Consider the following 71,780-nt stretch of genomic DNA (forward strand, 5'->3'; position numbering starts at 1 on the left):
GGCGGCGAGGAGGACGCCGGCGCTCGGCTTCATGTCTAGACTATCGTGATGCACTTGAGAGCGCGACAACGCGGGGGAGATCAGGAACTGGGAGAGCGCGCTTCTTGGCAGCTTAGCGACGCTGGCTGCCGGGTTTATATATAGATGGATGGAGGAAACAGCTCTGCTGCAGACATCATGTCGCGGTTAATTAGGGTTTATAGGGTCAATTACCTGCGGAATTAGGCGATCCCTTCAGTTGAAAACGACTATCTCTCACAAGGTGACGACATGCATGAGAAAACACGGTGTAGCACAGGTTGTCAGCGTTGTAAGCGCGCTCGGTATAACCGACGGGTGATGTGTTAATTAGCGAATCAGATTGTCTTCCTGATTTATTTCGGTGTTTAGGGGGAAATTACTCACAATGACGACACTTTATCGTCCAATGAGGAGGCAAGTTTGCTGGCACGCAACAACGTACTGCCTGCTGGCCTCGTAATTCTCCTATGGAGATAGCTAGCATAGTTGAAACTGAATGTAATCACCATGATTGATTAATGAAAGTTTCTTTTCCACAAAAAGAAATTGCTGGCACGCAAGCGCGGTATGTAGTTGTCCATCGTACGTGCGCGAGGGAAGACTCTCAAAAAGGTGTTCATGATCTAAAAAACGGTTTTGCTACGGCATATATAGATTTGCTCTAAGTATTGCACATCTAATTTCTATGTCATTGATTTTAGTCGGAGGTCCCTGTGGCTATTTTTTCGTTCTTTTCCTTTCCTTTTTTATACTTGATTGAGTCATTTATATGTGTAATAATTAGGCCACATCTAGATGTGCCCTAGGCATACCGTTTAAAAACATATACTCCCTCCGTCTCAAAATAAGTATCTCAACTTTATACTAACTCTAGTACAAATTTGTACTAAGGTCAAGACACTTATTTGAGACGGGGGGAGTATAAATTTTTAAAAATATCCATAAAGTTCAAAATTGTTTGCAAATTGGAAAAAATATACATGAATTTTAAAATATGCTCATGAATTTTGAAATCATTCAAAATTTAAAATTGTTCCTGAATTTAAATATATTTGTGTATTTCAAATTGTTTATGATTTTTGCACATGTTCATGAATTTTAAAAAAGTGTTCATGTTTTTTTTTGAAATATTCATTAATTGAAAATGAAAAAAGGAAAACATTTATATAAAATATATAAAAACAATATAAATAAAGGAAAGAAAAAACGGAAACCCGATACAAAAATAGAAAAGGGAGGAAAAACGAAAATCTGACACGGGGCCTTCTTAAACCTTCCCAAAACCGGGTGGAAGGTCCTGAGAAATAATGCGCTTAAATGGGGCGGCCCATTACCATAACAACACTCGCGAGGGTGCACATTGTATAATGAAGTTATATCACACTTAACTTAAGTTGTCCTCGCATAAGTTTTCCACGTAAGGATTGCCGACGTTGGTTCCCCTTGTTTTTGGGTGCCTTCCGTAACGGCGATGTGAGGGCAACTCAGGTTGGGTTTGTGCGTGTGGTGTGTGTCGCCTTACCTCTTACTAGGGTTTGGCCTAGGTTTTCAGTTGACGTTGGCGAGAAGATGGCTTCATCAATGATGTGGAGTAATATTATCCCCGTTATCGTCGTTTCAACAATGCTTATTCACATCAGTGAAGGTTGCCTGGAGCTCCGACCAAAGCCAAGTCAGGCCCTTTTTTCTATGTTATGTTTGGTGAGTTTGGGCTGCATTGCTCAGTGGAGTGGATGGTGCCAATTCATACCTTAGTACTTCTGACTACTCCTTCGTTCGACGATGTGTGACCAGGTTTGAGCTCCTCAACAAGCTAATGCGGTCGGGTCTCTTCAATTCTTGCTAGTTGGATCTGGGATGGTTCTTCAGGCCACATCGTGTCTTTTTCTTCGCGACGACGATCTGATCCTCGGTTCGTTGTTGCCAGCCTCTTCTGGTTCCGACCGACGACTTCCTGGTCAATGTGTCATCAACATTACAATGGCCCGAGGGGTTCCGAAAATGCTGGAAGTGGCATCGTTGCTCATTGCGTGTCGTCGCGGGTGCATGACTGCTTTTGTAAAGAGGCTTTAGAAGAATTAGGCAATTTAAATATATGATGGTAGCCTTCTACTAAAAATAATAATATTTTAAAAAAATGTTGTTGCAAGTGTTATTTATTTTCTGGTGCCTTCGCTCTGACTAGTAGTTTAGGTTAGGTTTTTTTCAGCCAGCATAGGTGTGATGTTCCTGCGGATGGCGGTTTTTCTTATTCAAGTTTGTCTTTCGCACTCTGATCCTCCTCAAGTTTGTTCGTCTGGAGTAGTCGACGAAGCTCCCAATGATGCATTGAGATTATAGTTTCTCACCATGCGTGCATGATGCCGAGATTTGATGTCAGGTGTTTCAAATCTTGAAATTCAAGGGTTCAATAGTGACAACTGCACCCCCAATGCACTTTTTCTTAGGGGCACATGCACGAAGAGCTTTCACCAACAAGTTTAAGCCGGCTGCGGTAGGGAATCGGCGACAGCAGTGCGTCCGCGACTCGTTCTGACGGTGGTAGTAGTTGTCCCGTGGTCCAGAATCTCAATATAATTTTCATTATGGTTGTGGTGATTTGTACTTCCAATGAATTTTTTACACTAATATAATATAGATCTAAACCCTTTTCATAAAGAAAGACTACAAAGTAGCTACATGTGTTTTTTTGGAAAATAAACAGATAAACGTTGCGGGTCATTGTTTTCCTGCACTTAAATGCACACAAACCGGGCTCAAAAGGAAAAAGGGAAGGAAAAAATGTCCCAGCCGGCCTCTGGTCGAATGTCGATAGGGTGTCGACACTGTGTGCGCGCTGCGGAAGAGGAAACAGCAAACGGCAAGCCCGTGTAAACCGAGTGGAAGCGCTTCCTTTCGGGTCCTAAACGGCGGCCGACCGCTCCGGTTGCCATCACCCTTCGGGTTCTTGTTCCAAAGTAGGCCGAGGCGATAGTATTGGTTGGGGAGGATAGCAAGCTACTCGATCGCTGCATTGTGCTCTAGCTGTAGATGTACTGATATTGTACACCTGCATTGCTGAATGGCCAACTTCATTTAATTTGGTCAGGACAGCACACCACACCGGCTCGATTGCTCCGAACACAAAGCAACTAGTCCAGCTAAGTTCAGGCTACTGCTGTTCGTTCACACATGAACAATGAACCAGTAATAACTAATATAACGATATTAAGCTTGACATTCACACTTGCTGTAGTTTCACCTTTACAAGAACCTCTCCACCTTGGTAATTGGTATGTGGCGCTCATCTCCTCCGTGCGGTCAACGGAGTACATAGGTCAACGTACGTCTCCGGCCTGCTAGTCACCGGAGTCTTCACACTTCACTTTGCAGAACGACATGCATGCATGGCATTCTGCCTCGCGGGACATCGCGAGTGCGATCGATTGCATGCAAGTGGTGTGCCGAATGCAATGTGAGCCGTTGCAATTTGGTCGCCCATTTTTGTCCGCAGATTGTATAAAGAAAGGTCATTCACTCTGTGCCTGTCTATGGAAAAGATGGCTGCCGTCGAAGTACAACCGTCCTAGATTCGAACGTCTTGTTGGCCTCTCCTTTAGCGATCTCTTTTGCACTCACCAGCTTCTCTTGTGATCTTTTCCTTTTCGAATGAAAATACTGTATATATTTTGCGATCTTTGGGTCAGCGCACATGGGTAGTGGATTTTGCTACGCAGCTAAGATCATCTCCAACGGGCTAATTTTGGCGTCGCTTCGGCTTCAGGATGCGCATGCTTGCGCATCGTGGATCGTGTGTGAGCCTATGATGATGATTACTGCTCAAGAGGGATGTCACTGACCTGTCTGGTTTCTCTTCTTGCATAATGCATAACTGTTGTGAGGATGCTTGCATGTGGTGTGGCCGCAGACCAGTGGAATGTGCACCTTTGAATGGGTGAGAAAACATTTCTAGAAGCAATGTTGAGATTTGCTACTGCAATGGTGAACGTGTTTAAAGAGGAGTGCTTGAGCGAACCAAATCTCCGGATGAGTGATTTTGGCACTAGAAGTAATGTTAACATTTCTAGAAGTAATTTTTAGGTATGCTTGGATTCGGAGCTACAAGATTAATAAAGTCACAACAGAGATTGTACCTCCGCAAATCCAGACTCTTGATAGGTATATCTGTAGTTCTTCTCTACAAGATTAATGTTACCAGCCTCCTGATCGACCATCTTGTCTGCTATGCGGCCATTTCTTAATCGTTAGGCCTTTAGCTCTTGCTAATGGTCCAAGAGGAATGAAATGCCACATTCTCTTTCGAACATAAAGGGACACATTCTGTTGCCCCTTCGTTCCTTGAGGACCGCGTACCCAGCTGCCAACCTCAGGCTACCGTTCAAACCAAATCGTCGATAAATGCCATATGCTCAGAATTCCACGTGCAGGGGGTCCCTTCCTGTGTACGTAGTCCCCAAACGCATCACTTCCCCTACACGATGCGGGTGGCCCTTTAGTCCCGAAGGCATTGCAATGTAAGCGCATCTCCAGCCGCACCTCCAGGAAAGCCTCTCCAGATGATTTTTTCACGCCGGCGTAAAAAAAACGGCCCAGTCGCGTCCCTAGGAGCCCGATTTTTACCGGTCTGGACCAAAAACAGCGCGGGCGGACCCAGGCCGAATCCGGCGCGTTGGGGGGTGACTGGGGGCGCCGGGGCGAACTGTTTTAGCGCGAAACAGCCGCGGGGCCGCCGCGGGTCCGCCGCGTCAGCGACACGGCGCCTCGTCTTCCCCCAACGGCCTCGGTTCCCGCGGGGAATCAATGCCAAGGCTGCCGCCGGTCAGCCTTGTCATTGATTCCTCACGGGCGGCGCGTCACGGGACGGCACGCCGACGCCTCCCCTCCCTCGCACGCGTACACACGGGTGCGGCGCGGCTATATAGCCGGTGGCCTGCACTCGCCTGTGCCCACACCAGCCCCGCCCCTCGCTGCCGCCCAGCTCCTCCCTCTCCCGAGCGCCGCCGCCCAGCCCCTCCCCCTATCTCTCTACCTCTCCCGAGCCCGTCGCCATGGCGGAACGCTACCCCGGAGACGAGGCGGCGGCCAACAGCTTCGGTCGCCGTTCGCTCCGCGAACAGGAGTCCTGGCTCCTGTTCCAAGCGAACATCCCGGCACCGCCGGACATGCGCGCCGGGCCGACGGGGTGGAGGCTCAGCGCCGGGGGAGTGCCCATTCCCCCGTTGCCCGACGCCGTGGCGAAGCCGAAGTACTTGCCGAGGAAGTCGAGGTCGTGCGCGCCTCCCTCACCGACGCCCAACTCTCCCTCCCCCAGTACGCCGCCGACAACCACGCGGCTTGGGCGGCGTATTTCGAGCGCCGCCAGCAGCAGCGCTTGGCGTCCATCAACGGTGCGCCGGTGGTTGGGGGCCAGCAGAACAGCGAGGGGCGCCACCTGTGGTGGGGCGTCCCCGGCCGCACACTTGAGGGCGTGCTAACGTACCTCGAGGGCGGCAACGACCCGCCGTTGGCGTACCCGGCGAGGGCGGCTGCCCCGGCGCAGCACCGACGCGCCGGGCCATGGGCGCCAAGGAGGTTCGGGCCCTCCTCCTCTTCTTCCTCCTCCCGATCTTCATCGCACTCCTCCGGCACTCCGGCCCTGCTCGGCGTCAAGGCCGAGCCCGCGGCGGAGACGCATCTCGGTCGGCGCACTCGCAGCGCCGGCATCGTCATCAACGAGGGCGGCCGGCGCGCCTACTCGTCGGCTCCTCCTCCGCGCTTCGTCAAGCCAAAGACAGAGCCGGGGCTCGCACCGGTGAAGAAGGAGCCGGCCGCGCCGGTGACGACGGAGCTCGACAACGACGACGCGGCCCTGGAATGGGCGCGCAGGGACTCCATAGCGATGTAGAAGGAGCGCCTGGAGAAGGCGAAGGAGCGCCAGCGCGCCGCCCTGCTTCGCTTCGTGGAGCGTCGACGCGGCCGCGACGAAGGCGGAGTCGTCGTCATCTGCGACAGCGACGACGACGACGACGATGCGCCGCCACCAGTCCGTCATGGCGACGCCGGGCAAGGGTCCAGCAGGGGCGCCCGCGTCAAGGAGGAGAAGGCCGCCGACGACGATGGCGGCGACTTCAGCCACTTTTTCCTTTAGATTAGTTTATGTATATGTGCTATGTAATGAAAATCCACGAACTTCGCCGAAATGTGCCGAAATTTATCGTGTTTGGCCGAATTTTATCGTGTTTAAGCCGAATTTCGCCGAACTTCTTTTATTTTAAAACGTGCCTGGGGGCGGCCCTGGGACCGGCGGCTGGGAACCAACTCGCCCCCACGTCCAATTTTTGCGCCGGCTCATCCCCAGGCGGCGATTTTAGGCACCCTCTGGGGGGCCAACAGCTGGAGATGCCCTAAGGTCGATAAAAGGCCCTGAACGCCAGCACAGACTCTGGCTTGCATGACACAAGTATACGCAGCAAGGGGCCCTTTTTACTCAAGCTAGCCCCACTCCAGGAGGTCATTACCACCGTGTTATAGGGGCACGTTCTCAACTTGCTTGAATAAAGCTACATTTGAGCAGTGAAATTCAAAGTTTGCAACGATCTACTAACATACAAGATATATCGCACGGTGACAATGCCACACAGGACAGCTACTGGCAAGGAACCCAAAACAAGTCTCAGCTGGCACATAGGAAATGGTGATTATATCAGGCAATTACATTCTCAGTCTGCTTCTCAACTTTATTAATCATTAGTCATGAGTAGCATCAAACCTCCCAATAAAAATACAAGACATCAATCATCACCAAACAATCCCAGCCATCTCATCCTTTCTCCGCCGCCATCTCATCTGACCCTACCCTCCTCCCGTACGGCGCCGCCGCGCCACACCGCGTTGGAAATATGCCCTAAAGACAATAATAAATTAGTTATTATTATTATATTTCATTGTTCATGATAACTGTTTATTATCCATGCTAGAATTGTATTGATAGGAAACTCAGATACATGTGTGGATACATAGACAACACCATGTCCCTAGTAAGCCTCTAGTTGACTAGCTCGTTGATCAATAGATGGTTACGGTTTCCTGACCATGGGCATTGGATGTCGTTGATAAAGGGATCACATCATTAGGAGAATGATGTGATGGACAAGACCCAATCCTAAGCCTAGCACAAAGATCGTGTAGTTCGTATGCTAAAGCTTTTCTAAATGTCAAGTATCATTTCCTTAGACCATGAGATTGTGCAACTCCCGGACACCGTAGGAGTGCTTTGGGTGTGCCAAACGTCACAACGTAACTGGGTGGCTATAAAGGTACACTACAGGTATCTCTGAAAGTGTCTGTTGGGTTGGCACGAATCGAGACTGGGATTTGTCACTCCGTGTAAACGGAGAGGTATCTCTGGGCCCACTCGGTAGGGCATCATCATAATGTGCACAATGTGACCAAGGAGTTGATCCGGGATGATGTGTTACGGAACGAGTAAAGAGACTTGCCGGTAACGAGATTGAACAAGGTATCGGGATACCGACGATCGAATCTCGGGCAAGTATCATACCGATGGACAAAGGGAATTGTATACGGGATTGATTGAATCCTTGACATCGTGGTTCATCTGATGAGATCATCGTGGAACATGTGGGAGCCAACATGGGTATCCAGATCCCACTGTTGGTTATTGACCGGAGAGTTGTCTCGGCCATGTCTGCATGACTCCCGAACCCGTAGGGTCTACACACTTAAGGTTCGATGACGCTAGGGTTATAGGGAATAGATATACGTGGTTACCGAATGTTGTTCGGAGTCCCGGATGAGATCCCGGACATCATGAGGAGTTCCGGAATGGTCCAGAGGTGAAGAATTATATATGGGAAGTCCTGTTTTGGTCGCCGGAAAAGTTTCGGATTTTATCGGTAATGTACCGGGACCACCGGGAAGGTCCCGGTGGTCCACCAAGTGGGGCCACAAGCCCCGGAGGGCTGCATGGGCCAAGTTTGGGAGGGGACCAGCCCCAGGTGGGCTGGTGCGCCCCCCCCCCCCCCACAAGGGCCCAAGGTGCCTAGGGTTTCGGGAGGGGGCGCCTCCATCTAGCTTGGGGGGCAAGTTTCCCCCTCCCCCCCTTGGCCGCCACCCTAGATGGGTTTGGGGCTGCCGCACCCCTTGGGGAGGAAACCCTAAAGGGGGCGCACCCCCTCCCCCTCTCCTATATATATTTGAGGACTTTGGGGCTGCCAACACATGAGTTTTCACCTCTCCATGGCGCAGCCCTGCCTCTCTCCCTCCTCCTCTCCCGCGGTGCTTGGCGAAGCCCTGCAGGATTGCCACGCTCCTCCACCACCACCACGCCGTCGTGCTGCTGCTGGACGGAGTCTTCCCCAACCTCTCCCTCTCCCCTTGCTGGATCAAGGCATGGGAGACGTCACCGGGCTGCACGTGTGTTGAACGCGGAGGTGCCGTCCGTTCGGCACTAAGATCTCCGTTGATTTGAATCACGACGAGTACGACTCCATCAACCCCGTTCACTTGAACGCTTCCGCTTAGCGATCTACAAGGGTATGTAGATGCACTCTCCTTCCCCTCGTTGCTAGATTACTCCATAGATTGATCTTGGTGATGCGTAGAAATTTTTTGAATTTCTGCTACGATCCACAACACACCGGGGCGTCCCCGCCACCACTCTTCTCTCCGCCGCCGCCGGCGACGCCGCCAGGGAAAAGCCCGAGCGGCTCGGCGGCAAAGGCCTTCTTCTCGCGCGTCAGCTGCTCAAGATCGATGCGGCGGTGCCGACCTTGATCTCCTCGGAGGTGATGGCGGGAACGATGGCTAAAGTGTGGCGGCAGGTCCGTGGCCGCAGCGGCAGGTGGCGGCGTCGGCCATTTTGCAGCCGCTCAACCTCCGGTTCGGCTTCGGATCGTTGTGGCACTCCTGGTCTTGATCTGCATCACGTGGGCACCCAGGGCGGCGACCCTGGGCTTGGCGGTGGTGGTCGTCTCCTCTGTCGGAGGTGGTCGTCCTGAGGCTGGGTGGTCGGATCTCGAGATCCGTCATCTAGTCTCGGCTGCGAGTCGGGGGGACATAGTTGCCGGTGAAAACCGAGCCGACGGCGGGTGACAGCGACGTTCTATGTCGTTTCCTTGATGAAGGATTCATCGTGTAACTACTGTCAACCCACTCATGTTGCTCTGGAGGAAACCCTAGGATCTGGTCTTCCAGATCGGATAATGGCGGCACTGTGGTGCCGTTTCTCTCTTGGGAGCATCATTTTATGGAGAAGGGCTGGAAGACAGCGGCCGGAGATGGAGCGGCTTCATCTTGCACGGAACTTCGATGGAGATGTCAAGTCATGCCTGGCCGACAGGTACTATGTTGTGTCATATCTGTTCGGCAGGTGCTACGCACGACAGATTTTCCAGAGACTTCAAGCTGCGTCGGCTGGTGGTACTTGGCGGCATGGTGATGCGGTGTACCGACGGTGACCGCGATGTGCTTAGCAGTTTGCGCGCAGGGAGGTGGTGCCGTTGGGCGTCGTGGTGGCGTCGACGGATGGCCAGACTGGCAAGAATGATGTGGATCTCTTTCTTGAAGATGGGTCAGCAGTTCGATGATGATGGCGCCTTCTAAAACGTGTGCATGTGATGTACGTTTTAGGTTTGCTGCACCGGTTGTAGGTTCCGATACATTATACTGATGGATCGACGACAACACCGATTTTAGATGTGGGGAGTGAGAGCATTGCACATTATCGAATTTGTACGTGTGAGTGGTAGTTTCTGGTGGCTTGATGTATGTTTTTGTCAAACCGAAGGTTTTATCCTCCTTTTTCAAAACAAAACAAAAACAATCCCACCTAATGTCTTTCATAATTTACCTGCTACATCTGGATGTGTACGAGTCAGCTTAAGCCTTTCTCAAAAGGAACCTTTGCCCGTGCCTGGATGCTTGTCATCCTGACCTCCAAGTCTCACTGTCACTGGCAACATTCTCCAGTGACATACTCGCCAAGGGGATGGAATTAGGGGAGTCCAAATTACCATCATTTTTAGCATATAGTAAACCTAGAGAACGAAATAAACATTGAAGTGGTGAACATACATATCCAAATTAGCGAGAAACAATCAAAAATAGATTCAAAGCAGAACATGTCAATTGTATATAACAATTACAGTAGGCAAAGAGCACTTCAGCAAAATCTCTATACGTCTGCCAGACTTGTAACACTGATGGAGGTATCCAAACTTCAGACTGGAACTAACACGAACAAAAGCAGGAAATAAAGTAACACTCTGATGAAGTGGTCTAGCCATATGAACTCGTCAAACAGAGAGAGAAATAAGACCAGCATATTTAACCAGGTATTACACAGAGTGAATACTCTGTTGACTTGACGCCTTGTGTTTTCTTCCCTCTTTTAGTTTTTCCATTTACCGAATTATTCATTAAATCGTTTACTCCTTCTGGCATTATCTGAATATCAACTATGCATTTACGCTAATGCCCATTATTAAGCTAACACAAATTAATCAGTACTCCCAAGTTAATGCTTATTCTGTAACTTATCCACACAGTTCTAGATTTGTAGTCTTCTGAACTTGTTGAAGAACAAAACTCTGAAATTAGAACAACGTTTAACTAAGGTATCATAAAGCAAAGTGGTGATAATGGTTAGGCACTCGTATGTTCAGAACGGTTTGAGCAGGAGATAGTTCAGCGCACCGCTGTCTCATGTGAAATTGCATCAAGCTTGCCTAGAGACCATAAAAACTTGACGACTGTAAATGATCCATAAACAAATCCATGAAAGTAGTGGTAGGATTGTATGATAAGGCAGAGACATTTTAAAATATATTTTCTCTGCATGCATACATATTGGCCTGAATGTGGATGGTCCATGTCGATAGTGTTGATTGTTGATGGTCCTGAAGAAACCCAATGCAGTAGCAGACTTGTCATGCAAAATTCAGACAGAGGCAGCTCCTCAGGTACACTCACGCATGCACAAGATAGATCTGAATATAACATATACAGTACGTGTGATTTATGGGATTTGTCTGTTTGAGTGATTGATTACACCATAATTAGCGAAGAGACCTCTGACCCCGTAGGCGCGCGAAGACATCGGCACAGTCTCCTGCTGGTAACCTGAATATCTCCCAATGCGAGAGGGAGAGAGAGTCGTGGAGGTGGACTCTGGACATCTTCAATAGCAAACACACATACTCCCTTCGTCCCATGATGTAAAACGTTTTTGCAAGCTAAGGAGGGAGTATTTTATTGGGAAACACTTGGGCTCAACTGATTGATCGTTGGCGCGTGTCAGCTGCCCCAAGGCCATCCAATCAACGCTTGATCGTGCGGTGCACAACACCCTCCCCGTCACACACATGTTTTGCAACATTAGGCATGTTCCAAATAGCGCACATAAGGTGTGTTGTGAACCGAGAAGCCCAGTGTCTTTTCCCCCAAATTGTTTTCCCCTTTGTCCAGCTGAGCGTCTTTCCTCCAAAATGATTTTCCCTTGGCCGATGGCTTCGAAGGCAGGGGCTCTACAGGACCGTGGGGCGGCCGAAGCTGCTCAGGGCAGGGGACTTGTGGTCAAGGGGGAGGCCGGACCGGGCGAGGAATGGGACAACATCCGAGGCTGATCCCAAGCGACGGCCATGGCGATGGAGGTCGGATGGAGCTCGACACTACTGGTGGGCAGGCGTGCAAGAACGGTCGATGGCGACCGGTGTGTCCTGTAGTGATGTGGCTGCGAGGACGACCACCAAGATTGGGCGGCCATGGTGAACAAGTGAGGAGTGAGAGGAAGAAGCCGGAGGTGTGTAGGGAAATGTTGGTGTGGCCCGTCAAGGCGAGGCAAACGGTTGTGGGTGGCGCGAGGTCATGGAGATGCTCGGTTGTGCTCGTGGTTAGGCGCGGGCCCACGTGGAGAGAAAAAGCGTATATAGATCATAATATGGGTCATGTTGTAATTGCAACGCGACTCTTGTTGCAATAACGATGGACACCCCCATGAGTTAAAGATGTTTTTTCTTGCAACAAGACTCTTATTGCGGGAGCCGCAGATGTTTTTCTTTTGCAACAGGGCTCTTGTTGCAGGATGTTTCTACAACAAGAATCTTGTTGCAACCAGCGTGTGTGTATCACGCCTTAGATACCCAAAAACTGAAAATGTGGGTATTTGCTCCCGAAACAAGCTTCAGCAGTATACTCAAAACCAAGCAAGTTTCTTAATTTTTTCACTCCCAAAGACCCCAAAAAAGGTATCCCCCACTACCCATTCTACCCTGGAAGGGACAACTGGCCCTGCTCGAGCCGCCACCCCTCCCATCAATGTCCCCACCATATTTCGGTGCCCAGACTCCGCTGTAGGGCCTCTGGTGACCCTTCCCCTGCCCCCGCCTCCCTCCCGACGCTCTTTCGGCGAGCGTTGACCTACCGCAAACCTATTGCCTACAATTTCCCCGCCACCACGCCTCGATTTCTTCTGAGGCAACGGCGCCCCCGTCGAGTCAAGAGGTGCTTTGCCTCCGTGTCGCTCCGGTCATGGTTGAGTTGGAGACACGAGGCATACGCGAGGCCGTGATTTGTCGCAACCACTATGAGTTCACGGTGGTTGGCAAGCCTTGCATCGCCCTTGCCCTTCCTCACCGTGTCGCCTCCCTCTCATCGTTGTTGCCCTCTCTCAGTAGAAAGTGAGCTCATCACGCTCAACATGTTCGACGAAATTCTGACAAAAGAGTCATGAGATTCCGGATTAATGAGCTAAGTATGTACTATTTGTGTTTGATTTTGTATTGCAGATTGATGAACTATGTAATAATTAGGTACTATTTGTGTTTAACTCGTGTTAGATTTATGTTTCTGATATTGTTTAGACTATTGCATATGCACAAATATGGGTATCTAGTTTTGGGTATGCTACAAAATCAGAAGAGAAAAATTTGTTGTCCAAATCTCTCTATCCTCAGCCAATAATTTGTTTAGGGAGTCAAAATAAGGGTATGTTCACCCGCAAAAAAGGGTATGTTGGTGGGAGATGCTCTCCGACCGCCAATCCCACGCACCCTTTTGGCCGGGTTCATCATTTCCCTTAAGGAAGAGGTTGACATAGAGACACGGGGGAGCGACCATTGATGGGAGGGAAAGCTGGATGGATTCTCAAGTCATTGTCGCTCACAACACTCGGAGGCCACCACATGGCCCTCGAACTGCTGGCCCAGTGCCATACACAACTGTTGCCCAATCACCAGTGCCGTTGGATCCTATGGTCTACACGGTGATGGTGCGTTAGACTAGCCACAATGGGTAGTAACTTAGAGTAGTAACATGTCAATGTTATTAGTCTATGTTACTACCTCTATAGTGGGGAGTAACATATATGTGGTAACATGCAACACTTCATTTATTAAGCCATAGACTCATTTTGCATTGATATGTGTGATGTTACTCATACTACTAGTAACTAGCTATGTTACTACTTTGCTCTCTTTCTTCATTTATTGCTCGCCACATCATCCATTCTATCTAAATATGCGTGATGTTACTACCTATGTTACTCCCATTGTGGGTAGTCTTACACCGGAGGTGGCCTGCCTACCAGGAAGCCCAACAGTGGGCCGGCCTCAGGGTCTAGCTACGGTCTAGGCCCCTCTCCTAGCCAGGGGGCTTCCTAGAAGCGAGGCCTCCCAAGTCAGGAGGCATCCCAGAAGTCCGCCCTCAATATGGCGCCAACCACTTGTATTCCGAGAGAGATGTATTACCAGAGTAATTTGGGCAAAGCCGACTTGGGCCTGTGTAACCGTACCCCTCATTCACCTATATACACTACTAGGAAAAAGCCTAGTAGTAGCGCGGGTGCCTGCGCTGCTACTACGGCGATACAACTAACTAGTAGTAGTAGCGTGGCGCATCCCGCGCTACTACTACGTGTGATAGTAGTAGCGCGGGTTCGACACGCGCTACTACTAACTATCTGTAGCGCGTGTCTGTGACCCGCGCTACTACTATTAATTTAAAAACCAAAAAAAAAATCTCGACCCCGTGCATGCTGTCAATCATGCAAGGAGATCTCGGCCATGACGCGCGCCTCGTGGAAGCCGTCGAGGGCGGCCGCGGAGGCCAGCCCGTCGTGGCCCGGAAGCTGGAGGACCTGGATCTTGGCATCGTGTGTGGGGAGCAGCACCTCGCGGCGGTCGTCGCCGTTGAGGTCGGCGGCGGGAGGCGGTCCACATCGTGCTTGATCGGGAACCCGTCGTCCGACAGGTGGTACGACGCCTCCCGGAACGAGAAGTCGCCCTCGTGCTGCCGGAGGAGGAGGGGGTGGGTCAGCTAGGGTTCCAGATCGAATCGGAGAGGGGGGAGGAGGAGGAGGGCTGACCTGGAGCGAGAAGAAGATGGTGAAGGCAGCGAGGAGGAGGATGCCGAGGTCGCGCTTCCGCATCTTGGCGGCGGCAAGGAGCTCAGGCGACCGCCCACCGGAGGGATCTCGGAGAGGGAGGGGGAAGAAAGCAGAGTGTACCAGCGGCGGCAACCGCTGGAGTACGAGGGAGAGAGGAGGAAAGTGAGAGAGGGGGAAAGTGAGGGGGGAGGAGGGATTCGGCCGAGGATATGGGGATTTCACCTGCCTCGCACTTAGTAGTAGCAAGGGGTATAAAACCGTGCTACTACTATCAACTTAGTAGTAGCGCGGGTTTCTACCCCTCGCGACTACTATGGCATGTCCCGGGAGGGCACGGTAGAGACCGCTTAGTAGTAGTGCGGGTTAAAAATCCATGCTACTAGTATCAACTTAGTAGTAGCAAGGGGTAAAAAAAACCCGCGCTATTAGTAAGTAGCAGTAGCGACGGTTATAAGAGGAGGTAGGGGCCACCCAAGTCAGCATCCAACATATGTTTCCCTCATATGAGGCACATCAATACAGTGACATGTAGGATATAGGGTATTACCTTACCACGAGGGCCAGAAGCTGGGTAAATTCTTGTCCCCCTTTGTATCTATTCAGATTCTCTATGCGCGCTCCACCCAACGCTATGCTGGGATTCGCCTGTTTTCTGGATTGACATGTGTCCTCGTTGGTCGGCGCACAGATCGGGATGGATGACCACGCCTCCTTCCACACTTCCTATTGGGGGTCTCCCTCCAGTCTCCATCAACTCTTGCTACCTTGCAACGCGGTGATCTCATGAGTATCACATCACAAATCTCAGCTGGATCCATACATGATCATTACTTCTCAAGGAGGAGGATTGGACGACCATAGTCTTTGGATGCAACCGATGAAAGATGGTCCCTCGAGATTTGTTCAACCAATTTGGCAGGTGGCCTAATATTTTTGTGATATGAGAAGTCGCGGGGAGTAGGAACCATGGATCCAACATGGTTCCATGGTTGACACTTTTTTGTAGGAAAAACTTTCAATCCGTACATCATCTGGTATGCTAGTACAAAGGACACCAAAAAAAATAGAAATTACAACCATTTTCATAGACCATCTAATGACGACTACAAGCACTGGAGCAAGCCAAAGGCGCACGACCGTCATCGCCCCTCTCTCGCCGGTTCCGGGCAAATCTTGTTTAGTAGACATGTGGAAAGTCATCATGCTAAAGCCTTGAAGGACCAGTGTGCCAGAACAACAACCGTCGTCGATAAAGAGAAGTTCAGATCGGAAGGGTGCAACTTGACGCCACATGAACAAAGACTGGATCCAAACCGATCCATCGAACACCAGCACCGATCGAACCTCGTGAGATCCGTCAGAGAGGGGGGTTATTCTATCATCAGGTCGCCGCCTCGCATAAACCCGAACTGAACTGAAAACTGTCACTAAAGTCTAGAGCAGGAGCCCTCCCACTGGTAAGGGTCAGGGTCCACCGTGCCCCCATGACCCTAAGGCCACCGGAGACAAAGAAACCCTAATCGACTTTTCTCTATTCAAAGAAACCAATGTCAGCCGGTCTGCACTTTAAGCAAGCACAATTTGAACAGGAACTAGTATGTAGCATGAGAGGTCATGGGGAATAGGACATAATTCGAACAGGAACAAGTACTATGTAGCATGAGAGGTCACGGGGAATAGGAACCATGGTTCCATGGTCGGCACTTTAGCCAAACATAACGTGAACAGGAACTACATGTAGCACAAGGCTTTTGCCGAACCCCTAGAAAACAAAACAAAGGAATCGGATGGACCAGCTCGCATTTTCTTTCGAACCAGACATAGTTTTGCATAACCCGGTTTTGCTAAAAAAAAGAACTCTTTTTTGTAAAACCCAACGCTAAAGCCTGCTATTCATCCAAAGGCGTGTTTACTCACGGAGAGAACTGAAAAATGGGAGACACGGTGCGCCATCCGAGGGGAAGAGGGCAGCACGCCAGCAAAGCGAAAGCGCCCCACCATCAAATCAGAGGCTTTATTCCGGGGTCGGCACTTTAAGCTAAGGCCGGTCCGCCGTGGCCCGCGCCGACGAAATGACCGAATGACTGTCTAGACCAGCACCACACCACTTGTAGACCAAGAAGAAATTAGTTTTATCTTGGTAGGTAGTAGGGCGAAAGCAAGAAGCTTCTCTTCTCTTCTCCCCTTGGGCGTCCGTCTCTATCTACCCCGCCAGTCAGCAGGTTGGTTAGAAGCGAACATCCCACAGCTACAACCTGTCTGCCCCCTCCTCCTCCACCTTCCTCCAATCATTCGAGCTCCTCCTCCTCCTCTGTTTTGTCTGCGCGCGCGCGGGGACGGAGGCATCGCAGATTCCTCGGTTGCCGCTGCGGTCCAAGAACCGGGATTCGGCCCTTGGTTCCACCCCCCAAGGTCAGGCGATCCTTCTTCTTGGTTGCCAGAGACTCTGTTTGTCGCCATGGTCTTCTCTCGCTCTCTCTCTGGCGGAAGATGGACTGAAATCCCCCCTGACGCGCTATGTTTCCAATGAAATCCGTCAATCGGGGAGCATAACCGCGGGAATTTGCCGAGCAGTTTGCGGTCCAAAGCGTGACGAGAGAACCAACCACCGCCAAACCAATGCGGGTTGCTTCCTAATTTGATTTTCATCCACCATGCGGGCCTTCCTGTTTTTATGTTCCCTCTGACGGCGTAGAACTGAATCTGTCTGTCTGTATGTCTCTCGAGTCCCGGCTCTGAGAGCTCTCAGACGAATCCAGTTTGATTCAGTTCCTGGTTTTTCCTCTGAGCCTCTTGGGCATCTGTTAGACACCAGAGTTTAGTTTAAATAATTCTGATTTCTGTTATTACCTAATAGACGTCGATTGTTCAGTCCGTGGAGGATTGTTCTGGTATTGATTAGTGGATCCCCTGCATCCAAGTTCAGAGCAGAGCAGCTATTTGTTTCGTTGGGGCTTCCATGCAAATCTTGCTGCAGTTTTCTTCTTCTTTCAGTTTGGCCAAAGGGTAGCCATCTCTGAATATATCTGTGTGCAGTTTACAACATAGAATTTGTTTAGATGGTTAGTAGGCAAGAATCAATAGTATTCGCTGGTGTTTTTGAGTCATCTCCTCCTTCAGAAATGCTCTAAAGTGGCAAGTTGTTTATCTCATACAAATTCGGTCGACTTTGCTATGGATTTTTTACTTCTCATACAAATTCTGTCGACTTTGCTATGGATTTTTTACTTCTCAAACAAAAAATACTTGTTAAAAACGTAGTCAATGGAGTAATGAGTACTCACATTATTAGCATGGCTGAATGTGAATGATTTAATTTGCGCTGAGCAGTTTCCATGATTAACTCTGGTCAAAAGCTGCTTGTTGACCGCAGCTCCTTGCTGTAACCTGACAGGCATGTGCACACATTTTGATGATTCTTTCTCCCCTTTGCAAGCAATTTATATGTTTATTTAATCCGTAGTTACTAGTGCAACCTGTAACCATCAATGTACCTACCGATTCCTTTCACGTTAATGGTGACAGTTTAATTTTCCTGTAATGCCTTGCTTTGTTAGTAACGTCTGAACAAAGGCAGGTCATGTTCTACCAAGAACATTAATTTCATGCCAAAGAAGTCCTTTATGCGAAGAAATTTTAGATACTCTAAAGAAGGCCTTTACTTTTCCTGAAGGCAAGCATCATTAGTCTCACTCACCTCGAGCATTGTTGTGTACTCTAAAGTCTGACAGGAATATATTCTCATGATACCTTTATGCAAAGAAAATTTAGATAGCGTTGTTGTGTACTCTAAAGTCTGACAGGCATATGTTCTCATGATACATTTATGCAAAGAAATTTAGATAGTGTTGTTGTGTACTCTAAAGTCTGACACGCATATGTTCTCATGATACTCTGCTCGATGTCTACTCCATTCCAGGTGCATTTGTGTGGATGAAGATGACAATATAATAATTGCCTAGCAGAAGCCACCCAACCTGTAAATTCAGTCTTCTCTGCTTCCAGCAAAATGTCAGGTATAGTCTTTCATAGAAAAAAAAAGTATGCATATTGTCTTGCATTGCTGATCTGCTTACTAATTTGTAATGACGTGTTTTGCATGAAGTCCGGCGACGGTCGGAGAGCACGGAGGGTCTGTTCTTATTCGATGAGCGAAAAGACCGGAGGTCGGACGTGGAGAACTCAGAGGATGAGAGGAGAAGGCTGTCCATTGGCGGGTCACTCAAGAAGAAAGCGCTGAATGCATCAAGCAAGCTCACACATTCGCTCAAGAAGCGGGGGAAGAGGAAGGTGGAGCATCGGGCTTCTTCCTTCACCATTGAAGACGTCAGGGATGAGGAGGAGGAGCGTGCCGTGTTTACATTTCAGCAAGAGCTTTTGAACAGGAACTTGCTATGTGACAAGCAAAATGACTATCACATGTTGCTGAGGTTGGTGCTCCAACATAACTCAACAGCAGACAAAGAGCTGCCGAAACATGGACAGAGAATTTCTTGTTTTGTTTACATTACAAGTCTAAAGCTTCCCTGCCTTTATGTATACTGTAGGTTTTTGAAGGCAAGGAAATTTGACACTGAGAAAGCCATTCATATGTGGGCTGAGATGCTCCAATGGAGAAAAGAATTCGGTGCGGATACAATACTCGAGGTGAGTGAGACTAATGATGCTTGCCTACAGGAAAAGTATCTTTAATCTTAAACTAGATTTTTACTTCTTCTGAACAGTATAACCAACACTTGCCATTGGCAAATAAATCCTGTAGGATTTCGTTTTTGAAGAGCTGGACGAGGTGCTCTCCTATTACCCTCAGGGTTACCATGGAGTTGACAGGCAAGGAAGGCCAGTATACATCGAGAGATTAGGGAAAGTTGACCCAAATAAACTGATGAACATCACCACAGTTGACCGCTACATCAAGTATCATGTGCAAGAGTTTGAGAGAGCCTTCTTGGACAAGTTTCCAGCATGCTCTATCGCAGCGAAAAGGCATATTGATTCTACAACCACTATACTAGATGTTGAAGGCGTGGTATGATGGTTCTTTCCATATTTGCAAGATCTTAACTCTGTGTAGAAGACTAACTTTGTCAACTTTTATTTTGGGGCCCAAAATAGTTGGCATAAAGACTGCATGCTAACATTTGCCACTCTGTTGTGCTGCAGGGTTTCAAAAACTTCAGCAAAACAGCAAGGGAAATGCTAACTAGAATGCAAAAAATAGACAGTGATTATTATCCTGAGGTATGCCGACATTTTGTTTCTTATCTTGATCAATACTTGGTGCCACTTTGTTTAACACTTTACATGTATGCTCAGACACTGCACCAGATGTTTGTTGTAAATGCTGGCGGTGGTTTCAAGCTACTATGGAATTCAGTGAAAGGTTTTCTTGACCCTAAAACGGTCTCAAAGATACATGTGAGCACGAGTCTGCTGTTATTTTCCTCTTTTCAAATAAATAATTCTGATGAATCCTCAAATTTAGGTTTTGGGAACAAAATTCCAAAGCAAACTTCTTGAAGTAATAGATGGAAGGTGCACTTCTCATTCACAACAATTTGTTATATAATGTTATTGATCAGAAAGCTTTCTCCTGGTACCTTTGACTGAACACTTCTTTTTTCTATTTGCAGCCAACTTCCTGAATTTTTGGGTGGAACATGCACATGTGCGGGTGAGGGAGGATGCCTCAAGTCTAACAAAGGTCCATGGAATGACCCTAACATTATGAAGGTGAATTTGGTTTATTTGCTCTGGAATTATATGTGCTTCTCCTTCGTTGCTTTTCTGAAACTTAGATTTTCAGTTGAGTTTTTGAATATTAAGAACTTGACAATGCCATGTTGACAAAGATTATCATAAATATACGAAATCCCATAAATAGCTTTGTAGTGGTAAATATATGAAATGTCAAAACTAGCTTTGTATTGGGCATACTTCAAGGCGATGTACTTCCCAACTGCTGGGCAAGTTTGTGAATTGGCCTTTCTTCTTTAAAAGGATATTACTGCACGCAATTCACGGTGTCCGGTCCAGCTGAATATACCACTAAATTTGAAACTCCTGATATGCTTTCGTTAAATTTTCTTGCAAAGTGTTTTTTTCCTCGCAATTTCAGCATCACGTCTTTCATACATGATATACAACAGCATTCTCAACTGCAGTACTATGTGTTTGCTTGTAGGTTGCACATAACAAAGAAGCAAAGTTTGTAAGGCATACAAGACGCTTATCTGAGATCGAGCAACGAAGGGGTTCATTTGCTAGGTTACATCTTTTGAAGGCAAGTTCAGTACTTCGAACCACTATTTGTTATTTACTTACTCATCATATGATTGAAACCTTTTGTGTTGGTGTAAACATTACTAGCAACTTACCAATTCTCGGGACCTATCGGTTTTAAGAAGCCGATTGTAGGGTACACGCCACATGTTGTCATGATTACCTATCCTCACGTTTAACTTTAACCCATGCACTTCTTTGCGGTACTGATATTGAGTTTCCACAAAAATGAAAAGTAACGTGTATTGATTGTGCCTATTAAAAATTGGAACCCTTTGTGGTTTCATCAGCAATGTTCATCTTAGCATCCATAACAATTTGCCTTTTTTTTCTCTCATTGTGAATAACAGGGTAGAAACAGTGACACGTCAACAGCTGAGTCAGGATCAGATGTTGATGATCTAGGTTCTCCTATGATGAGAAGCACATTGGGGTGCAGTCGACTAGCTCCAGTTCGTGAAGAAGTGAGCTTTCCTCCTGAATATACTGAATATACAAATGATTGATCTGAGTATACTGAATCTCCTAAACTTTTGCCTCAAAATTCTGAATCTCCTATGTTTAACACAGATGCAGATGAGAGCACGAGAGTCTGCGGCTTATTACAGTTGCGATGATCACTTTGTGGTGGTGGACAAAACAGTTGATTATGGCAGAGGAGGATCAATGCCAGATAAAAGCAGTGCCCCACAAGTAAGAGTACAAGCCCAGCCTTCAGGCACACAAAACACTCCAGGTATTTTTACTTGTGGTCTTCTGAGGTCACTTTATGCAGATATAAAGTGATGTGCTATTTTTTGCTCTTTCCCTATAAAATTTTGTTCAGTTTGTTAATTCCTACTGAATGTATTACTATTAGTATCAAAATGAACAGATAGTGCAATGAACTAAGATTTTTGAAAATAAATATTCAAGATTTCCTCATGTTTGTTCATATTATTTTTTTACTCTCTTTAGGCTCTTCAAGAAACAGTCGTGCTATACTAGTACCCAAAGAGATTCCGGAGGAAGGGAAATTCTATCGTTTTCTCAGATTACTGCTGGTTCTGGTTGTTAGGGTTTTTACCTTCTTACGCACAGTATGCAGTCAGCCAGAGATAACGATGGTCAACAACCCACTACCTCCAGCTCCTGAGTTTGAACACATCTCTGGTGATCATCCAGCAGTTGAAGCGTTCAGTGTGGACCTTGTCAGTCCTGTCATTGAGCGCCTTCAGAAGCTCGAGGGTCGGGTTGATGAGCTCGGCAGCAAGCCCCCAGAGATTCCCCTGGAGAAAGAACGCTCCCTCTTGGATTCATGGGATAGGATCAAATGTATCGAATCTGACCTCGAAAGGACGAAGAAAGTAAGTGTTTGTTAACACCATTGTTTTTCTTATAAATATATATCTCCGTGTCAAAGTTTAGGAAATACACTGTATTCTAAATGTTGGAAATGGTCAAGCAACAAGAATGCTGAGATCAAGAACTTGAAAGACAACTTGAACATTTTTGTCAGGAAATATTTTAATAAGAAAATGTTGGAAATGATCAAGCAACAAGAATGTCTCAAGAATTTGAAAGACAACTTTAACATTTTTGTTAGGAAAGACGGGGAGTGAATAGGCTTTTTTTCTTAACAGTACTTTCAGCTAAGGAGCTCCATTATTACATCCTTTGGAAATTATCTTTATTTTCATATAGGGAATTACCAAATATATCTTGCTGCCAATCTCAGATGTAATATGAAAAAATATCCCCTTCCATTAATCAGGTTCTGCAGGCTACTGTGATGAAGCAACTAGAAATTGCAGACTCAATAGACGAAGTTATCTTGTCAAAGCTGCACGTAAGATCAACTGCTTCCCTCTTTTTTTCGCTTGTAACTGCATTGCCAGCCTCACCATTTTACTGCTTCTTAATTGGTTTATGCAGAGGCGAAGATTTTGTGCGTAATAAACCATCGTAACTCCTTAACAATACGCACCATGGGGGTAATTAAACTTGAGACAACATTTGGGGGGACAAATTTGGCGGGAAAAGTTATGCATAAGACGGATCCAACGAGTGTCAAATGTACTTTAAGTTCAGATTGGCTCAAATAACGGGTGTTGGTCGGTCATAGTGAAATCACCCTGTTTCATTAGTTATCTTCTACTCACTCTGTAACGAATATAAGACGTTTTTTGGTGTAGTTGACTTCAGTAAAACGTCCTACATTTTGTTACAGAGGTTGTAACTCCCAAGAATTTGTCTGTTTTTCATGTTTGCAAAGAGGATAATGGACGGACGCCATAAATGTGCTTCACGTATGTGTTATGTCGAAATATAGCTAGGCCATGTACAGTGGGCTGATGTCAGTTTTTTCTCAAGGTAAGGTCCAAGGCCATATATTAAATAAAACTAGCCATTACAAGACCTTCCTTTTAAGAATTTGAAATTACAAGCAAATTCTTCTGCATCCACGGGCGGCGCTTGTTGGAACTCAAAAGCTTGTACAAGCAGCGGTTGGGAAATCTTGCAGATAAGAAGCTAGATACAATGGTCTATAGATTGCCATCCCGGAGAAGCTGGCACAATAGAGGGCAAGAAGATACTGCTAGACAAAGGAGGGTGACACAAATCTCACAAGTTCCCTGACGGAACCGCATATGGTTGAGCTTCATTGGACGGAGAGGAACTAGAGAACTAAAACACGTCAGAGTTCACAAACACTAACCACGCTAGACTGAATGCCCGACGATCGACACTACCACGTTTAGAAACATGTTTTAAAATGAAATTAAAATAACTTTGATTATTATTTAAAACATTGCCAAAAAAATGTCTTGTATGAACATATAATTGTTTGTATGTACAAAATAAAATATTCATCATGTATTAAAAAATGTTCATATATATTAAAAATATGCATACATTTGAAAACTTACCTGTTTCAAAACTTCATATTAAGAAATGTTCATCTATACAACAAATATATAAAAAATTATCCATGTATTATTTTTTACGTATTTTCCAAAAATCATGGTTTCAAAAAAAGTCATACAGGTGTGAATATATGCTTCATATACTGCAAAAGGTTATCTAAAAATAAAAATAACCACAAATCAAAGGAAAATAAAATGGGTACAGATATAGAAATATAAAAGTAAAATATAAAATTATAAACTAAAAAAGAAAGAGAAACCTATTGTACCGGGAGTGGGCCATGCGCGCGCATGTGAGCATTGATGCATGAGCGTCGAATAGGGATTGTGGGTCAAGTAGCTGATCAACACTGATCGCTCACAAAAAAAAAACCTGATCAACACTGCATTACATTTTTCTGTCAACAGTTTTGCGAGCCCTTGACCATGACCAGTCTTCCTTGACAACATTAACTTCCTTTATCTGTCAAACGATTCTGCGAGCTAGGATTAGGAAAGTGCCACCTGATGAACGAGAACGTGCCGCGCAATCTCTGAGCTGACTAATACTGATTCACGTACGCGTCTAAGACTTGTCCAATCCCCTTTTTAATTCGATCATATGACAACACACGGTCAAGCTTGCCCCAAAACTATTTCAGGTCTAACAGTTGTTCCCTTCGACAACCAGTGGAATGCCAAATGTTTACTCCTGCAATAGGTGATTGAGGGTAATGAGCTGAAAATTTCAAGAGGCAGCAACCAGTTGACATTTCCAGCTTCCTCTGCGGCCCCCAGGGCCTTAAATACCGCTCCAGGGGCCGACCTTCCCAAAACAAAGCTCAAGCTCAAGGAGATCAATCCGCAACAATGGTTAGGATGCTGGATCTTGCTGCGACCGAAGGCCTCTCCGAGCCTGCCAATGTCGTGGGCCTAGCTTTCGTCTTCGTGGCCGTCGTCGCGGTCGTGGCTATCGCCGTGTTCAGCTGCGCCGATGGCCCCGACAGGTCCGGTGTGAAGCCTAGACGTCGTCGGCGCCATTGGGGCGGCGGTGGCGGGGGAGGAGGGGGAGGCTGCGGAGGAGGCGGTGGCTGCGGGGGTGGAGGCTGTTAAGGAAGCGCGTCGTGCAGAGCAGTCCTCGACATATATGGGGACTGTGCGTTACAATCTGTTAGAACTATTGCACCGCCGTCATATTTGTGTGCCCATGGAAATTTCATGCATATTTTGACTTGTGAATATATTTGTAGTTTTGTACCACGTATCATGTATATATTTGTTTCTTGATTCCATTTGGCTTGTCACCTGTTGCCTCCGTTTTGATGAGCTACCGAGGTTTTGAGCACTATCTGTGCAGATACCATGCATATATTGTGCTCGTAACTTTTCTTTATTGTACTATTCGTAATTTTGAGTACTTGTTCATAGCCAGAGGCCGGCCATGAACATGTAGGTGGGGTCGCCAAGTGCCAAGTGTTAAGTTGGACGTCGCGTGCTCGGTCTATGGTAGGGTGTTGCTACAGCAAATGCCCTTTTGGGCTAGGGCCGACGACGGCGACTCCCTCCAACCTTGGTGGTTACCACAACCAGAAGAGCTTCTGGTTTACAGATAATGTTGATGGTGCTATTGATGCAGTAAACTTGCTGCCTGGCTGTTAAAGTGTGACTTTGTATAGCTAACAACGCGTATTCCCGTTTGCATACGGTTGTACATATACGCGTATAGGTTCTTTCTTGGTCTCCAAGACTTGTAATCTTCCTATAAATATATGAGCCGATCGCCACTTGAGAAGCGTCTTCCCTCAAACCAATTCTCGTTTATATGGTATCAGCCCTTCTTTTCTAAAACCCTAGCTTCCGCCGCTCCAACCCCATCCGCTGCCGCCCTAAACCCTAGGCACCGCCGCGGTTCCGCCTCCCCTCCCAGATCGCCGCCATGTCCACCTCCGCATCCTCGTTGTCCATGCTCGGGGCGCATACGTCCGGAGCCCTCACCACCTCCACCGCCGCCGCCGCATCGCCCGCCCTCACGTCGCCGGCATCTCAGGCCGTCCACGTGGCTAGCGTCAAGACGCACGTCCCCGTCGTCCTCGACCTGCAGCAGTCCAACTACGCCAAGTGGCGCATGCTCATCACCGTCCTCCTCGGCAAGTACGAGCTCATGGATCAAATCTCCGCCGTCACGCCGCCGGACGCTCGCACGGCCGAGCGGCAGCGCCAGGACTACGTCGTCCGCTCGTGGCTCTACGACTCCATTAGCGATGACATCCTGGACACCATCATGGCCCAAGATCAGACGGCGTATGACGCCTACGCGCTGATCCGGAACCTCTTCCTTGACAATCAGCTCACCCGGGCCGTCTACCTCGAGGCACAGTTCCGAGCCCTCGTCCAGGGCGACCTCACCATCACCGCCTACTGCCACCGCCTGAAGGCCCTCTCCGACGCGCTGGCGGATGTGGAGCAGCCCGTGACTGACCAGACCTTGGTCCTCACCTGCCTTCGGGGCCTGAACCCACGCTTCTCCGACATCACGACCCTCGTCACGATGCAGGTTCCGGCTCCCACCTTCCTGCAGACGCGCTCCATCCTCCTTCTGCGCGAGAACCAGCTCGCCAACACCGCTCCCGGTGGCTCCCTCTCGTCCCAAGTCGCTCTCTATGGCAACACCGCCGGGTCCTCCACCGGCGGCAACTCGGGCGGCCACTCGGGCGGCAACGGCGGCCGCTGGTCGAAGAAGAAGAACGCCGGCGGGGGTGCAGCCAACTCCACCACCACTCAACCTGTCGCGGCATCCGGCCCATGGATCTGCTTTAACCCGTACACCGGCCAGACTCAGCAGATGCAGCCCGCCTGGCGCCCCCACGCCGCGCCGGTTCCTCCTGCCGGGGGCGCTGGTCTACTCGGGCCGGCCCCGCGGTCTGCCTCTTCAGCGCCGCCGCCCTGTCAGTCTACCTGGGTGCCCCCAGGTCAGGTCGCCTACACGACCCAACTGGCACCACTACACGGCCAGGCCTGGGCACTAACCCGCCCCCACCCGCGGTGCCCTACACCCCCGGCCCGGCATGGGACTACTCTGCCCTCGTCGCCTCCCTGAACGCCACTACCGGCGCTCCAGCCGCCGGCCCTTCCACACCGGGCGCATGGGTCAGGGACTCCGGCGCAACCTCGCACATGGTCTCCGACCCTGGTATACTCTCCACTCCCTCCCATCCTCCTCCTTCCCTTCGTGTCACCGTTGGCAATGGCGATCCACTTCCCATCACCGCCACCGGCCACGTCACTCTCCGCACACCTAGCCACACTTTCCACCTTAACAGTGTTCTAGTTGTTCCAGATATCATCAAAAATCTTCTTTCTACTCGTCAGTTCACCATTGATAATTCAGTTTCTGTTGAATATGACCTGTGTGGCTTTTCTATTAAGGATCTTCACACTCGGCGCGAGATTATTCGCTGCAGTAGCCCTGGTCCACTCTACGAGTTCTTCGCCAACACCAACACCACCACCTCGCCGTTTGGACTCGTCGCCACCACCACCGCATCGGAGCTATGGCATCGTCGCTTAGGACATCCGGGTCGTGACTCTATGTCACATTTATCTTCAGAATTTGCTATTCCATGTAATAAAAGCACTCAAGTGTGTCATGCATGCCAACTTGGCAAGCACGTGCGTCTACCGTTTTCTAGATCATCCACAGTTTGTGTCGTTCCGTTCCAATTGCTTCATTGTGATTTGTGGACATCACCTGTTGCTAGTAACTCTGGCTTCAAATACTACTTGGTTATTGTCGATGATATTTCTCATTTTATGTGGACCTTCCCACTACGTCGGAAATCCGACACATGTGATATCCTCGTTAACTTTGTAGCATACGCAGATACACAATTCAATCTCCCGGTCGTGTCCTTCCAAACCGACAATGGCACTGAGTTCGTTAACTCCACCTTTGTTGAGTTCCTTGCCCGCCACGGCATCCACCTACGTATGTCTTGCCCGTACACTTCTCCTCAAAACGGCAAGGCTGAGCGTGCTCTTCACACACTTAACGACATCACTCGCACCCTCCTCTTCCAGGCTTACATGCCTCCTCCCTACTGGGCCGAGGCTCTCGCTGTCGCCACCTTCTTACTAAATCGCCGCCCCAGCCAAGCCTTGCACTTCCGTATCCCATATACCCTTCTCTACCAACAAAAACCCTCCTTCTCCGACCTTCGTGTCTTCAGGTGCTTGTGCTACCCGAATCAATCCGCCACGGCACCTCACAAACTCGCTCTGCGCTCCACCGCCTGCGTGTTCCTCGGCTACCCCACCTCACATCGCGGCTATAGATGCCTCGACTTATCCACCCGTCGTCTCATCATCTCTCGCCACGTCATATTTGATGAACACACCTTTCCCTTCGCCACGAATCGCACTGATTCTTCTCCGGATGACCTCGACTTTCTCCTCGACCTGGCCGCCACGCACCCGGCTCCCGCGATCATCACACCCTTGGCGGGCTAGACCAGCATGGCGCCGGCCTCATCGGCTCAGCCCGCTATGCATGGCACTGCCTCCGCGCCGCCCACGCCCACCCACGACGCACCCGCCTCGTCTGCGCCGACTCCACCCGTGTCTCCCGGCCGGTCCCCTTCCCCTTCACCACCACCGCCGCCACCCCTCCCCCTCCTCGTCGCTCTCGTAGCAACACCACTCCCGCCACCAACACTCACACCATGCTCACGCGCGCCAAGCGTGGCATCGTCCAGCCGACTGACAGACTTAATCTCTCGGCCGAACACTCCCACATCTATCCCATTCCCAAAACCTATCGCTCCGCTCTTCAGGACCCTCTTTGGCGTGCCACCATGTCCGAGGAGTACGGTGCCATCATTCAGAACCGCACCTGGTCTCTGGTTCCTCGCCCGGTTGGCGCTAATGTTGTTTCAGGAAAGTGGATCTTCAAGCACAAGTTTGGCGCTGATGGCGGTCTTGCTCGGTACAAGGCCAGGTGAGTCGTACGTGGATTCTCCCAGCAACCTGGTATTGACTACGACGAGACTTTTAGTCCTGTTGTCAAACCGGCTATGATCCGCGTTGTACTCAGCATCGCCGTCTCCCACGCTTGGCCAGTTCATCAGCTGGATGTCAAGAACGCCTTTCTTCATGGTGACCTTGATGAGGTGGTTCATTGTGAGCAGCCACCCGGCTTCATCGACCCTACGCGCCCCCAGCACGTCTGCCTGCTTCACAAGTCCCTCTATGGACTTAAACAGGCGCCCCGCGCATGGTACCAGCGGTTCGCTCATCATGCTCATCGCCTTGGGTTCGTGGCGTCCCAGAGTGACGTGTCTCTCTTCGTGCTTCGGCGCGGTACCGAGATGGCCTACCTGCTCCTCTATGTTGACGACATCATCCTCACCGCCTCCAGCACTGGGCTTCTTCAACACATCACCGACCAGCTCCACTGTGAGTTCTCCATGACCGATCTCGGGGACTTGTCCTACTTCCTCGGGATCTCGGTTTCCCGCTCTACTTCGGGGATGCTTCTCTCGCAGCGCCAATACGCCATCGACCTTCTTCAGCGCGCCGGTATGATGGACTGCAGCCCGTGTGTGACGCCCATCGACACACGTTGCAAGCTCTCTGCCGATGAGGGACCACTCGTCACCGATGCTACTGAGTACCGGAGCTTTGCTGGGGCACTTCAGTACCTGACGCTCACCCGCCCCGACATTGCTCATGTCGTCCAGTAGGCGTGCCTCTACATGCATGCCCCTCGGGAGCCTCATCTCAACCTCGTCAAGTGGATCCTCCGCTACGTTCGTGGCACCCTCGACCTCGGCCTTTAGCTCCACTCCACGCCGGCCACCTCGCTCACTGCCTACTCCGATGCGGATTGGGCCGGCTGCCCTGACACACGCCGCTCAACATCTGGATACTGTTTCTATCTCGGCGACAACCTAGTGTCTTGGTCCTCCAAACGCCAGGCCACAGTGTCTCGCTCCAGTGCCGAGGCGGAGTACAGAGCGGTGGCGCATGCCGTGGCCAAGTGTTGTTGGCTTCGCCAGCTTCTTCTTGAGCTTCATCGCCCCCTTCCGTCAGCGACCGTTGTTTTCTGTGATAACGTCAGTGCTGTTTACATGGCTTGTAACCCGGTCCAGCATCGCCGCACGAAGCACATCGAGATCGACATCCATTTTGTTCGTGAGAAGGTGTCTCTCGGTCAGATTCGGGTTCTTCACGTGCCATCTTCACAGCAGTTTGCCGATGTCATGACGAAGGGGTTGCCGTCGCACCTCTTCGAGGATTTTCGGTACAGTTTATGCGTTCGACCAACGCACAAACTGCGGGGGGATGTTAAAGTGTGACTTTGTATAGCTAACAGTGCGTATTCCCGTTTGCATACGGTTGTACATATACGCGTATAGGTTCTTTCTTGGTCTCCAAGACTTGTAATCTTGCTATAAATATATGAGCCGATCGCCCCTTGAGAGGCGTCTTCCCTCAAACCAATTCTCGTTTATACTGGCTCATGCAATGTCATCCGAAATCATGAAGGAACCTTTCATGAGTCTGTTCTTCACAGCATAAGGGGTATTGAGATCTTTCAAAAAAAATAAGGGTATTGAGGGCTCTTTCGTAGTGGAATTACTTGCTTGCTGGGATGAAGTGGAGGCGTTGATCACAAGAGGTTTTAAGAATGTCATTCTACATACTGATTGCTCACACATTTCACAATCATGGCATGATGAAAGGAGGATGCCCATGGTTCAACCTATTGATCATTGAATGGAAGGAGTTCCAGTCATGTCTATACTTTAGCGAACCTGCGGGGTCACGCGCTTAAGGGTCATTCATCTGTTGAATACTAGATGGATATGCTGAAATTGTTTCGGAGAGAGAACCGTAAAAGTTTTAGTGAAAATAGTGAAAAACTGGAGAACCAAAAACATTCCGGAACACCCTAAAAATCCACGGGATGGTTCAAGAAGGTTCCTCAACCATCCTGATCTAGAGGAGCCCATGGGGTTGCCAACTAGGATGGTCCAAAGGGTGCGCCCAAGTTGGTGGGGGCCGCCGCCCCCCTTGCCTTGAGGGGCAAGTTGGGGGGTGGGGCGCCCCCAGACCTATATAAATAGATAGGAGGGGCAGCCCCTTGGAACACATCTTTGGTGGCTGGGGCTGCGCCCCCCCCCCTCTCTCCATCGAAAAAACCGTATGTCGTGACGGTGTCCTGGACTAGAGGGTGCTAACCACGTCGGCACCATCATAGTGGCTCGGGCCGAGGACCCCTGGATCATCAATGAATGGGACAAGATTGCCATGACCCAAGGCGTACTCAAAATGGAATCCTCTAAAGACTTGGTGTTGGGGAACGCAGTAATTTCAAAAAAAAATCCTACGCACACGCAAGATCCATTTAGGTGATGCATAACAACGAGGGGGAAAGAGTGTTGTCCATGTACCCTCATAGACCGTAGGCGGAAGCATTATGACAACACGGTTGATGTAGTCGAATGTCTTCACGGTCCGACCGATCTTAGCACCGAAGGTACGGCACCTCCGCGATCTGCACACGTTCATCTCGGTGACGTCCCACGAACTCTAGATCCAGCTGAGTGTTGAGGGAGAGTTTCGTCAGCACAACAGCATGATGACGGTGATGATGAAGCTACCGGTGCAGGGCTTCGCCTAAGCACTGCAACGATATGACCGAGGTGGATTATGGTGGAGGGGGCACCGCACACGGCTAAGACAATTGTCAACTTGTGTGTCTATGGGGTGTTGGAAATATGCCCTAGAGGCAATAATAAATTGGTTATTATTATATTTCCTTGTTCATGATAATTGTTTATTGTCCATGCTAGAATTGTATTGATAGGAAACTCAGATACATGTGTGGATACATAGACAACAACATGTCCCTAGTAAGCCTCTAGTTGACTAGCTCGTTGATCAATAGATGGTTACGGTTTCCTGACCATGGACATAGGATGTCGTTGATAACGGGACCACATCATTAGGAGAATGATGTGATGGACGAGACCCAATCCTAAGCCTAGCACAAGATCGTGTAGTTCGTATGCTAAAGCTTTTCTAATGTCAAGTATCATTTCCTTAGACCATGAGATTGTGCAACTCCCGGATACCGTAGGAGTGCTTTGGGTGTGCCAAACGTCACAACGTAACTGGGTGGCTATAAAGGTACACTACAGGTATCTCCGAAAGTATCTGTTGGGTTGGCACGAATCGAGACTGGGATTTGTCACTCCGTGTAAACGGAGAGGTATCTCTGGGCCCACTCGGTAGGACATCATCATAATGTGCACAATGTGACCAAGGAGTTAATCACGGGATGATGTGTTACCGAACGAGTAAAGAGACTTGCCGGTAACGAGATTAAACAAGGTACCGGGATACCGACGATCGAATCTCGGGCAAGTATCGTACCGATAGACAAAGGGAATTGAATACGGGATTGATTGAATCCTCGACATCGTGGTTCATCCGATGAGATCATCGTGGAGCATTTGGGAGCCAACATGGGTATCCAGATGCCGCTGTTGGTTATTGACCGGAGAGTTGTCTCGGTCATGTCTGCATGACTCCCGAACCCGTAGGGTCTACACACTTAAGGTTCGATGACGCTAGGGTTATAGGGAAAGTATGTACGCGGTTACCGAATGTTGCTCGGAGTCCCGGATGAGATCCCGGACATCACAAGGAGTTCGGGAATGGTCCGGAGGTAAAGATTTATATATGGGAAGTCCTGTTTTGGTCACCGAAAAAGTTTCGGGTGCTATCGGTAACGTACCGGGACCACCGGGGGTCCACCAGGTGGGGCTACCTGCCCCAAAGGGCTGCGTGGACCAAGTGTGAGAGGGGACCAGCCCCATGTGGGCTGGTGCGCCCCCCCACCAGGGCCCAAGGCAAAGAGAGAAGGGGAAAAGGGGAAACCCTAGGCTCAGATGGGCCTAAGGCCCACCTAGTGGTGTGCCCCCCTTCTCTCCCCCTTGGCCGCCCCCTAGATGGGATCTAGGGCTGGCCGCCACCCCTAGGGAGGGAACCCTAGGTGGGGGCGCAGCCCCTCCCCTCCCCCTATATATACTTGAGCAAAGGGGCAGCCCAACAAAAGATTCAATCTCCCTGTTGGCGCAGCCCTACCCCTCTTCCTCCTCGTCTCTCGTAGTGCTTGACGAAGCCCTGCTGGAGTCCCGCGCTCCTCCACCACCACCACGCCGTCATGCTGCTGCTGGATGGAGTCTTCCCCAACCTCTCCTTCTCCCCTTGATGGATCAAGGCGTAGGAGATGTCACCGGGCTGTATGTGTGTTGAACACGGAGGTGCCGTCCATTCGGCACTAGGATCATCGGTGATTTGGATCACGACGAGTACGACTCCATCAACCCCGTTCACTTGAACGCTTCCGCTTAGCGATCTACAAGGGTATGTAGATGCACTCTCCTTCCCTCGTTGCTAGACTTCTCCATAGATTGATCTTGGTGATGCGTAGAAAATTTTGAATTTCTGCTACGTTCCCCAATAGTGATATCAGAGCCAGGTCTATGCGTAGTTTCTATGCACGAGTAGAACACAAGTTGTTGTGGGCGTCGATTTTGTCAATTTACTTGCCGTTACTAGTCTTATCTTGATTCGGCGGCATCGTGGGATGAAGCGGCCCGGACCGACCTTACACGTACTCTTACGTGATACTGGTTCCACCGACTGACATGCACTAGTTGCATAAGGTGGCTAGCGGGTGTCTGTCTCTCCCACTTTAGTCGGATCGGATTCGATGAAAAGGGTCCTTATGAAGGGTAAATAGAAATTGGCATATCACGTTGTGGTTTTGGCGTAGGTAAGAAACGTTCTTGCTAGAAACCTATAGCAGCCACGTAAAAACTTGCAACAACAATTAGAGGACGTCTAACTTGTTTTTGCAGCATGTGCCGTGTGATGTGATGTGGCCAAAGGATGTGATGAATGATATATGTGATGTATGAGATGATCATGTTCTTGTAATAGGAATCACGACTTGCATGTCGATGAGTGTGACAACCGGCAGGAGCCATAGGAGTTGTCTTAATTTATTTATGACCTGCGTGTCAACATAAACGTCATGTAATTACTTTACTTTATTGCTAACCGTTAGCTGTAGTAGTAGAAGTAATAGTTGGCGAGACAACTTCATGAAGACACGATGATGGAGATCATGGTGTCATGCCAGTGACGATGATGATCATGGAGCCCCGAAGATGGAGATCAAAAGGAGCAAAGTGATGATGGCCATATCATGTCACTATTTGATTGCATGTGATGTTTATCATGTTTTTGCATCTTATTTGCTTAGAACAACGGTAGTAAATAAGATGATCCCTCATTAAAATTTCAAGAAAGTGTTCCCCCTAACTGTGCACCGTTGCGAAAGTTCGTCGTTTCGAAGCACCCTGTGATGATCAGGTGTGATAGATTCTAACGTTCACATACAACGGGTGTAAGACAGATTTACACACGCGAAACACTTAGGTTGACTTGACGAGCCTAGCATGTACAGACATGGCCTCGGAACACAAGAGACCGAAAGGTCGAGCATGAGTCGTATGGTAGATACGATCAACATGAAGATGTTCACCGATGATGACTAGTCCGTCTCACGTGATGATCGGACACGGCCTAGTTGACTCGGATCATGTAATTACTTAGATGACTAGAGGGATGTCTATCTGAGTGGGAGTTCATAAGATGAACTTAATTATCTGAACGTAGTCAAAAGGTCTTCGCAAATTATGTTGTAGCTCGCGCTTCAGTTCTACTGTTTAGATATGTTCCTAGATAAAATTTAGTTGAAAGATATTGTAAGCAATGATGCGGACTAGGTCCGTAGTCCGACGAGTGTCCTCACTGCTACACAGAAGGCTTACGTCTTTGATGCACCGCTTGATGTGCAAACCCCTACAACGTCGTCTGTGGATGTTGTGAACACCTGACAGACACATCCTGATGACTACTTGATAGTTTAGTGCACCATACTTCACGGCTTAGAATCGGGATTCCAATGATGTTTTGAACGCCATAGAACATATGAGATGTTCCAAGAGCTGAAATTGGGATTTCAAGCTCATGCCCGTGTTGAGAGGTGTGAGACCTCTGACAAGTTCTTTTGCCAACAAGATGGAGGAGAATAGCTCAGCTAGTGAGCATGTGCTCAGAATGTCTGGGTGCTACAATCACTTAAATCAAGTGGGAGTTAAACTTCCAGATAAGATAGTGATTGATAGAGTTCTCTAGCCACTATCACTAAGCTACTAGATCTTCGTGATGAACTATGACATGCAAGGGATGGAATTGATCCCGGAGCTGTTCGCAGTGCTTAAGACCGCAAAAGGTAGAAATCAAGAAGGAGCATCAAGTGTTGATGGTTTATCAAGACCACTGGTTTCAAGAAGGGCAAGGGCTAGAAGGGAAACTTCATGGATGGCAAACCAGTTGCCGCTCCAATGAAGGAACCCAAGGTTCAACCCAAACCCGAGACTAAGTGCTTCTATTGTAAAGGGAACGGTCACTGTTAGCGGAATTACCCCAAATGCATGGTAGATAAGAAGGCTGGCAACTTCAACAAAATTTATACGTGTTATTAATGTGTACCTCACTAGTACTCCTGGTAGCACCTGGGTATTGGATACCGGTTCAGTTACTATTATTGGTGACTTGAAGCAAAAGCTACGGACTAAACGGAGACTGGCTAAGGGCGAGGTGACGATGTGTGTTATAAGAGTTTCCAAAGTTGATGAGATCACCATCGCACGCTCCATCTGCCTTCGGGATTAGTATTGAACCTAGATAAATGTTATCAGGTGTCTACGTTGAGCATGAATATGATTAGATCATGTTCATTGCAATACGGTTATTCATTTAAGTTAGAGAATAATGGTTATTCTGTTTACATGAATAATACCTTTCATGGTCATGCACCCTATGTGAATGGTTCATTGAATCTCGGTCGTGGTAATACACATGTTCACGCCAAAAGATGTAGAGTTAATAATGATAGTACCACTTTCTTGTGGCACTGCCGCTTAGGTCATATTGGCGTAAGATGCATGAAGAAACTCCATATCGATGGATGTTTGGAGTCACTAGATTTTGAATCGCTTGACACATGCGAGCCATGCCTCATGGGCAGGATGACTAAGACCCCGTTTTCAGGTACAATGAAACGGACAAGTGACTTGTTGGAAATCATACATGCAGATGTGTGTGATCCAATGAGAATTGGAGCGTGCGGTGGATATCGCTATTTTCTCATCTTCACTGACGATTTGAGTAGATATAGGTGTATTTACTTAATGAAGCACAAGTCTGAAACGTTTGAAAAGTTCAAGCGATTTCAGAGTGAAGTTAAGAATCATCATAACAATAAGATCATGTTCCTACGATCTGATCAAAAAGGGGATTTTCTGAGTTATGAGTTTGGCAATCACTTAAGACATTGTGGAATTGTTTCACAGTTGAAGCCACCTGGAACACCACAAGGTAATGGTGTGTCCGGACGTCGTAATCGAACCCTATGAGATATGGTGCGATCTATGATGTCTCTTACCAATCTACCGTTTTCATTTTGAGGTTATGCGTTAGAGACAGCTGCATTCACTTTAGATAGGACACCATCTAAGTCCGTTGAGACGACGTCGTATGAACATTGGTTTGGCAAGAAACCAAAGTTGTCGTTTCTTAATGTTTGGGGCTGCGATGCTTAGGGCTTAAGCCGGAGAAGCTCGAACCCAAAGCGGACAAACACATCTTCATAGGATACCCAAAGGTGACAGTAGGGTATACCTTCTATCTCAGATCCGAGGGCAAATTGTTTGTCGCTAAGAACGGGTCCTTTCTCGAGAAGGAGTTTCTCTCGAAAGAATTGAGTGGGAGGAAGATAGAACTTGATGAGGTTGTGGAACCTTTACTTCAACCAGAGAGTGATGCAACACAGAAAGATGTTTTCTGTGGCGCCTACGTCTGTTGAATAGGAAGTTAATGATAGTGATCATGAAGCTTCGGATCGAGTTGCTATCAAACCTCGTAGGTTGACAAGGATATGTACTACTCCTAAGTGGTACGGTAATCCTGTCTTAGATATCATGTTGTTAGATAACAATGAACCTACGAGCTATGGAGAAGCGATGGTGGGCCCGTATTTCGACAAATGGTTAGAAGCCATGAAATCTGAGATAGGATCCATATATCAGAACAAAGTATGGACTTTGGTGGACTTGCACGATGATCAGCGAGCCATTGAGATAAATGGATCTTTAAGAAGAAGACAGACGTGGGCGGTAATGTTACCGTCTATGAAGCTCGACTTGTGGGAAAGAGTCTTTTCACAAGTTCAAGGAGTTGACTATGATGAGAATTTCTCACCCGTAGTGATGCTTAAGTCCGTCGGAATCATGTTAGCATTAGCTGTATTTTTCGATTATGAAATCTTACAGATGGATGTCAAAACAAGTTTTCTTACCAAGTTTTCGTAAGAAAAGTTGTATGTGATACAATAAAAGGTTTTGTCGATCCTAAGGATGCTAAAAGGTATGCTGGCTCCAGCAATCCTTCTATGGACTAGAGCAAGCATCTCGGAATCGGAATATATGTTTTGATGGTATGCCATGCTGAGTACCGCACCTGATGTGTGCCTTGCCACATGTCTGGCAAGAGGGTACAAAGGTGATCCAGGAGTAGATCACCGGATAGCGGTCAAAAATTATCCTTAGAGGAATAAGGAAATGTTTCTCGGTTATGGAGGTGATAAAGAGTTCGACGTAAAGAGTTACATCGATGCAAGCTTAACACCTATCCGGATAGCTCTGAGTAGAGATACCGGATACGTATAATGGAGCAACAATTTGGAATAGTTCCAAGTGGAACATGGTAGCAGCATCTACGATATGACATAAAGTTTTGCAAAATACATAGGGATCTGAATATGGCAAGACCCGTTGACTACAACCTCTCTCACAAGCATAACATGATCAAACCCAGAACTCTTTGAGTGTTTATCACATAGTGATGTGAACTAGATCATTGAGTCTAGTAGACTCTTGGATGTTGGTCACATGACGATGTGACCTGTGAGTGTTAATCACATGGCGATGTGAACTAGATTATTGACTCTAGTGCAAGTGGGAGACTGTTGGAAATATGCCCTAGAGGCAATAATAAATTGGTTATTATTATATTTCCTTTTTCATGATAATCGTTTATTGTCCATGCTAGAATTGTATTGATAGGAAACTTAGATACATGTGTGGATACATAGACAACAATATGTCCCTAGTAAGCCTCTAGTTGACTAGCTCGTTGATCAATAGATGGTTACGGTTTCCTGACCATGGACATAGGATGTCGTTGATAACGGGATCACATCATTAGGAGAATGATGTGATGGACGAGACCCAATCCTAAGCCTAGCACAAGATCGTGTAGTTCGTATGCTAAAGCTTTTCTAATGTCAAGTATCATTTCCTTAGACCATGGGATTGTGCAACTCCCGGATACCGTAGGAGTGCTTTGGGTGTGCCAAACGTCACAACGTAACTGGGTGGCTATAAAGGTACACTACAGGTATCTCCGAAAGTATCTGTTGGGTTGGCACGAATCGAGACTGGGATTTGTCACTCCGTGTAAACGGAGAGGTATCTCTGGGCCCACTCGGTAGGACATCATCATAATGTGCACAATGTGACCAAGGAGTTGTTCACGGGATGATGTGTTACGGAACGAGTAAAGAGACTTGCCGGTAACGAGATTGAACAAGGTATCGGGATACCGACGATCGAATCTCGGGCAAGTATCGTATCGATAGACAAAGGGAATTGAATACGGGATTGATTGAATCCTCGACATCGTGGTTCATCCGATGAGATCATCGTGGAGCATGTGGGAGCCAACATGGGTATCTAGATCCCGCTGTTGGTTATTGACCGGAGAGTTGTCTCGGTCATGTCTGCATGACTCCCGAACCCGTAGGGTCTACACACTTAAGGTTCGATGACGCTAGGGTTATAGGGAAAGTATGTACGCGGTTACCGAATGTTGTTCGGAGTCCCGGACGAGATCCCGGACATCACGAGGAGTTCCGGAATGGTCTGGAGCTAAAGATTTATATATGGGAAGTCCTGTTTTGGTCACCGAAAAAGTTTCGGGTGCTATCGGTAACGTACCGGGACCACCGGGAGGGTCCCGGGGGTCCACCAGGTGGGGTTACCTGCCCCAGAGGGCTGCGTGGGCCAAGTGTGAGAGGGGACCAGCCCCAGGTGGGCTGGTGCGCCCCCCACCAGGGCCCAAGGCAAAGAGAGAAGGGAAAAAGGGGATACCCTAGGCTTAGATGGGCCTAAGGCCAACCTAGTGGTGCGCCCCCCTTCTCTCCCCCCTTGGCCGCCCCCTAGATGGGATCTAGGGCTGGCCTCCACCCCTAGGGAGGGAACCCTAGGTGGGGGCGCAGCCCCTCCCCTCCCCCTATATATACTTGAGCAAAGGGGCACCCAACACACGATTCAATCTCCCTGTTGGCGCAGCCCTACCCCTCTTCCTCCTCGTCTCTCGTAGTACTTGGCGAAGCCTGCTGGAGTCCCGCGCTCCTCCACCACCACCACGCCGTCGTGCTGCTACTGGATGGAGTCTTCCCCAACCTCTCCTTCTCCCCTTGCTGGATCAAGGCGTAGGAGATGTCATCTGGCTGTACGTGTGTTGAACACGGAGGTGCCGTCCGTTCGGCACTAGGATCATCGGTGATTTGGATCACGACGAGTACGACTCCATCAACCCCGTTCACTTGAATGCTTCTGCTTAGCGATCTACAAGGGTATGTAGATGCACTCTCCTTCCCTCGTTGCTAGACTTCTCCATTTCCTTTTCCCTTCCTCTTTTCCCTTCCTTCCTTCTCCTTTTCCCTTCCTCTTTTCCTATTCCATATGGGAGGTGGAATCCTACTAGGACTAGGGAGTCCTAGTAGGACTCCACACTTGGCGCGCCCCCTCCTAGGGCCGGCCTCCTCCTCCCTTGCTCCTTTATATACGGGGGCAAGGGGGCACCTCTAGCCACAGGTTGATCCACGTGATCATATTCTTAGCCGTGTGCGGTGCCCCCTTCCACCATAGTCCTCGATAATATTGTAGCGGTGCTTAGGCGAAGCCCTGCGACGGTAGTACATCAAGATCGTCATCACGCCGTCGTGCTGACGGAACTCTTCCCCGACACTTTGCTGGATCGGAGTCCGGGGATCGTCATCGAGCTGAACGTGTGCTAGAACTCGGAGGTGCCGTAGTTTCGGTGCTTGATCGGTCGGGCCGTGAAGACGTACGACTACATCAATCGCGTTGTGCTAACGCTTCCGCTGTCGGTCTACAAGGGTACGTAGATCACACTCTCCCCTCTCGTTGCTATGCATCATCATGATCTTGCGTGTGCGTAGGAAATTTTTTGAAATTACTACGTTCCCCAACAGTGGCATCCGAGCCTAGGTTTTATGTGTTGATGTTATATGCACGAATAGAACACAAGTGAGTTGTGGGTGATATAAGTCATATTGCTTACCAGCATGTCATACTTTGGTTCGGCGGTATTGTTGGACGAAGCGGCCCGGACCGACATTACGCGTACGCTTACGCGAGACTGGTTCTACCGACGTGCTTTGCACACAGGTGGCTGGCGGGTGTCAGTTTCTCCAACTTTAGTTGAACCAAGTGTGGCTACGCCCGGTCCTTGCGTAGGTTAAAACAACACCAACTTGACAAACTATCGTTGTGGTTTTGATGCGTAGGTAAGATTGGTTCTTGCTTAAGCCCGTAGCAGCCACGTAAAACTTGCAACAACAAAGTAGAGGATGTCTAACTTGTTTTTGCAGGACATGTTGTGATGTGATATGGTCAAGACATGATGCTAAATTTTATTGTATGAGATGATCATGTTTTGTAACCGAGTTATCGGCAACTGGAAGGAGCCATATGGTTGTCGCTTTATTGTATGCAATGCAAGCGCGCTGTAATGCTTTACTTTATCACTAAGCGGTAGTGATAGTCGTGGAAGCATAAGATTGGCGAGACGACAACGATGCTACGATGGAGATCAAGGTGTCGCGCGGATGACGATGGTGATCACGACGGTGCTTCGAAGATGGAGATCACAAGCACAAGATGATGATGGCCATATCATATCACTTATATTGATTGCATGTGATGTTTATCTTTTATGCATCTTATCTTGCTTTGATTGACGGTAGCATTATAAGATGATCTCTCACTAATTATCAAGAAGTGTTCTCCCTGAGTATGCACCGTTGCGAAAGTTCTTCGTGCTGAGACACCACGTGATGATCGGGTGTGATAGGCTCTATGTTCAAATACAACGGGTGCAAAACAGTTGCACACGCGGAATACTCAGGTTATACTTGACGAGCCAAGCATATACAGATATGGCCTTGGAACACGGAGACCGAAAGGTCGAGCGTGAATCATATAGTAGATATGATCAACATAGTGATGTTCACCAATGAAACTACTCCATCTCACGTGATGATCGGACATGATTTAGTTGATTTGGATCACGTGATCACTTAGAGGATTAGAGGGATGTCTATCTAAGTGGGAGTTCTTAAGTAATATGATTAATTGAACTTAAATTTATCATGAACTTAGTCCTGGTAGTATTTTGCAAATCATGTTGTAGATCAATAGCTCGCGTTGTTGCTTCCCTGTGTTTATTTTGATATGTTCCTAGAGAAAATTGTGTTGAAAGATGTTAGTAGCAATGATGCGGATTGGATCCGTGATCTGAGGTTTATCCTCATTGTTGCACAGAAGACTTATGTCCTTGATGCACCGCTAGGTGACAGACCTATTGCAGGAGCAGATTCAGACGTTATGAACGTTTGGCTAGCTCAATATGATGACTACTTAATAGTTTAGTGCACCATGCTTAACAGCTTAGAATCGGGACTTCAAAAGATGTTTTGAACATCATGGACCATATGAGATGTTCCAGGAGTTGAAGTTAATATTTCAAGCAAATACCCGAGTTGAGAGATATGAAGTCTCCAACAAGTTCTATAGCCAAAAGATGGAGGAGAATCGCTCAACTAGTGAGCATGTGCTCAGATTGTCTGGGTACTACAATCGCTTGAATCAAGTGGGAGTTAATCTTCCAGATAAGATAGTGATTGACAGAATTCTCTAGTCACCATCACCAAGTTAGTAGAACTTCGTGATGAACTATAGTATGCAAGGGATGACGAAAACGACTCCTGAGCTTTTCATGATGATGAAATTGATGAAGGTAGAAATCAAGAAAGAGCATCAAGTGTTGATGGTAGACAAGACCACTAGTTTCAATAAAAGGGCAAAGGGAAGAAGGGGAACTTCAATAAGAACAGCAAGCAAGTTGCTGCTCAAGTGAAGAAGCCCAAGTCTGGTCCTAAGCCTGAGACTAAGTGCTTCTACTGCAAAGGGACTGGTCACTGGAAGCGGAACTGCCCCAAGTATTTGGCGGATAAGAAGGATGGCAAAGTGAACAAAGGTATATTTGATATACAGATTATTAATGTATATTTTACTAGTGTTCGTAGCAACCCCTCGGTATTTGATACTGGTTCAGTTGCTAAGAGTAGTAACTCGAAACGGGAGTTGCAGAATGAACAGAAACTAGTTAAGGGTGAAGTGACGATGTGTGTTGGAAGTAGTTCCAAGATTGATATGATCATCATCGCACACTCCCTATACTTTTGGGATTAGTGTTGAACCTAAATAAGTGTTATTTGGTGTTTGCGTTGAGCATGAATATGATTTGATCATGTTTATTGCAATACGGCTATTCATTTAAGTTAGAAAATAATTGTTGTTCTGTTTACATGAATAAAACCTTATATGGTTACACACCCAATGAAAATGGTTCATTGGATCTCGATCGTAGTGATACACATATTCATAATATTGAAACCAAAAGATGCAAAGTTAATAATGGTAGTGCAACTTATTTGTGGCACTGCCGTTTAGGTCATATTGGTGTAAAGCGCATGAAGAAACTCCATGCTGATGGGATTTTGGAATCACTTGATTATGAATCACTTGATGCTTGCGAACCATGACTTATGGGCAAGATGACTAAGACTCCGTTCTCCGGAACAATGGAGCGAGCAACTGACTTATTGGAAATAATACATACTGATGTATGTGATCCGATGAGTGTTGAGGCTCACGGCGGGTATCGTTATTTTTTGACCTTCACAGATGATTTGAGCAGATATGGGTATATCTACTTGATGAAACACAAGTCTAAAACATTTGAAAAGTTTAAAGAATTTCAAAGCGAAGTGGAGAATCATTGTAACAAAAATAAAAAGTTTCTACGATATGATCGCAGAAGTAAAATGTTTGAGTTACGAGTTTGGCCTTCAGTTAAAAACAATGTGAAATAGTTTCACTACTCACGCCACCTGGAACACCACAGCATAATGGTGTGTCCGAACGTCATAACCGTACTTTATTAGATATGGTGCGAACTATGATGTCTCTTACCAATCTACCACTATCGTTTTGGGATTATGCATTAGAGACAGCTGCATTCACGTTAAATAGGGCACCATCTAAATCCGTTGAAACGACACCGTATGAACTATGGTTTGGCAAGAAACCTAAGCTGTCGTTTCTTAAAGTTTGAGGTTGCAATGCTCATGTGAAAAAGTTTCAACCTGATAAGCTCAAACCCAAATCGGAGAAGTGCGTCTTCATAGGATACCCAAAAAGAAAATGTTGGGTACACCTTCTATCACAGATCCGAAGGCAAGATATTCGTTGTTTTGAATGGATCCTTTCTAGAGAAGGAATTTCTCTCGAAAGAAGTGAGTGTGAGGAAAGTAGAACTTGATGAGGTAACTGTACCTGCTCCCTTATTGGAAAGTAGTTCATCACAGAAATCTGTTCTTGTGACTACTACACCAATTAGTAAGGAAGCTAATGATGATGATCATGTAACTTCAGAGCAAGTCACTACCGAATCTCGTAGGTAAACCAGAGTGAGATCCGCACCAGAGTGGTATGGTAATCCTGTTCTGGAAGTCATGTTACTAGACCATGACGAACTTGCGAACTATGAGGAAGCGATGATGAGCCCAGATTCCGCGAAATGGTTTGAGGCCATGAAATCTGAGATATGATCCATGTATGAGAACAAAGTATGGACTTTGATGGATTTGCCCGATGATCGGCAAGCCATAGAAAATAAATGGATCTTCAAGAGGAAGACGGACGCTGATAGTAGTGTTACTATCTACAAAGCTAGACTTGTCGAAAAAGGTTTTTGACAAAGTTCAAGGTGTTGACTACGATGAAATTTTCTCACTCATAGCGATGCTTAAGTCTGTCCAAATCATGTTAGCATTTGCCGCATTTTTATGAAATCTAGCAAATGGATAAACAAAACTACATTCCTTAATGGATTTAAAGAAGAGTTGTATATGATGCAACCAGAAGGTTTTGTCAATCCTAAAGGTGCTAAACAAAATATGCAAGCTCCAGCGATCCATCTATGGACTGGTGCAAGCATCTCGGAGTTGGAATATACGCTTTGATAAATTGATCAAAGCATATAGTTTTATATAGACTTGCGGTGAAGCCTGTATTTACAAGAAAGTGAGTGGGAGCACTACAGCATTTCTGATAAGTATATGTGTATGACATATTGTTGATCGGAAATAATGTAGAATTATTCTGCAAAGCATAAAGGAGTGTTTGAAAGGATTTTTTTCAAGAAAGGCCTCGGTGAAGCTGCTTACATATTGAGCATCAAGATCTATAGAGATAGATCAAGACGCTTGATAAGTTTTTTCAATGAGTACATACCTTGACAAGATTTTGAAGTAGTTCAAAATGGAATAGTCAAAGAAAAGAGTTCTTTGTTGTGTTACAAGGTATGAAATTGAGTAAGACTCAAAGCCTGACCACGGCAGAAGATAGAAAGAGAATGAAAGTCATTCCCTATGCCTCAGCCATAGGTTCTATAAAGTATGCCATGATGTGTACCAGATCTATTGTATACCCTACACTGTATTAAGCAAGGGAGTACAATAGTGATCTAAGAGTAGATCACTGGACATTGGTCAAAATTATCCTTAGTGGAACAAGGAAATATTTCTCGATTATGGAGGTGACAAAAGGTTCGTCGTAAAAAGTTACGTCGATGCAAGTTTTGACACAGATCTGGATGACTCTAAGTCTCGATCTAGATACATATTGAAAGTGGGAGCAATTAGCTAGAGTAGCTCCGTGCAGAGCATTGTAGACATAGAATTCGCAAAATACTTACGGATCTGTATGTGACAGACCCGTTGACTAAAATTATCTCACAAGCAAAACATGATCACACCTTAGTACTCTTTGGGTGTTAATCACATAAATGATGTGAACTAGATTATTGACTCTAGTAAACCCTTTGAGTATAGGTCACATGACGATGTGAACTATGGGTGTTAATCACATGGTGATGTGAACTCTTAGTGTTGAATCACATGGCGATGTGAACTAGATTATTGACTCTAGTGCAAGTGGGAGACTGAAGGAAATATGCCCTAGAGGCAATAATAAAGTTATTATTTATTTCCTTATATCATGATAAATGTTTATTATTCATGCTAGAATTGTATTAACCGGAAACATAATACATGTGTGAATACATAGACAAACAGAGTGTCACTAGTATGCCTCTACTTGACTAGCTCGTTAATCGAAGATGGTTATGTTTTCTAACCATAAACAAAAGAGTTGTTATTTGATTAACGGGATCACATCATTAGGAGAATGATGTGATTGACATGACCCATTCCATTAGCTTAGCACCCGATCGTTTAGTATGTTGCTATTGCTTTCTTCATGACTTATACATGTTCCTATGACTATGAGATTATGCAACTCCCGTTTTCCGGAGGAACACTTTGTGTGCTACCAAACGTCACAACGTAACTGGGTGATTATAAAGGAGCTCTACAGGTGTCTCCAAAGGTACATGTTGGGTTGGCGTATTTCGAGATTAGGATTTGTCACTCCGATTGTCGGAGAGGTATCTCTGGGCCCTCTCGGTAATGCACATCACATAAGCCTTGCAAGCATTGCAACTAATGAGTTAGTTGTGAGATGATGTATTACGAAACGAGTAAAGAGACTTGCCGGTAACGAGATTGAACTAGGTATTAAGATACCGACGATCGAATCTCGGGCAAGTAACATACCGATGACAAAGGGAACAACGTATGTTGTTATGCGGTCTGACCGATAAAGATCTTCGTAGAATATGTGGGAGCCAATATGAGCATCCAGGCTCCGCTATTGGTTATTGACTGGAGACGTGTCTCGGTCATGTCTACATTGTTCTCGAACCCGTAGGGTCCGCACGCTTAAGGTTTCAATGACAGTTATATTATGAGTTTATGAGTTTTGATGTACCGAAGGATTTCGAGTCCCGGATGAGATCAGGGACATGACGAGGAGTCTCGAAATGGTCGAGACGTAAAGATCGATATATTGGACGACTATATTCGGACATCGGAAAGGTTCCGAGTGATTCGGATATTTTTCGGAGTACCGGAGAGTTACGGGAATACGTATTTGGCCTTATTGGGCCATACGGGAAAGAAGAAAAAGGGCCTCAAGGGTGGCCGCACCCCTCCCCTTGGTCTGGTCCGAATTGGACTAGGGAAAGGGGGCGCCCCCTTCCTTCCTTCTCCTTTTCCCTTCCTCTTTTCCTATTCCATATGGGAGGTGGAATCCTACTAGGACTAGGGAGTCCTAGTAGGACTCCACACTTGGCGCGCCCCCTCCTAGGGCCGGCCTCCTCCTCCCTTGCTCCTTTATATACGGGGGCAAGGGGGCACCTCTAGACACAGGTTGATCCACGTGATCATATTCTTAGCCGTGTGCGGTGCCCCCTTCCACCATAGTCCTCGATAATATTGTAGCGGTGCTTAGGCGAAGCCCTGCGACGGTAGTACATCAAGATCGTCACCACGCCGTCGTGCTGACGGAACTCTTCCCCGACACTTTGCTGGATCGGAGTCCGGGGATCGTCATCGAGCTGAACGTGTGCTAGAACTCGGAGGTGCCGTAGTTTCGGTGCTTGATCGGTCGGGCCATGAAGACGTACGACTACATCAACCGCGTTGTGCTAACGCTTCCGCTGTCGGTCTACAAGGGTACGTAGATCACACTCTCCCCTCTCGTTGCTATACATCACCATGATCTTGCGTGTGCGTAGAATTTTTTTTGGAATTACTATGTTCCCCAACAGATTCGATCGTCGGTATCATCATACCTAGTTCAATCTTGTTACTGGCAAGTCTCTTTACTCGTTACGTAATGCTACATCCCGTAACTAACTCATTATTTACATTGCTTGCAAGGCTTATAGTGGTGTGCATTACCGAGAGGCACAGAGATACCTCTCCGATACACGGAGTGACAAATCCTAATCTTGATCTATGCCAACTCAACAAACACCATCTGAGACACCTGTGGAGCATCTTTATAGTCACCCAGTTACGTTGTGACGCTTGATAGCACACTAAGTGTTCATCCGGTATTCGGGAGTTGCATAATCTCATAGTCATAGGAACATGTATAAGTTATGGAGAAAGCAATAGCAGTAAACTAAACGATCAACGTGCTAAGCTAACGGATGGGTCAAGTCAATCACATCATTCTCTAATGATGTGATCTCGTTTATCAAATGACAACTCTTTGTCCATAGTTAGAAAACTTAACCATCTTTGATCAACGAGCTAGTCAAGTAGAGGCGTACTAGTGACACTCTGTTTGTCTATGTATTTACACATGTACTAAGTTTCTGGTTAATACAATTCTAGCATGAATAATAAACATTTATCATGATATAAGGAAATATAAATAACAACTTTATTATTGCCTCTAGGGCATATTTCCTTCACTTGGCGCATACTCCAAGACACATTTGAATCTTCGACCTGCTTATCCCTAGATGTAACCGACCTACATGTAACCCTAGATACCCTCGGCCCCTATATAAGCCCAAGAGGTTTAGAGCATAGGGTAGAGAATTAGACATTCACATACGATTTCGAGGTAGATCATCTTGTACTTTCTACTGCAACACAATCAATACAACAAGAGCAAGATGTAAGGTTTTACCTCTTCGAGAGGGCCCAAACATGGGTAAACGTCGTCTTCCTCGTTCATCTCGTTACCATCTAGCTTAGATCACCAGCTCGGGGCCCCCTACCCGAGATATGCCAGATTTAACTCCGACACGCCGCAAGGCTGCTCCACCCCTAGTTCTTTGGCGACGTTGAGTTCTGAAAGGCAAAGCGCTACCAGATCAAGGACCTCGTACGCGTACAATCCGGTGGAGAGATCGTGCTTTCGGTGTTTGTTCGAGGGAGAAAATTATCCCTGTTGGGAGGTTGCAAATTCCAGCTGCAGAAATCTGCGGCGACGATCTTCACCAACAATTCTTCCGATGCAACTCCGAATTGATAACGATCTGATCTAACCTGTTATGCATCTTCAGAGTGATCCTAGGTTTGTACGTAGGATGATACTTTTTTTTGTTTTCTACTATGTTACCCAACATTACCTATAGGTCTATCCAACCCATCCCTGATATATTGAACCGACTCATGACTATGGTTTCACCACGGGAACGGGTCACCTGCAAAATCAAGATCGTGCAAACCTCAATCCTCCAAAGCACCTTAGAAATTGTCCATCACAGCCTAGGGGCAAGCCACCCCTCCGTCCTTCTCACACAGCAACAATATTTCATTAAAATCTCACGCCCCCAGCCAAGGCTTGTTACTACGGTTTTGTAAGGTCCCTAAAAGGCGCCACGTCACCTCCTTCTTGTCCATTTTTTAATCTCCACTGACCCTTTAAAACCCCACTCAAAACCATCCTCCTTATTTTTTTTCGTGCCAATGTGGTACCTTGAGTATCACCCGTCCTTGCATACATTTCCTGAAAACACAGCAAGCCCGCCACTCTGACCATTAATTTTCTGAATCAATTTCACCTCAGCCACTCCAACCCTTCCCCTAGGCATCGGGTCCTCCTCCTTCCGGACATCCAGGAGACCTGTAATTGGCGAGCCATTCCCCAAACACCGGCAATTCAATACCATTATGCGTCAAGCAAACCTTACTAGTGAGTAATAAGAAGTACTCCATCTGTTTACAAATATAAGATGTTCTAACTTTTTTTTTGCCTGAATCAGATGTATATAGACATATTTTAATGTGTTTGTTCACTCATTTCAATCTGTATGTACTGGAAATATCCAAAATGCCTGGTATTTGTCGACGAAGGGAGTGGTACACACGTCAAGCGTACGTGTTAACGCCTGCTGCTGCCGCTGTTGGCAACGAAATGCAGCTCGCCACCACACGGATCGATCCCGTTCCAGCGTAGTTTAAACGCGCCGGACGATACACGGGGCGCGTGGATTCGTGACGGTGGGAATAGGATCAGTTCGCACCCTCGGCCCTTCAACTAGGCGGTATCGGCACTTCCAGCTGGCCCGCACAAAAGGCGGAGCCTCCAGCAGCTGAAATGGTGAGGGCGTTGGATCTCGCCGCCGCCGCCGCCGGCTCCGTGCAGCGCGCGCCCGGCGCCGTCGTGGGTCTGCTCTTCGTCCTCGTGGCCGCGGTCGCCGTCGTGGCCATCGCGGCGTTCGGCTGCGCCGACGACGGGAGGGCCAAGCGACGCCGCCGCGAGCGCTGGGGCAGCGGCAGCGGCGCCGGCTACGGAGGTGATGGCGCCGGCGGCGGCGGCTGCGGTGGTGGAGGCGGTCACGGGGGCGGTGGGGGCGGCGGTTGAGGAGCTGAGCGCGCCACGCGAGGGGGTGGCTCCATCCTGTCTACCTGACCCTGACGGACGGCTCGGCTTGCTCTGCTTCTCTTTAGAATTTCATCGTCTCGTTGAATGTATCTGCGCTTCTGCAGTATAGATCGGTTGTAAAATACGTACTTGTATGCTTATGGACGCCATTTTGCTGTGTCATGGTGGCTGTTTCGATTGTTCTGACCATGAGTACTGAGCTATAGGCAATCTGTATGGAACTTTGATCTTTTTTTTTTTGGTGGCACTTTGATCTTTCTTGATCGTTGTGTTCATCATAACCTCTTGGGCGGTGAGTACCACTAGCTAGCACCGTACCAGAGGCGGCGATGGGTGCACGGCCGGATCAGGAATTCTTCGGTGGCGGCATGGCCGACGGCCGGATCAGGAAACGCTGGTGATGCATTTTGTCCAGCTATACGCATGTTCGTGAAGATCATTTTGCTATATGTTTGTGAAGATCATTTTGCTGTGTCATGGTGGCTGGTTCACTTGTTGTAATGAGTAGTGAGGCTACCACCGATGGAGGCAATCTGTACTGTCAAACTGTGGTCTTTTATCCTTTTGATCGTTGTGTGTGTTCATCATCGTAGCCGCTACGGCGAGCACTGGGTGAACGGCCGGATCGGGAATTCGGCGGTGGCGGCATGGGGGATGTCCGATCAGGAACTCGCTACTGATGCTTTTTTGTCCAGCACCAGCAGTCTCGGTCTCTGAGATGCCTCAGATCCACACCGAAAAAGCGTGTGGACGTCCCTCCAGAAGAGCAACGATCGAGGAGCGACCGGAACGTGTGGTGCTAGCGCCAAGGCACTGCCCATGCCGTCGGTGAGACCTCGCCGGGCCGTGTGGCTGGAGGTGACCAGCCAGTCTGGGCCGCCGGTGAGAAGACGACGGAAGGAGACCCAAACATGGCACGCGCCGAGGCTGCCACGCGCAGCGGTACCGCGCGCTACGCGACACCGGGCCGCGGAGGCGTGCATGGCCGACACAATGAGAAAAGGAGAGGAGAGATCTGGATATGGTACTGGTGCTACAGTAGTACCGTGGAGTGAGGCCAACTCCACCGCACGAGCCCATCCTGTCCACGCGCGTCCGTTTGTGGTAAAACGGACGAACCAAACGGTCCAGCGCGCAGACGCAAACGGATTTTTGTTCGTTTTCTGTCCGCTTTCGACCCATCCCCAGTCCAAGTTTGCATCGCTTTTTGGGTGAACAGACAGCACGCGGACCCGCGGGCCGTCTGCGCGTGTCCTCCCCTGGCCCGCCCGTCGGTGTCATAGGGGTACCTTTTTCTATCCGCCCCCCTCCTTTCTCCGGCCGCACCCCCTCCACTCTTCCCTACTCTTTTCCTCGCCGCCGCCGCTGCTGCCATTGCAGTTGTGCAGCTCGAACGCGCGCTCGCCCAGCCCCTTCCCCTCGGCGCCCCCGAGCTATCCAACCACGGCCACCTGCTTTGCGCACCCGCCGGCCGTATTTGGGACGGATTCGGTTGGTCTTGAGCTCGCCCGGCTATGGGAGGCCGTGTCGCGCCATGGACTGGCCGGGCATAGGGCCGGAAGGCCACATGCAGACAGTGGCTCCTCCTCTAGCCGCTTGGATCTACACCGTCGGTGGTCCGCCGACAGATACACGAATGGCGGTTGGCCGGGCTCGGTGCTAGCTCAAAAGCTCGTCGGCTCACCGTTATCACTCATTAAGTGCGACCACTGCCCAAAGAAGGTCGTGCGCCGCGTGTCTACAACGCCGGAACATCCCAGATAGGTGTTCATCAAGTGCTTAAATGATGGGGTATGTGCTCTTTTTAGCTTCGGTTTGTGCTCTAGATTTGACTAGTTGTGCTAACTTCAAATGTTATTGTGTAGCGTGGATGCAAGTTTTGGTATTGGGAAGAAGAGTACATCGATATATTGATAGAGCGCAATTTAGTAGATGCTCGTGCAGTTTTAGCTATCATAGAGGCTGTAGATGAGACAAGTGCACTTGTTGCTAGATTAGAGGCTAGACACGAGACTAGATGCGAAGAAGCAACCTCTACTTCTTTAGACTCGAAAAAGAAAGAAGCACGCAAGATTGAGCCTCCTCCGCAGATCAACAACGAATGCATCAAGAAGGCACTAATCCAACTTACAAGAGCAATTATGAAAGTTTGATATCTTCTAAAATGTATTCTTGTGGTTCTTATTTTTTTGGGTCTTGTTTTTCTAGTCAAAATTTGATGATGTATTCTCATGTATCAAAAATGAATGATAACAAAAAGTAAAGGGTTAGCAAAGAAAAAAGTACGCGGACAGAATGCGGCCGGGATGTATCCGCGCGTTGGACGCAGGCCACCGCATTCCAGAAACGGCCCGGACACGACCCCATTGCCCTATCCAAACATACATAATCCGGGTAAAATGAACGTCCGTTTAGGTCGCGCGATGGAGTTGACCTGAATACAATGTACACAGCAAAAGAATGTTTGCTTGCGCATGATGCGAGCATGCCGACGATGATTGCATTTGCATCCAGGGAGCACGAGGGTAACCTAAACCTGGCACCGCTTCTTTCCGATCAAACAGTAAACACTATCCACATATCGATGATCCTTCGGCAAATATGGTGTTTTGAACCTTCTATGAAAGTTGACCCTCATTTGAATTTTTTTGGGGGCTGACCATTTTCCTACCGCCAATGGTCAGATCCTGAAAAAAATCAAACCAGGGTAAGATCCAGCTTAAATTCCATCCAAAACAGCTTGTCTTACATTTATTTAGGTACGAATGTGGGACACTTTGGTTTGTAGGATTTTGAAAACATAGGAATAGAAAAAGTATAAGGTTGGAGTGGCATGCCCACTTAAATCCTATAGGATTAGCAATGAATGTTTGATGTCACAGGAAAAACAAAAAAATTATAAAAAAAGATTGAAGTGGATGTTAATTTTTTTTTATAAAATGTAGTATAAAAGATTCCATAGGAAAAATTCCTATGGAATCCAATTCTATAAATCAATAAACCAACATAAAAAAATTCTAAATATTTCAATCCTTCAAAAATCATTAAAATTCATTTGAATCAGAGAAGCCCTAAGTAAGACAAGCTCTTTGGAATGGAGGTAGTACATTCAAGCACATACTGCATGCCATTTCTCAGGAAGCTACTATCAGTAAGCTATAGGATATCTGAAGGATCTAAATCCTTAGAAATTTTTTTAGAAATTTTTTCTATGTTGGCCTTTTGATTCATAGGATTGGATCCCATGAAAATTTTTCCTATGAATCTTTTATACTACATTTCATAGAAAATCTAACATCCATTTTAATCTCTTTTTACAATCTTTGCTTTCCATGTGGCATCAAACACTTCCTGCTAATCCTATAGGATCCAATTTGGCATGCCATCCCAATCTTATGCTTTCCCTATTCCTACATTTTCAAAATCCTGCGAATCAAAGAGGCCCTAATCATTCATATTTCATAGTTACAGATACGATGGCAGTAGTACGTTTTCTAGATGTAAAATGGTAGTATCATGTTTCAGCAACAAGCATGGAGTAAACATGAACCTTGGAATTTATATCTCCTCTCTGACTAACCCTGGAGCGACCATACCGTTCCAGGTGTACATGCAGGGGGGCTCTAATTTAAAGCGATCGACCTACAAAAAAGCACAAAAGAGCAAAAGCTACAAAGATGTCCCTGCTCTGCTTACATTCTACAGGGCTGGCTGGCTGGCTAAAACTATGATGGCTCCAGCAGAAAGACAAAGCTCAAAGGAGCAGCAAACAACAAAGCCCAGCCATCACAGACGCAAAGTGGCCAAAGCTACGAAAGGGAAAAGAGAAGTTCAGAGGATACAACCAGAAACAAATGCTAGCTAGCTTGCTTGTTGTTAGCACACCACAGTGGTCGTCTTCTACCCTGCGTCTGACCTGTCAGCGTCTCATCCATGCATGCTGCTTCCTATGTTTGCACCATATCATCATGCCCTACCCTACCCCCCACCTCCTCTTTTACCTCTTTGTTGTGTTGTGTGGCTTCTGAGAACTATGTCAGTCTTGATCTCATCACATCGCATCCATCAGGGCCAGGGCCAGGCCACCTTCATTCTCCACCGCCCCGAATCATTCCATTCCAAAGATCGGCGTCTGAAAGGCTGCCACATTTGGGTAGTATCCAAAGGACCCGGCCGTCACCGAGCTTTCGTAGGGCCCGCCGCTGCTGAAAGCCGCCATGGGCGTCGACGCGCCGAACCCCATGGACTGATGCTGATCATGCTGCTGCTGCTGCCCCTCCCCCTCCTGCTCCTGCTGATGGTCGTGTTGCTGAAGGTGCAAGTCGACGCCGTTGCTACCGTAGCAGTGAGGCGCCATGGCGCCGCCGGGGCCGGCGTTGGCGAAGTCGAGGTTGACGCCGGAGCTGTAGAGCCCGTAGCCCAGCCCCTGCAGGTTGCCCTGCTGGTGGTGCTGGAGCGCCAGGAACGAGAGGTAGTCCTGCTGCTGCTGGTCGTACTTCATCGGCAGCGCCGTGAACGCCAGCGAGTGCGGCGCTTCAACGGGCAATGGAGCGGCTTCCGGGGAGCTGGACTCCAGGGCCTTGCTGCCCCGCCCCGCGCCGCCGGACATGTTGCCGATCGGGAGGTTGCTGCTGATGATGCTCTCCACGTTGTACCGGCCGATCTCGAAGTTGGTGACGGCGTTCAGGCCCCGGAACTTGATGGCCGCAATGTCGTAGGCTTCCGCGGCTTCCTCCTCCGTGCCTACGTAAACAGAATCTCACTTGTTAGATTTTTTTATCAAAATATCAGTTGCTTGAGAGCAAGTAACATTCTTAATATTGTTGCAGTAAAATCAACATACATTAGTCATTGCTACAACAAAAAAAAGAACACATACGAAACATTTCACTTGAAAAAACAAACACAGATGGAACATATGGTACAAGCACATTGACAAAAGTATGCAGAAGAATGCCCATGGATTTCCAGCTCCTAGACAGCAATGCAAGCTGCATCATTAAGACTTTTGACTAATTAGCTGCTAGTACTGACAAGCCCATGAGTGCAATGAGCTTAGTTAAACCGAGTGCAATAATGACCGTCTCCGTAACGTACACTCCTAATATAATCACCGGTCAGACGCTTTGTGGAAAGCTGGCCGCGAAAACAGTAACTAGATTCCAAGTTCTAAATACAGGTTGCTAGATGCAATGCAGGAAGAAAGTGCCCAGGCTCCCATCTGAGCATTACATACATTCCAAGCAAGCATGCACGGCCATGGTTTCTTCTTTTCTCTACCCCCTACCCTCCATGCAAAAAGCCCGAAAACCATGATAAAAGATGACAAATGGGAATCAAATGTGGGCATCCATGCCTGTAAGATACACGTGGTCCATGGGTGCATCTGGTCAAACTTGATGGTTTTTTACCTAGATAAAAAATATGTCGACGAATCTAGCTACAAGACCTGTACGAACAGACTGTAAATTAAGATGAACCTACGTGCACGGCAAAGAGTATTGTAATGTGGTTGTTAATGGAAAGATGCGACTAATGCCCGCTTCGAGGGGAGGGCTAACACGTGCTCCCCTCCTACTTGAGATTTCATTACTCAACTAAGTTAAGACAAGATTGTACTCTCACTTAACTCTTGGTTAATTTATCCACATAACTCTCCTTTTGGGAACAAAAGAGATAATGTAAGCTACCAGCAAAGATATATCCTGGTTTCATAAAAAAATTAAAAACGCCCTGGTTTAGTAACCAGTGGGTGCAGTGTGAGAAAGTAGACGAACATGCATGTCTGCATCCGACTAAGTACAGGAAATGGATTTTTGTACAAGGACGTATGTACTTACTGAATGTTCCGAGGTATAGATCCTTGTTGCCAGCAACACGTCCGATCCTAGCCTGCCATCGACCATGCTGGTGATGTCTAGATGATAGAATGCAAAAACAAACACTTTTAGATGACGCCACATGCAAGAGGCCCAACATGATCAACACAAGCAAAACATGGAGGAGAATATGAACCTTGTGACACCCCTGTATATGGAAGCGCCACGGGAGAATCCACTACTCTTCCTGCACAAGATTACAAGTTTTTTCCTCATCAAAATTACTACTTGAATAACATAAAAATGCTATAGTATTAAGTGATGAAACATGCATCCTATATAGTATGTCCACGCATGCATGTAAGCATGCACACAATGCAAGTGCAACATCAGAAGACTAGAAGTGGTCATGATTAGTAGCCTATATGTATGTATGTATGTACCTCCTAAGTGAAGCTACAAACTCCTGGCGTGTCATGTGCTTCATCTCCTCCACCTCCTTTTCATAGTCGGCAACCTAAAAAAGAACACTTGCCGCATAAAGATACACATCCGGCCAGCACATCGGTAGATATGCCCATGCTTTGCTGCACATTCTTGCACATATCCAGGAGTTTTTGCAATCATGCATTGCAATCCATCAATCTATCGTCTTACCGGGAAGTTGGTGGTGGTGCTAGACCCCCAGTACTTCAGCGCGGCGAGATCGTACGCCCTTGCCGCCTTCTCCTCCTTATCATAGCCACCTGTTCCATGCAGCACCAACACTTTAGCATCACCCACACCGATACACTTTTTTTAATGCAAGAACTGGAAGGCTCTCGTTTCTTACCGAGGTAAACTGGAGAGAGAACACACCAGAAATAACAGCCATGAAGGAGGAACACATCAAGTTGATATGTCAAGAACATCAAGAAGCACAAGTTAAGAACAGCAAAATGATGAGTGCATTTGATCATTAGCAGAAGTATGTGCATGGTAAGCAGAGAGTAGTATCGTGTGTTCACCTTGGCGGCCCTTGCGGCTCTGGCCTTCACGCCGGCAGCTGTTGTCCCACAGATGCGCCTCGTATCTACCCGTCCAACGGTGCCTAAAAATCACCCAAAATGGACAGTAAAATCAGATGCGCAGGCCAAAACTTGATCGAGCATAGGAAAAAGAACACCTTATTCAGAACAGCTTATTACACCAAATCAACAGCTTAATTAGTTCCATCATTTCTTCTTTTTCTATGATGTGGTTAGGTTACGGGATAATCTGTGTGCCATATGTGCATCTAGACGAATATCGACCAGGTATTTGCATGCAAGCAGTACAGACTACAGAGCTCAAGGACCCAAGCAGGGCACCATTTTGTATAGGTTTCTTGGGCAAATAGCTAGATGGATCAATCGATCGACCACCGCCATGCATAGAGCTGGCTTACCGCGTGACGCCACGGTAGATGGAGGTCCTCTGCCCGAAGGAGTCGACGGCCTTCTTCTGCTCCGGCGCCGGGGCCGTCATCTTAGGGTCGGCCTGCTCCTGAGGAGCCGCCGCCGGGGAGATAGTGGGTGCCGTGGTTCCACTAGCGCCGCTCAGGAATCCGGCGGCCAAGAACTTGAGCTCCGAGTCGTACATCTCGGCGGTCGCTGCAGACACAACCTGGTCGCCGCGGCCGGCGTCATTATTATTCCTCCCGTTGGCGCCGCCCCCGAGGAAGTCCTCGAGCTTGGGCGGCGGCCCGGCCCCGGCGATGGCGGCCAGCTCGGCGGCCGCTCCCCGCTCCTCCTCCTCCATCTCACCTGCGCACGCACACATATATACCAAGCACATCAGCACGGCGGCGCACCAAGAAGGAAGGTAACTGAGCAAGAGAAGGAAGGGATCGAGGCGGAGTGGGACAGTAGTACTCACAGTGGTGAGCGAGGGAGAAGTTGAGCCACGGGTAGTGGCCATGCGCGGCGTCCATGTCCATGCTCAGAACGATGATGAGTAGTCCTACCAGCAAACTCCTCGATGCGAGCGAGCTAGCGAGAGATGTTTCGCTTCTCGAGGGAAGAGGAGGAGGAAGGCTATTGGTTTTGTGGGGCGGTGAAGAATGGGCGGTGGACTGGACTCGGGGGGCGTTAAAATAGAGGAAGCAGACTGGACACGGTAGGAGTGCTTCCTGCCAGCCGCGGTATATTTCTATGTGGGTTCCGAGGCGGTGAGAGATGCTTTTTACCCCCGCCCCTCCGTGCCCTTGGCCTTGGCTTTTTGCTCAAGCGTCGGGCCGGTCACCGTGGCAGCGGTTCCCGGTAGCAGAGGGGAGGCGCCGCGACGTGGTGTTTTACAGGTGGAGGCGCGGTAGGGGTGGCCGGGGAGGCGGTATCTTGACCGCCTTCGAAGCAAAGCACGGCCATGCATGCCATGCCATGCCATGGCGTGCCCAGCGCTGAACGGATAGGCTCGATCGGCCTCTTGCTGCCGCTGAGCTCTGGCTTGGCTCCTCTCTTTTCTACCGGTCCTCTTTTGTTCACACAGCCGACTTTTTTCTTCTTTTAATCGGAGAGTTCTGCGTGCCGATCGATCAAGTTGATCATGTCCATGCCGGCCAGCTCGATCGGCCAACAGAAGGTGACAAATGCTCCGTGCTTCCGTGGCAGCCGTCCGTGCACGGCAGTGTACAAATTTTCATGCCTTTGGTCGTGTGTACGCTTGTGGATCTGCGGCGCATGCATGCAGATCAGATAGCGTCCCGTAGCATGCATGCATCAGGTCGATGGATGTCCGGCGGGACGGACCGTGGTACTACCGGCCGGCAGCAAGACATCACGGTCAACGGGTCAAACGTGTCTGGGAATAAAGCAGGTGTGCGGCGATCGCAAAGTGGCCAAAGGGGAAAAGGCGAGCGCGGCATGGTCCTTCCTTGCTCGCAACGGACACCGGAATTAAGGAGGTGCTGATGATTTCGTGTCACCGGACATTCCAAAGCACCGGACAACAGCTAGCTCCAACTACAGTGCATTTTCTTTTTCTTTAGCTCAAAATAGTAGTGCACACACCCGCTCGACCTGAGCCAGTATACAAGGTCGGAAGGTCCCATTGTACTTAGGTCTAATTTTAACCACAGGTTTAACAAGGAAATACGAGTTATGTTCACTACTAAGAGGAACCACCTCCGTTCCGAATACCTGGAGCTGTAGGTTTTTTTAAGTCAAACTTCCATTATGTTTGATCAACTTTTCAAAAAGAAAGAAAATGCTAAAATCCACATCTTGGAATATGTATAGTATGAAAATATATGTTATGATTAACCTTTTTTTGCGAGAAAAACTTAAGATTTATTCATCTTCAAAGCTAACATGGTATTTTATATGTTGGTACATCTTTTCTACTAACTTGGTCAAAATTTCTAAAAGTTTAGCTTAGGACAAACCTAAAACTTCAAATATTTTAAAATGGATGGATTATATCGTTACAAACTTCATCATAATGCAAGTCTATGATAAATAACTCATACTAATTCTTAGTTAAATCGATGGTTATGGTAGACCTTGTATACTAGTCCGGAGGGAGTGGTATAGGCATGTATATATACAAGTTGATCAAGAGTTTCCAATACCCGACTCATCGCTTGTGAAATATATTTCTCTTACGCTTGTGTGAATTTCAGCGTGGGTTTATTGATGAATCGGGATTATAAAAGAATCTCGGACGGTTTCAATTTCTACATCGTTTCTTTTATTTATTTTAATGTACATACTCTTGACAAGTTAACGTCTCTACAAGTTTTAGAACTTAGTTTGGATGGTCTAAATTAATAAAGCCTAAATGGTTGAACAGGTTGAACCTAATACGAAGGTGCCAATAAAAAGCACCGCAAGACAAACATCATGTTAAACTAGGAGCACAACCTGAATACATGGGACTAAAGTTTGTTGAACCAAGGGATGAGGAGAGTGCACGGCCAAAAAATTGGAGGTTGACAAAACGTCATAAAAAAGACCTCGCTTGCTTCAAAACAAAGTCGGACATTATCTTGGTGCCATTTGTCGAAGAACACTTTGTGATCCCATCATCATGTCTTGAAGGGTATCAATCAATCAAACAACAAGAAAGTTAACCAGAGAGTTCGAATGAACAATGCCAACTGTGGATAGAAGGGACTCAGAGAAGAACATTATAGTTGGGTGAAACCACACCAATAAAAACCCGGACACTGACTATGAACCAACCACGTGATGACCGGCTAACAAAGACGAAAGGCTACCAATTCATAGCCTATGAAAGAGGGTTGTCCTCTTAGCACCACGGTCCCCTAGTTTGTCAAAACAGACCAAGAGTTTTCACCGAGAGCCTAAGGTGGAGGGGACATGGTCTTATGACGATAGTAAGTAGCCCTCGAAATTGTGACACATTATCATCGACATCAGTAGTATATATGATCGATATCGATCTTGGTGATGCACGATGCCCGAGAGGTGTGTTCTGAGTGGACACTCTAGCCAAGGTAGTCGTGGATGACACGGTCACACGACGACACTCGACGATCCGGTAAGCAACGGGGACACGGCAGGAGGCAGCAGGTAAGGTTGGTCGCCACGCCACCCGCGCCCCTTGGGGACGGGGCAGGGAAGCGGGGCGTTTTTTGATGCAATCACAAATTTGTGCTACCATCTGTAATCTATTTTTAAATTTTTGAGCTGGAAATCCATGAATATTTGCATATAGGGTATAGCTAGGTCTCGGTCGACTGAAATTTGGTTAAATCTCAGGCAATTATATAACATGCAAGAGAAGAAAAACTGAAAAGAAAATTTGCAGGAATATTAATGTAAGATCTCACGAGACTCAGCAAGACTGTTGCACATATACTAGGTGCACCGGCCATCTGGGACAGAAATACACACATGACACTGACCGTGACACCATGATTGGCAGCATACACGACCATAAAACATGATGTAGTGGTGAAGCAACAACTTTGTACTAGGCCGGAGAGCAGGATGGGGGGCTTTATGTCTCGCATGGAGGAAGCAAGGAATTAGCATCATCATCAGCTACGTAATACTACTCCTACAAGCGCCCGCCGGGAGACATGCCAGCCGGGCCCCGCGTTTGTTAGCAAGCAGCTGTCGGTCTGTCCACCGAAAATATGCTGCTGGAGCGCCGCGGTTAAGCCCATGCCGTGCATGCCCAGCCAGACCCATCGTGCATGCATGCGTCCGCCGCGGCGTTTACTTACTTTGGCTGGCGTCGTTCGGCCGTCCCGCGGGCGGCACGTCGCCGTGGGCTGCATGCACGCGCCCACATGGCCGGACGCCGTTGGGCTGGCTGTCGGTCGTTGGGTTCGGTCGCATGCAAAAAGCTGTTTGTTTGCGGCCGCTCCGGTGATGAACGTTCTTGAGCGTGTGACGAGAGATCCGCGTGCCGTCGTATTTTCGCGAGTTCATACCGAAGCTTGCTTCTACGAATGGGCTCGATCATTATAAAACGAAGCCGTCGTTGAGCTCGCCATGCATGGACCCTTCGGCTCGGCACGTGACGCGCGGGCGGCGCGGGCGACCGGAGCTTGCGCCGCGCCGCGGGAGAAGTCGGCAGGCAGCTGCTGCCTGCACCGAGCACCAGCACGTGAGGGACGCGTGCGCCGTGCCTTGGCTACCGCCCGCCGCTGCGTTTAACCGTCTCTTCCGCGCGTGTCCCTACAGGCGCACGTGCGGCCGGAACCGTGGCCGGCCGGCCGTGGCTTGTGCGAATCCAGCCGGCCGGAACAGGGCAGCAAAAGGAATCTGGTCAAAACGGAGGGCTCGGGTTAGAACAAGGAAGAGAAGAGAAGAGAGTGGGCGTCACGTGGGCGTGCCCATTTTTATAGAGGCGACTGGACTGGTAGCTCGCAATGGAGAAAGCATGGCAATTCACATCACATTCAGACCCGCACCGCATGGCTGAGCAGAGCAGCCAGCGGAGATTGATCGATCGATGGATCACCGGGAGAGTCGGGAGCAGCTAGTAGACTATGAGGGCATCTCTAGCCGCGTCCCCAACAGGCCCCTCAGGCCACTTTTTCGGCGCCGGCGTCGAAAAAACGACCTAGTCGTGCCCTCGGGACGCCGAAAATCGTCGGTTCGGACCTTTTTTCCGTCCGGCGGTCATAGGCCGAACCCGGCGCGCTGGGGAGCAGTTGGGGGCTCTGGCGCTAGGGAAAAGCACGCCTGGCCCACACCGACAGGGGAAAAGTCAAGGTTTTCTTCCCCCGACTCGCCTCGCACCCCCCGCGCCCTCGGCCACCACTAGCTATATCCCGGCGACGGCCGCCGCCCTGCTCCGCTAGATAGCCATTCCCCGCCGGAAAATAGCAGCGCTTCGCCGCGGCAGCCCCTCCCACAGCAGCTGGGCGTTTCCGGCCGCCATTTCCGGCCGCGGAGGCGCGGTTTAACGACGGGTACACGCCCACCGAGCGCAAGGTGTTCGGCGTTTTGCCTGTCTCGGCGATGGACTCGGATGAGTAGGAAGAGCTCGCCGCGCTGCTGGAGGAGGAAGCCGCGGCCGACGTCCAGGAAGAAGAGCATCTCATGGTGCTCGCCGCCCTCGCCCAGCTGCTGGCGAGCAATAAAAAGCCGCGGCGAGGTGGCTCGGCGCCGGGGCGGGTGAAAGCAAAGAACCGGCATCGTCTCCAAGGCTACTGCATGCTCTACTCCGACTACTTCGCCGATACTCCACTTCATGGCGAGAGAACATTTCGGCGTCGTTATCGGATGAGCCGAAAGGTCTTCCTCAGGATTGTGAATTCCATCCGGGAGTTCGACAACTACTTCAAGTGCAAGATGGATTGCATTGGCGCTCTTGGATTCACCTCCATCCAGAAGTGCACGACAGCGATGAGGATGCTTGCATATGGAGCTCCCAGTGATTCACTCGACGACTATGGACGCATGGCCGAGTCCACCAGCATAGAGTGTTTCTACAAGTTCTGTCGGGCAGTGGTGGCAGTGTTTGGGCCACAATACTTGAGAACACCCAATGCGGAAGACACTGCTCGGATCCTAGCCCAGAATTCAGTAAGAGGATTTCCTTGGATGCTTGGAAGCATCGACTGCATGCATTGAAAATGGAAGAATTGCCCATTTGGTTGGCAGGGGATGTACAAAGGCGCCAAAAGCGGTTGCAGTGTGGTGTTTGAGGCGGTAGCCACACAGGACCTTTGGATTTGGAACTCCTTTGGTATGCCAGGAACTCACAATGACATCAACGTGCTGCAGTGCTCTCCTGTTTTTGCCAAGCTCGTTGAGGGCCATTCTCCTCTGGTGAACTTCGAGATCAATGGGCACCAATACAATAAGGGGTACTATCTAGCTGACGGCATCTATTCGAGATGGTCAACATTTGTGAAGACGATTTCAAACCCTGTGGCAGGAGGCAAGAACGCCTGGTTTGCGAAGTTTCAGGAGGCTTGCAGGAAGGATGTCGAGCAGGCATTTGGTGTGCTCCAATCTCGATTTGCTGTTGTTCGGTACCCCGCTCAGACCTGGTCCAAAGATCAAATGTGGGAGATTATGACTTGCTGTGTCATCTTGCACAACATGATCATCGAGAGCGAGCAAGAAGACCCAGTGTTTGACACTGAACCATACTACAGGCAGGGTCCTCTAGCAGAAGTTGATCACCAGCTACCGGCAACTTGGACTGCCTATCTCAGTATGCGTCAGAAGATCCGAGACCCATAGGTGCATCATCAACTGCAGAAAGATTTGATTGAGCACCTATGTAGGCTCAAGGGGGACGCCGTGTGATGAAATACGAGTTTTTATTTGTTGAACTATATAATTTGTATTGAACTATTTGTTGCTGTACTATTTTGTTGAAGTATTTAATTTTTCTGTGATGAAATATGTGATAAGAAATAATTGTGTTGATAATTGAACGCCGAGACACGGCAAAACCATGCCGAATATGGGCCTATTCTCGTTCATATGGACCGTTTATTTGCCAAAATTGAGCTGCAAACTGAGCCAATTTCGATGCCTGGGACGAGCTGGAGGCGACGACTGGGCGCACAACCATCCTCAGCACCGAGTGTATCGCCGAATCGCCCCAGGGGGCGATTTTTATGCATCCTGGGGGGCCCAACGGCTGGAGATGCCCTGATCGGCAGTGTCTTTATGGTCTCGTTCACATTCCTCGTCAGCATGCAGATCAATAATGTGGCAGTGAATTACATATATACTAGTACATGCATGACTTTCTGGATCTGAATTAAACATCGCGGCGGCGGCAAAGCCAAGTGCCAAGTAGCCCCCCGTCCCCGGCATGCAGGCAACGCGGTGACCGTAGCCGTGCCACCCTACATGCTAACATGCACCAACAACCCCCCGATAGGGAGGTATAGGTGTCCTACGCCTACGGGATAGATAACCACGGATCCTCTCATGGCCGGGAGGGCACGTCAGCTAGTGAGTCACCGCACGAGATAGGGACGAGGGGCACTGGGTCAGGCGCATATGCGCACCGATAATGGGAGCCATCGCCCTGACCGGAGGTTGTTGGCTAATCATCAGTACGCGCGCTCGATCAGTGAGTGATTCTAAAGGGATATGCACGGAAGCACACACACGTACCTACAGCTAGTCTTTGCTTTGCTTCCCGTACGTACTAACCAAGCTTAAACTAAGCTCAGCTAGCTAGCGAGCGAGCTGCGTCCACGGATCAGACCAAGGAAAGGAGAGCCCTCGACGTGGACGCAGCCTGCACGTGCATAGCACTCATGCATTTCAGGTGCAAGGTGGTAGGTTTGGTCTCCGAACCACTCCAGAAAAATCTGGGATCGCATGACAAACTGCTGGTACGGTAGGCGTACGTAGGTTGAGGTGCAGGGATGAAATGTGCATGTTCTACCTTTGAACTGCGGACTCATTAGATCGATTTTTTGGTTACATTGACTAGAGCATGCACTTCTACACAAACTAACCGGCTGTTTCTCTCTCTCGGCCAGAAACGGTAGTAGCGGCGCCGCGCCGACAGCACAGCCAAAGGTGGTAACGGTTTTGCTGATGGTGGTTGACCATGCGATGCGATGCGCCGTGGCGATCAGTGTGTGCACCACGTTTCGAGCACGCACGTAGGTACAGTATATACCCACAGGCTCGGTCGCTGGAGGGAAAAGTCCGGGCGACAATAATGTGACAGGGTGAGGTCAGGGGATCCAGCTGGAGAGGTCGCACATGCACGCATGCATGCATTTTTGGAGTGGGAGAATGGCGACCAAGGGGTAGGAGACGAGGATTGTTTAAGCAGGAGCACCACCTGCCGATTCGTTTGTGTCATGGAGCTTAGCTAGACAGGGAAGGCAGAGAGAAAGGCTACGTACGTGTTGTTGGTGAGCTCTCGGTCTCAACGTAGATGGCACAAGTAGCACCGCGCGCTTGCGATCCAAGGTTAGCGGTTGACGGCCAGTCGGCCACTAATCCTAGTATAGTGGAAACAAACAATAGTACCTCCACTGTCGACTCTAAAAGCTACTCCCTCCGTCTCGTAACGTAGGGACTATTTGGTTCTAAAACTAGCATTGCCATATTTTGTCACACATTTTTGTCAAGCTTGACTAAGATTAAGGGAATCTTGCCACATTTTTGTGTGTGTATTTCATATGAGGCACAAGTGTGGTTTGCTTAAGATGTGCCTTGAATCAAACACTCACCTAAGTTGATCAATTTATCTAATCTTAAATGTGGCAATCTTTTGCAAAATTAGTCACAAACCAAACAGCCCCGTAATGTAAAATGTTTTTTTTAAAAAAACGTTTTATATTATGAGACGGAGGGAGTACGGTATATACGTGTGCTCCAACCCACCAGCAACACATGTCTCAAGAAACTGGACAAAGTATACTTTGATCGCAGTTCACGAGTACCGGGGGAGACAACAAGGTTGCGGGCTTGCGGCATCCATGGCTTCATCAATCATCACGTCGGTCGGTCCATGGCAACCACCTCCGGATATGGCACACCATGTGTTGATATGTATTTCAATTTGTCAATGTATGTATACAAGTACTTGTTTGCTTGACGTGGAGGTGTACCAGTCAAATCAAGGCCTCGTCCAGTTTACTAACAAAATATACCACTACTGGGCGGCTCTGGTCAGACTCCGTGTTAGTTTTGTGGAACCTATGTACTCGCCTGTCTAGCCGTCAGTAGAATCACAATGGCGCTGTCGGCTGCTCCGCTCCGCTTGCCGTCGCGGTGTCGCCCAATCTGATTTTCTCAGCGCGCGTGGTAGGAGTTTCAACGTGTACAGTATGCCTGCCTGCCCACAGTTCAGTGTTTGTGAAAGCTCTTTTTTTGTGGGGGGTGTTTCATGACGACGAACATAAATGGAGCTCACGGCCTGTTTGGAGAGTAGGTGCCTCGGTTGCAGTGGTTAGTGCGACATGGCGAACAAGTACGTACGTCCATTTGAAAACGCAAACTTCTCTCAGGCATTTATGCATCCTGCTGGATATATTAGCACATTTTATATATTAATCTAATCCACGGGTAGATAATAAACATGGCAATCACAGTATGCAACTCATACTGACACTTAAGCATTTGAGCACATACAGTACATATAGCCGAAATATCTATGAACACAACATATACAACTTGGACATGAACGGGCAAGTAGGAGATGAACAAAATATACCCTCCGGTTGGTCAGACCAGGGCAGCGGCGACAACAGCAGCCTCGGCGTCGTCCGCGGCCTTCTTCTTAGCGGCTTCGTAGGCGGACATGGAGTAGATGCAGGGAAAGTAGTCGAAACAGAGGACGCAGACGAGGACGGATCGGGAGCACGCGCACCGAGACGCTGGACAACGGGGTTCCAGAGGCACCTACTCTCCCAACAGGCCATGCACGCGGTCGTCGGGATGGGATCGTCGGATGCAGCACAAGGAGAGAAACAATAGATGACGGCTATAGTTGCGCGAGGAGGGAGTGAGAGTGTTGGCTGCACTGGCCAACGCCTCCTTATATAGGCTGCCGGGTAGATGGGCCTGGGCTTAGGCCCACGACCTAGTCCATGAACAACCCACGGTCCAACGTCTTGGAAAGTAACACTTCTGTTAGCGACTCGTTAATTAATCCAAGATTAAAAAATAAAGTGTATAGGTGTGAGCTCAGCTCGGTTCACTCCTGCAACCCGTGGCGCGCGACGAGGTGGGCGGCGGAGGAGGAGCGCGTGTGTACAGCTCATGTCCCAAGCTTTCAATGCATGTGATAGAGCAGCCCGTATAAAGAGGTTCAACTTCTCTTTCATCAGCAGTATGGTACTAAATTTCCCACCACTTGTCATGCATCTACATGAGCCTTAGAGATTAACGAGGAATTATTGTTTTATATGGGCCAAAGCCCATCTATAACTCAACAGTCCCTCACTAGATCTCAAGGCACATTAGTTTGTCATCTATTCCAAATAGTGTTTTGATATATCAGAATTTTCAGTGGAGATTGTTAAGTTCAACTTTCACCTACAGTAATAGGATTAGACTTCTTCACAACTGAACAATTGACTATGCATTAAATTATCAGTTTAGCGTGCAGAAGTTTCGCCTATAGTCGGTTAGTACGTGGCTGTCAAAGGATAAATCCCACGGGCGGAGCTTATTAGTCATACTCTTGAGTTGTTGATGAGCTTCCTGAATATTACCCTACCTTATAGACTGTGACCAGCAATCGGGCTCACATAGGTATGTTTTTTCAAAGAATGCTTCGTATGATAGCATCTTGTTTACACAAGCTTTGAAATACATTTAGACAAAAGTCACCCTGCCTTACAGATTATGAAAGTATTGCATCTCAAATAGAGTGGGTTAGTAAGGATCAGTTGAACGCTGTATTGTTTTCCCATGTCCTAATTAATGGGATCACCGATAATGGGATCCATTGCTCGGAGGTAGTTGGCGGACAACGCTACACCTACGAACAATTTTCATTGAAGTCAAGTTACAGGATGAGATGTCAAGATGTGACAGGAAATCAAAGGAAGAGGGTGCCACTACAGAAAATCAAGCGGGACATGATTTACAGGGAAATGAGTCTGTAGGCAAAATCCGTAGGAGCCATATGTAAGTCTAGCATTTTTGGGTTGTTGGCTAATTATCAGCACGCGCGCGAGTGATTCTAAGAGCATCTCCAACGCGGATTCTCAAAACCCTCGGGCACGTTCGGACCTTGAGGTCCAGACATATTGTGTCATCCAACACAGTCTTGTATCAGTCCGCTCGGCGGCTCAAATACACATTTTATCGCAAACAAAAACCGAAGACAAAAGTGTGTGTGTGTGTGTGTGGGGGGGGGGGGGGGGGGGGGGGGGGGGCTTGCGGGCGTCTAGACTGCTGCCACGTCCGCGCCCGATAATCCAGACCCAACCGAAACCCTCCTCCTCGCCCGCGTGCATTCCCACCCGACACCAGCTGCCCGCATTCATGCCGCTGTAGAGCGGCTACTACGCAATGACGCCGGCCTAGAGCGAATGCGACCTCTCGCTGGCGTCGACATTGATGCGTGATGCCGACTAAGAGAGCCGTCTGCGTCGCGTCCCCGTTGTCTGCATCTGTTCAATGTCACGGCAACGTTTGTTGTATGGGACAGAGCGGATATCTATCATGCCCGTTCAATGCCAGTTTGTCCGAATACCATCATTAAGTAGGCTCGCCAATCGAGGAATCAACTCCGGCGCCGCGCATTGACGCATCTGGACGCTTGACCTCATCGGAATCCGCTATTTGAAGGCGACCACACCTCGCTAACTCCACAACATGAGACATCCTCCTCCTTTGCTCCACATCCGCCATAACCGTGAGAAGGAATACTCTGTGTGATAGTTTGTCGTCGGAGATGAAGCATGAGGTGGTTGCCCTTGTAGTTTCCTGCCAGTCCCGCTGTGCCAGGCGGATCGAGCAGGGCATGCTGGCCAGCTTGCCCGAGGTCTCCGATGATGACCCTACGGGATCCGACGACGACACGGTGCCAGACCCCACGACGATGCATGTCGCCCTGACCACCACTACTAGGGAAAATGTTATACACAGAATCTTAGCAGCAACGAGGTTTAAAAACAAACTCTACTGCTAATTAGCAGTAGCGAGCTTCAGAAGACCGCGCTACTAATAGCCCAGTAGCAGTAGCGCTCTAGGTGAAACGAGCGCTATTACTACAATTGCCACGGTGTTGCCTTCATGTTAGATATAGTAGTAGCGCCCTTCCCCTTGATGCGCTACTGCTAAAGTACTTAGTAGCAGTGTTTTTCTTTAAAACTCGCTGCTGCTAAGTATCATCCCATCTTGCAACTAATTAAGTTTAGTCCCATACTGCTAAGCGCACAAGGTGTTTACCACCTTAAATATGTTACTTCTCAAACTATCTCGAGCACTTGGTCTTCATTGAACTGTATGTGTAGGATTTGTGGCTGTAATATGAATCTTCACCTGTGCCTATACAGGTACGGTGAGGATTCATGTTGACTATTTAGATTCTACACAAAAAGATCAATGCTGACCAATGTATATTTTCGATGTTTTTACATGCTTAGCCTTAGCAGTAGCGTTTTTTCAGGAAAAAGCGCTACTGATATTGGGCTTAGCAGTAGCGCGCTCCCTGTACCCACGCTACTGCTACAGCAAAACAAAACACGCAGCCCGACCCCCCCCCCCCCCCGCTCATCTCTCAATCGTCCCCCTCCGCCCGACGCCGGCAGCTGCGGGTTAGGGTTTCTCCTCCGCCATCGCGCGCCACCACCACCGCCGCCACAGGTAATGCTCCTCCCCCCTCTCGCCGCCCCTATGCTAGCTGCTCCTCCACCCTCTCGCCGCCCACTCTGTCGCCGCCCGCGAGCTCTGGCCAGGCGACTTTGACCGACTGCCCTCGATCCCTTCACCGACCGCTGTTGTTGCCCCCTCTCATAGGAAAGTCACCGACCTTCCCCTCATCAGCACCCCCGACCGAGGTCACCATGCCATCCCCCCTTCTCGTCAGCAGCCCCCGAGGGTTGCCCTATACCTAGATGTAGTGAGGGCTTACGAATTTCATATGGATAAGTAGATGCTTTCGTTTTTCTGTAATAAGTTATCTTTTGCAAAATGTAGGTGCCAATTTAGTTGAAATGCTTTGGTAGGTGGTACAAGTATTTAGTTTGCAAGTGCTAAGTTAATCCCAATTAAATTTGCAACTTGTTTTTTTAATCAGATATCTTAGGCAATAGGGGCCAAATTAGATGAAATGTGTCTTGGTAGGTGGTACCTTGATTTGGTAGATAACTTATTACAGATCTTAGGATTATACCTTTGGTAGGGGCCAAATAGTTTTTTTGGCAATAGGTGCCCCTGAAATTGCTTCTCGCGGAAGAATCTCTTCATCTAGAGATATTCTAGAAGGTGTTAGTAAGCTAATTGAGAACTTGTTGTCTGTGAGTCTTGTTGGATGATTTGGCATTGGCCTGCTAGCTGTTGGTTCTATTATAGAAGGTGTTAGTAAATTAATTGAGAGCTTGTTGTTTACTTTTTGGGATCGGGTTCCACTATGAAAATATAACTAAAGAAGAACCAAAAATATCACATGCTACTGTTTTTCTTTCCTGTGAAATGGATCGTTAATCCTTTGCTCATATTGCTTTAGGAAAATGGCGCCACCACCACCACCATGTCGACTGTGCCACTACTAGGAAAAGGCGTACTAGTGGCGCACATGTTTTCGCTACTAATGGCGCACTACAGGTGCGCCACTAGTACCACACCATTAGTATTTTTTACTAATGGCGCACCACAGGTGCGCTATTAGTATTTGATATACTAATGGCGCACCACGCAGTGCGCCATTAGTATAGCCCACGGTGTGCCATTAGTATGCCTCTCAGGGGGGCCATATTTACCCATGTGCTTTGGCATACTAATGGCGCACTCGTGGGTGATGCGCCATTAGTGTGCTCTGGCTTACTAATGGCGCACTATGTGGTGGTGCGCCACTAGTATGAATATTAGGCATTATTTTTTTCTTTTCTGATATTTTCACAGGTTACAAAATATATTATTGGACAGAATTTAGACAACACCACACAGCAACAACAGATTCATCGAATACAATAGAAGATTAGTCTCCGAATACAATTCATCATATTAGTCTCCGAATTCAAAAGACCGAACGAAGATAGAACATTACAAGTCTCGAGACCGCAAGTAGCGAGTTTGTCGGAAGTAATACTAATCCTAACAAGTCCTACTAATCATCATCATACAATTTCTACTCGTTATTAATAACAAGTCATACGATCATCATCTTGATAGTCATCGAACCAACCCTACTTAATTGTTCTTAGCACATGATCATCAGTATTAGGCAGGACCTAAATACCCTATTTAAGGTAAAATAGTATAAAACAATATAGACCCTGACTCTCCATTATGGAGAATGGAGATCATCCTGTCTCCAATTCTTGCGCTTCGCTTTCTTTTGCTTCCAAGAACCTCCTTATGACCGTCCATATATTTTTTCCATCCTTTGATTTTCATGTCTCCACTTCTTTTAGAAATCTCGTATGGACAGTTGAGATTCGTAGGATGACCTGGCTATATGTTCAAAACATTAAGACTACCTTTCTGATACATCAAATGAGGCAAACAATTCTCTGGGATTATCTGTTGAAAAACATAGTAATAACTTCATAGTTAGCAATGATGTACTAGTTTTAAAAGTATGCAAAAGATGCACGGATGTCGTAATAGTAAAAAATCTTACCAGGGTATCTCCATGGTAGTTATCATAGTTGAACACATGCACTAGTGGCACGTATTGACCATAATGTTGAGGAGTTTGATTGTACATATTGTAATTCTCAATGTCAGTACAAAATCCGACCAGATGATTTTTCTCCTTGTAATTAAGCTGTTAATTCGAAGCCATCGGTGTAGTGGGTTTTGTCTACCATCTCCCGCACATTCTTTGAACAATAAAAATAAGCTGTCAATGGAAATAAGCTGTCAACTATTTTGAAATAAACAATATAAATTAGCTAATAACTATGTTTGAGAAACTCACATAGCGGTAGAATTGGAGGCGTATCAACAAGGACCCAAATGTCCATATTGTCTTGCTCGATTTTAGGATCACCAAGATCCATGGTGACAAGCATACCCTCATCAAAACCATACATCTTGCAAAATGCTTCCCAATTTTTGCAACCAAAATGGGTTACGCTCCCAGAATTATACAGATTTACTTCAAAATCCACATCATGATGAGTCCTTAGGTGAATTTTCTTTGTTTCAAAAATTTCATGGTCTTCAAAATCCATCCTCTCCAAGACATAGCGTCTTGCATGGCATGGGATAAGCTATACTCGAATTGTAAAAGATGAAAATTACACGTTGAAATAGTTGAAGTCATGCTTAATTATGAAAATAACACCTGTCGTCGTTGCGTACCGTTTCAACTTCGAAGGTCTCCTCGAGCTTAATGCTGAAGCGCCGATCATCGTCCAGGTGAGGCATGTCGCACAGACCTCGATCGTCGTGGC

The 71,780-nt window shown here is 48.0% G+C and overlaps 3 protein-coding genes across 4 annotated transcripts in view; 1 reads left to right on the top strand and 2 right to left on the bottom strand.

The window, feature by feature from the left end:
• LOC125539987 (zinc transporter 8-like) overlaps positions 1-216 on the bottom strand; it is a 3,027-nt gene extending 2,811 nt beyond the window's left edge. The window contains exon 1 of the mRNA XM_048703543.1: positions 1-216. This exon is cut by the window's left edge and continues 654 nt beyond it. Coding sequence (XP_048559500.1) covers positions 1-33 — 33 coding nt within the window. The 5' untranslated portion in view covers positions 34-216.
• A 16,390-nt stretch (positions 217-16,606) lies between these two features.
• Positions 16,607-22,977, top strand: LOC125539988 (phosphatidylinositol/phosphatidylcholine transfer protein SFH6-like). 2 transcript variants are annotated; one of them, XM_048703545.1, is made up of 15 exons: positions 16,607-16,626; positions 18,324-18,420; positions 18,510-18,834; positions 18,952-19,051; positions 19,167-19,433; positions 19,568-19,645; positions 19,721-19,822; positions 19,890-19,939; positions 20,038-20,137; positions 20,589-20,687; positions 21,037-21,150; positions 21,257-21,422; positions 21,644-22,032; positions 22,440-22,514; positions 22,601-22,977. In XM_048703545.1, the coding sequence occupies exons 2-15, from the start codon at positions 18,414-18,416 to the stop codon at positions 22,619-22,621; spliced, it is 1,893 nt and encodes a 630-aa protein (XP_048559502.1). In that variant the 5' UTR covers positions 16,607-16,626; positions 18,324-18,413; the 3' UTR covers positions 22,622-22,977. The 2 variants fall into 2 exon arrangements, with proteins under 2 accessions (XP_048559502.1, XP_048559501.1); XM_048703544.1 differs by lacking the exon at positions 16,607-16,626 and adding an exon at positions 16,633-16,816.
• Positions 22,978-52,988: 30,011 nt separating this feature from the next.
• LOC125539989 (AP2-like ethylene-responsive transcription factor AIL5) lies at positions 52,989-57,377 on the bottom strand. The gene is made up of 9 exons (XM_048703547.1): positions 57,170-57,377; positions 56,700-57,057; positions 56,281-56,363; positions 56,106-56,114; positions 55,931-56,019; positions 55,717-55,790; positions 55,470-55,520; positions 55,295-55,371; positions 52,989-54,197 (listed from the first exon to the last, which is right to left on the bottom strand). The coding sequence occupies exons 1-9, from the start codon at positions 57,228-57,230 to the stop codon at positions 53,563-53,565; spliced, it is 1,437 nt and encodes a 478-aa protein (XP_048559504.1). The 5' UTR covers positions 57,231-57,377; the 3' UTR covers positions 52,989-53,562.
• Positions 57,378-71,780: the final 14,403 nt, after the last annotated feature.

Source organism: Triticum urartu, chromosome 2 (genome assembly GCF_003073215.2).
Source record: "Triticum urartu cultivar G1812 chromosome 2, Tu2.1, whole genome shotgun sequence".
Taxonomy (NCBI): domain Eukaryota; kingdom Viridiplantae; phylum Streptophyta; class Magnoliopsida; order Poales; family Poaceae; genus Triticum; species Triticum urartu.

Excerpts from the sequence above, each read along its gene's own strand:
- LOC125539988 (XM_048703545.1), top strand. Across the intron at positions 21,151-21,256 it reads TAGCTCCAGTTCGTGAAGAA|ATGCAGATGAGAGCACGAGA; the intron begins GTGAGCTTTCCT and ends TGTTTAACACAG. Across the intron at positions 22,033-22,439 it reads ACCTCGAAAGGACGAAGAAA|GTTCTGCAGGCTACTGTGAT; the intron begins GTAAGTGTTTGT and ends TCCATTAATCAG.
- LOC125539989 (XM_048703547.1), bottom strand. The coding sequence starts at position 57,230 with ATGGACATGGACGCCGCGCATGGCCACTACCCGTGGCTCAACTTCTCC. Across the intron at positions 57,058-57,169 it reads CTTCTCCCTCGCTCACCACT|GTGAGATGGAGGAGGAGGAG; the intron begins GTGAGTACTACT and ends GTGCGTGCGCAG. Across the intron at positions 54,198-55,294 it reads TCTATACCTCGGAACATTCA|GCACGGAGGAGGAAGCCGCG; the intron begins GTAAGTACATAC and ends CTGTTTACGTAG.